The sequence below is a fragment of the Solanum lycopersicum genome, chromosome 11 (assembly GCF_036512215.1).
Source record: "Solanum lycopersicum chromosome 11, SLM_r2.1".
NCBI classification, from domain to species: Eukaryota; Viridiplantae; Streptophyta; class Magnoliopsida; order Solanales; family Solanaceae; genus Solanum; species Solanum lycopersicum.
The window spans coordinates 44,601,076-44,673,164 of record NC_090810.1 but is presented as its reverse complement, the minus strand read 5'-3'; the positions used below and the strand labels follow the sequence as shown (position 1 = coordinate 44,673,164).

General features: G+C 35.9%; 2 protein-coding genes across 2 annotated transcripts; both read left to right on the top strand.

Moving 5' to 3' along the window:
- Positions 1-24,680: 24,680 nt before the first annotated feature.
- On the top strand, positions 24,681-26,078 carry LOC138339426 (uncharacterized). The gene is made up of 2 exons (XM_069291023.1): positions 24,681-25,098; positions 25,531-26,078. The coding sequence occupies exons 1-2, from the start codon at positions 24,681-24,683 to the stop codon at positions 26,076-26,078; spliced, it is 966 nt and encodes a 321-aa protein (XP_069147124.1).
- A 1,050-nt stretch (positions 26,079-27,128) lies between these two features.
- LOC138339425 (uncharacterized) lies at positions 27,129-30,711 on the top strand. The gene is made up of 4 exons (XM_069291022.1): positions 27,129-27,395; positions 28,190-28,556; positions 28,672-28,755; positions 30,497-30,711. The coding sequence occupies exons 1-4, from the start codon at positions 27,129-27,131 to the stop codon at positions 30,709-30,711; spliced, it is 933 nt and encodes a 310-aa protein (XP_069147123.1).
- Positions 30,712-72,089: the final 41,378 nt, after the last annotated feature.

Here is a 72,089-nt window from a genome sequence, read left to right as displayed (position 1 = left end):
AAGGCTGACCTAGACTACTATTACACTTAATAATATCACATATATGAGCCAGTCACAATCGGTGAGCACTACAAGAAACATGGCGAGTCATTGACTCGGTCACCGACCTTGATGCAGACTCCCGTTTGCATCCTCATGTTCACTAAAGGCCTGTAAAACTAAGCGAGATAAATCACTAGTTGGAAGAGCATCGAGCAGCTAAGCGAATTAAACTGAAGTCGTGGAATAACTGAGATCATAGTTTTTATAAGCCAAAGGTTCAAAGTGTTAATCTATTTCAATTTACCAATCTCTCGATATTCATAAAATCACACCTTCTTTGTTATTTTTCTCATCTCGTAAGTATTTTAATTAAAAAAATGGTGCTTGGATGTATATTAATGTGACACCTAGTATCACAATATTGACTTAATATGTTAATAAAGTTGTTTTTTTCACACCCTGCATTCATTCTTTTTGTATTTATACTCTATGTAAGTAATTTTAATCCTATGCCGTGTGATTTTATTCTCTAATTAGATTTGATGGTCCAATGCATGTTCAATTTTTTAAAGCTCAAATGCTTTTGCAATGAAATGAATAAATTTTGTGTGGTTGTGTTGCTTGTTGTTTAATCTCGAAAAATCGGGAGAGCTTTTAGTATCCTGAGATGAAGGTTGTTATGGGTGAAAGCAGGTTCTGATTTTATTTTTGGTGGTTGCGTGGTTGAGTGTAAAAAGATAAATCAAGAATATGAACGTGTGGATAATCTGCGAGCTGGATCAAGCTCATCGAAATCAGTCGGTCATTCGCCTGATTACTACATCTCGCCTTTAATCTCATGTTACATGTTTGGTCGGTTTCGGAAACTTTCGTCGGACAAACCATTGATCACAAAAAATGGTCGGCAATTCACCTCCTTCCTATCACTCACTTTCTAAAAGAATTCATCCAATTCTTTCAAGGATCCTTATCTAGCTCGCCGAAAAAGATTAAAAACTCAACGAATCGATTGGCTAGCATTTCTATAATAAATTTATGTGCTTACTGTAGATTTTAATCTTAACTTTCCCCTATCTTTCGAAGATTTAGCTAGAGCTAAGGTCGCATGTAGAAGAGAACCCCCCAAGGAAAAGAAAAGGGGATCACAATCAACAAAGGTGCAGTTAGGCAAGGTAAAAGGCAAGAAACTTGCATCATTAGAACACAACTCTAAAAACTAGGGCATATATGACACTTATATCACTGCCTTTAAGAATTAGGGTTAACATCAAAAAAGACAAAATGCGGCCTCTGATGATGATGAGTTGATAAGGGAACAAATAGTTGAGTTGTGATCTGAGAAACTGAATCATACATCTACGATCAAGAAACTTCTATTGACTACTCCAAATCTCCCAGTCCTAGAGCAAGAATTTGTGCTTTCACCACAAATATAGGTTCCTCCTCTCAAGTGAACAAAATGATTAAAGATGAAGGTATCAAGAACAATTCTTGACGAAAAGTGTCGCTCCACAGAGGGAGAAATTTATAGGTACCTTGAAATTATGAGAAGTCTTAAATCGAATAACTTATAGATTTTTAAAGATCCCTCTGGCTCATATATTCCAAACTGTGTAAGAGATTACTACAGTGCGTACAATGTATTGATACTACATTGGAAGTTACCGAAAACTAAATTTAAACTGGGGTGGTTAGTAGTCATAAGGGGAAAGAAAGTGAAAAGTTACCCTATTGCGATAAAAGGTGTTCTAGGTGCACCGTAACACTTGAGGAGAATGGTCAAGTTATGAACAGAAAAAATTCCACAGAAAGATATGAAAGAATTGGTTGCCCCATTAATATCATACAATACAGTTAAGTGGCTCGAGCCTGGGGCGGTTATCATGATGAAGGATCTAATTGTGGCAGCAAGGTACTGTTTTTGCTTCATTAGTAGAACGATTATGCCTTTAAAGAAAAAATTCGTCCTTCGCCACTCTAAAATAGCCTACCTAGGTTTCCTTATTAAGGGAGCGATGCTAAACTTGGGATGAATCATTGCTTCAAAGATTCTTATGCGTGCAAGGAAGCGTCAAACCTCATATCTGTTCCTAGTTTTAATCATAGAACTATGTAAACGAACTCAGGTAGCAACAAATTAGAATAAGAATTTTGTAGTGATGCCCAATTCCCCTACTAATTACGTAGGATGAAGATGAGTACCTTCATGATCATGCAGAAAGGAAGGCGACCAATATGTCCATTTCCTTCATAATGGTAATGATCCTAAATGTACTGGAAATGCCTCCCACCACCCTCATTAATGAAACAGAATTCAGCATACAACTGAGCCTGAGTCGGAGGCATAGACTAACGAGGAAATGCTTGAGGAAACTCGTCATGATATGGATGAGAAAATGACCAAAGATGAATCAATATTAATAGATGATGATCTGGAGGATTCCTTGGCAAATGCACTTGTTGCTGACACTGGTAGAGCTAGTCCTTTTGTGGTCGATTCGGGCACCAATGCCCTAACAGACACTAAGATATAGCGACCACTTAGAAAGGATCCCCTGTTTACCTCTCTCTGTCTTTCTTTAGGTTACACTCTGTATAATTTTAATATTTTCATTTGAGGACAAAAATCTTTTATTTTTTGTGGGGCAATGCCCACCATGTGTTCGACTATTATTATTTGGTGTGTTGTGTATCTTTTTTGGTTGTTATACTTTAAATTTTTTTCATGTTTTTTTATGATGTTTGAGATTTTTTGTCCTTTTGTTTTCGCTTGCGAATATTTTGCCTTGTAAAAAAATATTCTTCTGTCGCCACCTCTTGCATTTATTTTAATGTGGTTGTTCTTAGGCAATGTGAGTCTCGGTTTGATCAATACTAATGATATGAATTTTCTTGCAATCAAATGAACATGAATGTGCGGCTACAACAGGATGAAATGAAGTTGTTAGACAGTATGTATACTCTTTACATCTCGTTGTGATTAGCTAATTGTCAAATCGAGTTTCTTGCAATGAACATTGCTTACTTTGAAAAATGTGGAGTCTTATTTGAATTTATTGTCAATGCCCTGTGTAATGAGATTATCGTGAACCATGCATGATGACGCCTATAATTTTCCCCTTAAATATGTTTGACTAAATAATGTGAACTCGTGATATGATCTGAGGAACATTTCAAAGAGTGTGAACCAATTTGACATATTCCTCTTTTGTGGATTACGTTGGGAGTGTACAAAACTCTTTTGAACACTCCTTGATCCTTACCTTTCTTTTGATGAATCATGAAGAAAATAATGACCTCTATTAAATAATCTACCCACTATCCTGTTTATTTATGGTTCATTGAATATCCATCTTAGGCCAAAATCCTATGTTGGGGGTGTGGTGAAAATAAAAGGAAAGTCGAATGGTGCAAAAAGATTCTCTCTTAAAAGATGGTGATGAGAAAAATGGAACCTCTCTATACAAAAAAATTAAGAGAAAAAGATAATAAAAGAATGAAAAAGAGAAAGTTTACGAATAAAGTTATGTAAATAAAAAAATTAAATAGGGTATTCCGAACAATCCACGGAAGTTAATAAACGGATGAATTACTAAACCCCTTTACAAGCCTAAAGAGACCTTTTTTTTTATCTTGAATTAGTTTAATTAAAGCTTAATTGCAAAATACAAGCAATCCTATAGGTTAATTCATGAATTATTTTCATCTTTGTGACTGTGAGCTTTGAAATTGATTTTAGAACATTAAATTGTACATCATTGTGTATGAACACGAGGTTTTGAGTGCATATTTGACAATTGCATGAGTAAGTAAATTTTTTTATGTGCACTCATAATTGAGGCTTGTGTAGCACTGTTTGATACATCCTTTTGAACTTTTTAACTTGACTCTTACTTGAGGACAACCAAAAGTTTAATTTTGGGGTGTTGATGAATCCACAATTTGGACTCAGTTAGAGTTATATTTTTATAGGTTTAGTTTCAATACATGCATTTTTTGTCTCTAGAACTGATGAAGTACCTGGAGTTTGAGGAATATATAGCTGGAGACAATTAATTGCCGGAATCAAGCAAAAAAGAACAAAGGAAGATAAAAAGAATGAAGAAGTGAAGAATTGATGATCGCTAAATCCATTCTAGTGTTACATAAAAGTCCCATCCTTACCTTTTCTTCCAGTGAGCTACTCCCTTAAGGAAAGGATCTAATCAACTGAGAAGAGAAGTCGGTGTGTAATCAAGCAGTTCTATTTAACCCACTGATCCGAAAAGAACAAATGTGTAGTACGTTAACACAAGATAACAGTGAAGAAACCAAAGGGTGAATCACCAAGTTGATTGGCGATCCTTATTAATTGTGCCGAGTGACAACATAACTTATTTTAATATTACAAATAAAGATTAATTATTCTTAGCTTAGCATAGATTTTGATCGGTTGAAAAATAAATTTTGGACTTAGCTTATACTTATGGTTCTTGGGAACATTTCTCTTCAAAATTGGAGATTTGAAGATTCTCATCTTGAAGAAATTTAAAGTTGTTATTTGAAATTCTTCAACCTAGACTCGATGGAAGCTTAAATAACACCTACTTGATGTTACTTAGATTTGGTATCATTATCTTTCTTTTCTTTATGTCTAGCTAAAACCCCAATTCTTGGGGTGTGATTTTGTGAATATGGTTATATTGTCCAGTGGTTGTTCCTTGTTGGTGGTTTATTTGATTTTTAATTATGTTTTCATTTAGTAGTTTTCTATGAATTTAATGAGATTGTAGTGGCATATACAATTACCCTTCCATATTTTTGGGTTGCTCGAGAGAGAGGTCGTATAACTAAGACCATTTAATTAATAGCGTGTGGTATTGGGTCAACATGAGGTTCATCACGAGAGAGTGCACCCTAGTCCTTTGCCGACACACTCATCCCGAGATAGTGAGTGGGAAATGGTGGAGGATGTGCTTAATATGTCAAAAATTTGTTCCAGAGAAACCTTTTTGGTTTGGGGTATGTTGTTCGAGGTAGAATTTCGTCTTACTAAAGTCTATTATAGTAACAATAGTTCAAGAAAATATTATTAAAAGCACGCATCCAATAGTTTAGTTTGTCCTATATTGCCATAACATCATAACAAACATGTTTCCCATAAGTATCTCTTGTTGCTATTTCTACTTTTATTTATTAATATTTAATTGTAAAACCCGCATTGTTAATTGACTCTTGCATCAAACCTCTTATTTAGTATGTGTTTATTCGAGAACGTTTAGTATCTTTGATTAGCATTGTCTATATTTGTTCATAGCTGAAATATTTTCAGTACCACTTCCTGTGGGAACAACCCCAACCCTTGGCTGGGTTGTATACTAAAAAATGATTGCCAATGATTTCTAGACAATGTGTAAAAGTTGTGAGTATCAAGCTATGAAACGAACCTATAGACTGTAGGTTGATCCACAGTCCACAGGTCAATCTCATCGATCAATGTTGCGTCTAGAAATTTTATTTTGTTTCATTTTTATTTAAGACATGTTTTTTTATAAATACGGTATGTCAACCTTATTTTTTGTTTAGGACATGTTTCTCTATAATATATTACTTACATTAGTTTAGAGTAGGAATGATACCGAGTTGATTAAAGGCCACTCACCCTCATAGTCCCAGAAATATGTTACCTTGTAGGTTAAGTCCCCTATGTGGTCCTCACAATAAATGATCATACCGACCATGTCTTAATACCCTTGTCTAGGTATATTGGGTCCTCTCGATTGGGAAATATATCAGACCTCAAGGATGGCTCTCGTTGTTTATTTTTGTTAGTAGTAGATCCCACAATCATATTCTAGAGCATCAACCAGGTTATCAGCATTAGTTCTATATTAAGTCGTAACATATCATGTAATTATTCAATACATTTAGTTAGTTCAGTATTCGAATATATTAAACTAGTTACATCATGTTAAGATTTTATCATAGCTCTTATATTTTTCATTCAGTTATGTTTATATTATTAAATGTTATCATTTCATGTACGCTCCGTACCCTTTATGTAGTGACGAATACTTAGTGTTATATCTTCTCGTGATGCAGGTTCAGGTCCTTATCATTAAGATTATAGGTTGATTTTTTTCCAATGTCCATTTCAGTAGCATGAGTAATGATTCCTCATTCTTCATGGATGAGTGACATATTATCTTTCCATTTTCAATCATTTAGTTTCATTTTTTCTAGAATTAGTTATGAACAAGAATGAGAATCCCTAGTTAGTAGAGGGTTGTATGGAACATATATTACATTAAATTTTAGTTTGAGTTTTTCTTTGAGTTGACATTAAACACGGTTTTATATGTTCTTACTTTCAATGGGTAATCTCCATCATTTAATTTTATTATATGTTTCTAGATTCCATAGAGTATGTCTATTACATTGAAAATCTTTAAGAGTGCTTATGATTTTTGGGCTCATATGAGTAAGTTCCAATTTAGGTCATCTGACTTGGTTAAAACAGAGTGTTGAAATGCTATGTTGCTGGGAGATACGAACATCTCTAGGATGAAGACTCATACCAAAAAGGTTGAGGGTTGTAAGACTAGGGAACACACTAAGGAGAATAAAATGTCTAGGAAAGGCAACTATTAGTAATCTAAACAGAGATGGTAGTGTGGAAATAACTCACAGTTAAAGAGGAAATATTCAACTCGATCACTTTTATCAACTAGTGTTCCATCCACCAGGATTCGACATGATCAGAAAGGTAGGGAATAAATCTCTAAGTCTCAAGGAACTACTACCATTTCCAGAACCCACCCAACTTGTCAAAAGTGTGGAAAGAACCATCCAGCGAGTATGTTACCTAGAAAGATGGTGTTTAGGTATGGTTAGACTAGTCATTGATTGAGGGATTTTTCTTACTCTAAACAAGGTCAAGGAGATAAAAACTGTAGGGCTCAGTCTACAACTTCCGCAGCACCAACAATTCACCCGACTCCTCAAGATAAATCATACGACATAGGTGAAGGTCAGCTCTAGAACAGGTTGTATGCTCGTCTGACTCACAAGGATTAGAAAGACTCTTTTTATATGGTTATAGAACATTATGAGTCATTTATTTCGATGGTTATGCTTTGTTAGATGCTGGGGATATTTTTTCCTTTGTAACTCTTCATATAGTAGTAAACTTTTATATTAGTCCACAAACTTCTTCAAAAAGCCTTTTTAGTCTCTAATTTAGTAGGTGGTCTGGTTATAGCTAAATGGGTATATAGAAATTTCCCTGTCATAGTTTATCAAAACATCACTAATTAGCTTTTTTTTAAAATTATCGTCATCAATGACACTAGACTACATTTTGAGTGTCTGCAAATAAAACCTAGTTTAGTAATCCAACCAAGGGTTGGGGTCGTGTCCCTAGGTAGTGGAAGTGAAAGTAGTAGCAACATAGAATTCTTTTAAAAATAGTGACAGTGCAAGAAATTTTCGTATATTGAAAAAAATATTTTGTGATACAAAAGTGTCAAATATCGAAAAGGATTTTTATCACGAGTAGTATAATGCAATACAATAATTGAGAAAAAAGTATGGGAGAGAGTTCTTGGGATATGATTGCTATGTGTGAAGATAAAGGTGGTGAGTACATGTTTTCGGTGGCTAAATTTAAAAAACAATGGTAAGTAGGCTAAGATTTAGGTGAAAGCACTCGTCTTAACTTACAAGGCTACGCCTTATCCGAACTCTCTCTTTCAACAGGAGTACTTGGATGTGGGATTAGGTCTCACTCTCTCGGGTTGAACCTCATGTTGACCCACTAACTCCCCAGGAGATCATTCCAATGCTCTCAGTTTCATAACCTATCTCTCGTCCAATCCGAAAACACATGGGTGGTTCTTTTTCATAACTACAAACCCATTGGTTTAAACCACGCACTAGCTTAAATCACGAATAAAATACAATTTAATCTACAAGCAAGTAAGATCCAAAAAATTAATCAACCCATAATTGCTACATTATACCCTAAGAATGGGGTGTTTTAGACACTCATCAAGTAATAATCAAATACAGTTTAAATTATAAATGAATCATATTAGTATAAGAGATTAAATCCTAAAAGTACAACATGAAGGTAAATAGAGAAGACCCACTTAAAAGTTTTTAAGAACACCCTCTTTGGTCAATCTTCCACAAAAAACCCTCTACAAACATGAGAGATAACATAAGTACAAAGTTTCAAGTGTAATTGTTGCACTCTCTATTTTTTCTATATATAAATAATAAAAGAGTTCGATATTTAAATACTTCAGAATTTTGTTGGAGAATCCTTTTGGTGCAGTAAGTCTGATTAGCCGAGTGATTCAGCGAAATATCCCTTCGTTTAGTTAATCTCTGTTTGCGCGTTGTCTTCCTTCTCTATGTGTTCTTTATTGATGGGCGGAAATTTTCTACTTCGCGAAAATGATTGGTGAAACATTAATTTTTCTTTTTCATCACCTTTTAATCCATTTCCTTCAGGGCTCACTTGTTGTACTAGAAGGCGGAACTTCGCTATACGGTAGATCGCCAAGTGTGCTTGATTATGTGGACCTTTGCATGTTTACTTTTTTTATTCTGTTTTGTGCCTAAGTGTCATTCTCCTAAAAAATCCTCAAACACCTTAAACTCAGTAGCTATTATTAGATATTGAGATAAAATAAACAATCTAGGACACTATTTGCATTAAAATAAGGCCCTAGATGAATCCTATTTGAGGATTCATCAAGACCCCCAACTTAATCTTTTGACTGTACTAAAGTAAATATCAACTTCAGTAATTCAAGTTGGATTTGTGAAATATTTCTACACAATACTCAATCATGAATATGCACAAAAAGACCTAAATTACTCATGCATATCTCAATTGTATACACCAGGACTCAAGTTTGACACACCATTACAAATGATTCTCGAGCTCACAATGTAAGACTTCGAAAATGACATAGGTGAACTAGAGTTCATGATGTTATAAGGTCCTAAATAAGTGTATTAAGTTGTATTGAGGCAGTTTCTACGAGGTTAGGTTCATTGGAAGTCAAAAGTAAAGGGACGACTAAGACGTTCGACCACTATGTCACATATGTGCCTAATATATGGTTCTATATGTTTATGTTTGATTCATATTATAAGGTAATTATATGAGTTATCATAGCATATATAGGCAGTGTTTCAAATTTCGTGGAGTTTGGAGGTCAAATGTTCAAGAGCGTCCATGACATTCGAAAGTGTTCCTTTGAAACAACCTTGTCTGTTTAAGCATGTTTCGTTGAGCTTACGTAATTATTTTTGATGAAATTCATGTGAGAGGTTATAAAATCGTATATAAACATGTTTGGGTTAGAAACTTCCAGGAAAACATCCTCAAGGACCATTCAAGTGTCCTTGAGGAACGACCCATGTTGGTGGACAAAACTGCACAAGGCAGTCCCACCTATGGATTGCAAACAACATCCAGTGGCCTGGTCGATTCCCCATAGGTGTAGGGTGTGATCTGGTACTCAGACTGGGGAGCTAAGCTTCGAGTTTCCAGTCTCTGAACCCATCGATGGAGGATAGGACAGTCTGTGTATGGACCAATGCCCCATTGATGGGCTACCGTCGTTTGAGGTCTGTGTTCTTGCACAGGCTATTTTAAGAAAGGGGTGAATGTGTAATTTCACCCCATATACAAAAAAGAGTATTAGATGTTACTTAGGGGTCTTTTGGGTATCTTAAATGTGTTTATAAGCCTAAAACACTAAGAAGATTTCAGTATGCCAAATCCAAAACCTATATCACTTAGAATTCTCTCTAGAACTCCATTGGAGTAAAAAAACTCAAGGAAGGCTTGGCATGACGAATCGAGTGGAGACTCTTAATCAAATTGAAGAATTATCTTCATCAAGGTATGTATTTTGATCGTTGAAACTCTCTTCATCAAGGATCCTAACATTCAAAGATGTTTTCTAAAGTTTTCAAGTTGAATTGTCCAATTTTATGATCCATTCCATGAATTCTTGCATTAATTGTTTGTGACCATTGAATGATGATTTAATTGTTATTTTATTGATGATTTCAAACCAAAATAACCTATGAACCCATGATTTGATGACCCTAGTTTTGACTAAGTTATGGGTTATTTCATATTGATCTAATGTTGATGAATACTAACGTAGTTTTATGTAGGCTATTGATTGATGTATTAATTGTAGTAAATTTATATCTAGGTTGTATTGGATTGATGAATATGTAATAATTTGACGTATTTTCATGAATATTGTAATAATTATGTTGAATTATTGGTTATGGCCATGGGTAAATGCTATATGATATCGAATGTGGTGATTTGACATTCGATTGAGTTGTTGAGGATGATCTGGTTGTAAGCTTCCCTAATTCATTTATTTTATGATGATTAGACTTCAACTATATTGTAATTGGTATGGTTAACTTATGGTGGAGGTGTTATGCGCTTTACTTGAAATTGATGTGGCCTTGTCGGCGTTAATTTATGAAATATGATAATTATGTCCTTGTCGGCAATCTACTTGATGTAATGTTTTTAATTGTATAGTTTATTTTGTGAAGTATGATTATATCTATCTTCATGTTAAGCAATGTGAAAGTATATATGTTCTATTGATGTTATGTAGGTGAGCATGTTAAACTATAATGTTGCTTTGAGTAAATAGTCTTAAGGTTGATGTATCTTATTCCTACTTGACTATATGAGTCTATGATAGTCATAATTATGTTGATATGATAGTATTTAGGATGACTTGAAGATGATAATGGTTACTTCTATGTGCTTCTAGAATTACATGTAATATGTGTTAAAGTGAATTATGTGGTGTCTTGTCTTGGTTGACTTCTGTTCCTTGCTTGATGTATGTATAAAAGTGAATGTATGATGTCTTAACTTAGGATGATAAAGTCTCTTAGTCTTGAATGTGTGAATGACATGTGTCCTATAATGAAGTTAAGACGATATTTTATGTGTAACCTTGAACTTAGTAGTAAGGTTATGACATGTTGAAGTTGTAAACCATAGTGGTATCCTTCAAAGTAAACGAATGATAGACATAAGGTTAATTGAATGAAAAGACATCATATTAATTCTTAGGAGAGTCATCAGGAGCTTTTTGTCACCATTATGATCTAGGCCTAGTGGACCTTGTTTGGTAGGGTAAAGGTGATTGGCTTATGAACTTTATATGGAACCCTTTTACATGAACCTTAAGTGTGAATTACTCAATGAGAAAGAAGGCTAGCACCGAGTGAGTATGGTAAGGGAAGTAGTTGTAGTTAAAGAATGAGACTAGATTACAAAACATGCCCTTCATATTCCTTAACCACGTGCCTAAATGGAATGTGTCTAAGTTCTACCATTGGCAAGTTGAACACCCTCATAGTAGTAGGTTAGAACATCGGATTCCATGTCTGGCTATCATGGTCCATGTAGATTATTTCCTATTACATCATATGGAATACCTACTAGCATTAGAGAAGCTCTATGAGGTATAGGTGGTGGTATGGGATGCTATCTAGACAATGCACAATAGACTTTGAAGGTGTTAGTTAGAGTTCGTAGGTCTTGTCCAAGACCATTACTTTAATGTCCTTTATGTGTTTAATGTCTCCACAAGCAAATAATTAATATAATCATTTGAGTTAAGAAAGTATTTTAATTGAATAAGTACTTATCTAGAGTAGTTAAGGGTTGTCTAGTTAAGATGTGAAGTGGGAATAGGAATGATCACTCCGTCCCTTACCTAGATGAGTCATAAGAATTACTCTAGTTAGGGAAGATGTTCATTACGTTGACGTGATCTATAGTTTGGATGTCTTAAGAATTATTTAGGTAGTCTTGAAGAGGTAAATCATGGACGTTATCTTCTTGATTTACTTAAGTAAGTCTATTGATAGCCTTTGGTATGAGAATGTCATATTATCTACATGTTCATGTATTTAATGTCTTGTAATTGTGTATTTGTCTTACTATTAGTACTCTTGAGGGTAATTTAGGTATGCTTAGAGAGGTTGTATGTGCGGTCTCTCTTTGTTATGCTTAAGTGGGTTTACGATAGCTTTTAGTGAGAATATTACACGCTAGAAAGTGTTGAAAGGAAGGACGAGATACTTTACTGTAACAGTGAAGCAATTAATTGTATAGTGAATATAGATCATTGTTAAGTTACCTAAAAATTATAGAAATCATTCAATGTTATCTTATTTGTTTCTAAGTTCTTAAATGTTGTTTTTACGATTATAATATGATTTTAAATGAAAAGATGCATATTTCTACTAAATGTCTGTTTTTATGATTTTCATGCATTGTGCAATACTTAGTATATGTGGTTGTACTAATCAATGCTTTTATCTATCTATGTAGTTGTTGGTAGGTGAGGAGCATTTGGGAAGGAAGACTAGGACCGTAGCATGGTTCAAGAGAAGTCTAAGTATGTCCTCATTTGATTCGAGGGCATAGATGTCTTTTATTTTTCCATTTGAAGTATAGTAATAGACTAAGAATTTCTATATTTTGAAGTATGGGTTGTGTCCCAAGTATTCTCATGCCTTAAGTTTGATGACATTGATACTTAGTATTTCTTATGACTTTATATGGAAGAGTTTTAATAATCTATGATATGTTTTTTGAAAATTTTTTATTCCACACTACTCTTCATTATTTATATGTGATGAATGATATGTAAGGGCTTGTACAAGCCCTACTAGAGGTCAAGTACACCGGTTCCAATCAGAGATTGACCAAAAATTCTAGGATTTGTTTTTTGATGTAACACACAACAATCAGTACTAATGTATGTTCAACCTCAACAAAAGTATTTTCATGCCCTCACAAAAACAATGATTTCATTTCTACACACATAGATTTATAAACTCCGGATCAGGAATCTGATAAAATGCTTACAATAAAAAAGGGAAACACAATGCATGTTTTTCCTATTGTTTTTCCCTTATTTTTCAATTGACTTTCAGCTCAGTTCATCAAAAAGGTTTTTCTAAGGCTTGTACTGTGGTTGAATGCAAAGGTATTGTCTTTAAAGCTCGGTGACTTTTTCCTCAGTCAAATTTGACTTTCTCAAAACATTTCCTTCTTCCTTTATAAACCATAGTCAAGTGCCTCGAAGACAACTTTCTATCTTATTTGATGGAACGCTTAGAAACTCAATTTCATTTTGAAATCATTCTTTTATTCGACGACTTTTTTTTCCCTTTATGTTTTTCTCCCTATTTTTTATAGAGGCCTTCCATTTTGCTGCAATACCATGAGTATAAAAGACTTATCTTGAACTTCTTTATTTCTCCTTTCCCTTCTCACCACACCCCCAACATAGACTTTTGACCTAAGTTGGCCACTCCATTATGCACATCTCAAGAGAATATAGTTGAATAATCATGAAGGGTTTATGTTATATCAAGGATTTTCCAAGTAAAAAGTAAGGCTAGAAGGGAATTCAAGAGAGTATTATACATTCACGGGTAGACCACACAAGAGGTGTATGTAAAAGTTTGCTTACACTCTTTAAATGTTGTGTCCAATCATCTCAAAGGGATACATTTCTTAATGAATCAAAATAACGGGGAAAATTCTAGGTTTATTAATCCAACATTAAAGTAAGCTCATCAGAAAAGTCATTGATACTTAAATGAAATTAGCCAACGCACTTTTGCTAGTATGCAATGGTCATTGCAAAAGAATAAACTAGATAATTGGATAATCACAAGGAGATGCAAAGATCTCACATATTATCGATGTGACTTTATTCGTTCTCATTGTATCCTGACAATCATGATTGTTAAATTGAGAGTACTTTTAAAGTCATCGGTATTGATCAAAACTGAGACCTAAATTTGTACAAGAACAACCATTTTCAACACAAGCAGTGACGAAATATTCAAATGTGATTTTTTTGTAAGGGTCAAAGTCATTATGAGATAAGGACAAAAAAGAGATACATAAGCTCAAACAATCCACAAAAAGCATATAAAAAACTCATCTTTAAAATTAGACAACCCAGATAAATCTCAATGCATGTCACGACCGGGGAGGGTCCCATTGACGTAGCCAGCATCTTGGTCCTTGAAAAGGAATAGTACTAGCCCTTAGAATTCGTCATAACAAATCACTGGTAAAAAAGGCGGAAAATATAAACCTTTTACATAGTGAAGTATATTTAGACTTCTCACTTATCATATATGGAGTTTACATAGATTCCTATCTTATGAAGTTTACATAGACTTCTCGCTTAGTAAATATAACCAATCCATAAGAAATAATCTAATACATTGTCTCACTTTATACCATCTACTAAATAATTAAAATATTTGGGAATAGCCCTTACTTTAATACAATATGTCATATATCGGCTTACAACAGTAGTCCCTAATGATAAATTAAGGAAATAAGTGTCCTTAGACATAAGCAACATGATAGCCAGAGTAAACGAATGACAACATCCTAAGAATTAAGGACTTACAAACAACATGGGGGAAAAGTCCAAGTCTTCTTGCAAAGTGGCGTAGAAGCTCTTTGATAGCCGAAACCTACAATGTTTGGGAAAACGGAAGAATTATGGGTTGGTACGAACCACATGTACTAAGTATGGATCCTATGCATAAAAATCATCAATGCATGAGAAAAGGGAATATTTACAAAAAACCACGCTTAGTATTTAATAACCTTAAAAATTAACAAATATGGAACATTACAAGTAAGTTCATCATGACATTAACCCAACATATGATGAACCCAAATCAGTACTATGCAATACAAAGAATAGAACCCCATAACCTTATCCAAAGTAATGTATCACATTAAGTCACTTACTTCATACCTAAGACATAACTTCATATTTCATTATAACATGATTTATTAATAAGATCGTATATAACTTAAATATATTAATTGTAATCAACTTAATCATACAAGAATACCACTAACACCATCACTTAGGGTCCCGCATGTTTAATGTGTAAGAGAATTCCCATACCCTCCCTCACACTATGTAGTAACCTTTAAGAAAATCCCTAATTAGAGTTGACATACCTAACTTATTTATTTAATTTTACACTAGAGAAAAAAGTGCAATAACCGACATGAGAGCATGTGAGCTACATGGAATGCTGTGTTCTACTCCTACACGGAAAATAGAGAGTAAACACTTGTGTAAGGTGTAACCTTTCATAGATAGCTATCTAGGTGTATCCACTAAGAGTCCTATGTGGGCACATATTTAATGGTGAAGTAGATTGTTACTAGTAACCATGACTTGCTAGATGTGGTTCTTTCCATCTCATGAGATAACACATATTTTCTAGGCAAGAATACCATTACTGATGGAATCTCCTTAGAATTCAGACTTACTAAACGTGAAGAAACTCATGTGGGTAGACGGACTTACTAAACGTGACATCCCCATCTCATTTACATGCTCTTTCGGTGATAAGAATTTATTCCCATTAGAAATGATCATACACATCATAAAAGTTCACATTAGTCTCTCCAAGACTCCTATGTAATCATCTCATCATGATAGTTCATAAGTATTCATAAGTGAGAACTATCCTTTCACTTTAGAACTCGTATACAAGTTAGTAAACCTTTCACTCATTACTTTATTATAATCAGGAGGAACTACTTTCAATAATTTAATAATTATATAATAACATCCATATTTATTTGATAGCAAATTAAATTGTCTAACGGTTAAGGATGAGGAATAATTATATGAACAAGACAAGTACATATTAGACATAGGAGCATTACTATCTAAGTAACTCATATTTTATAATGGAATTCAAGAACAATCAATCCTCATCCATTCTTTCCCTTCCATTTCCTTCTTACTTCAATTACAAAAGAACACAAAACCAACATAAACAATGTAAATTCAAGAATTAATGCATAAAAATTCTCCTTCTACATAATCCACATACTCATCATCTTCCACAATTTACATACAATTTCAAGATATAATGAGTTTAGGGGAGAAGAAGGGTCCAAGGATAAATCTATAGTTATTATCAACAAGTAACAATAATTAATGAGTTAAACAATGATAAAAGAACATATTTCATAACAATTTAATAACAATTTCATTTTTAAAAAGAGGACCCATGCCTATATTGAAACCCTAGTCTTGGGGAAGCTTGAAAACCATAGTTGAAGAAGCCTATTGGAGAAATGATCCAAGAGGTATATAAACCATACCTTGAGGATGATTTTGCTACTAATTTCAGATGCATTCCTTGGAGAATTCATCCTTCTCTTGGATCTCTAGTGTTCCTTCAATGGAGGTTTGTGTTTGGGGTGAGAGAAACTAGAGAAAAGTTAGAGTGAATTGGGTTTGGGTAATGGGTGTTAGGTTAGATTGTTAACTTAGGGTACTTATTTAGGCCTAAATTAATAAAATTTAACCGACCTAAGACCCTAATTAATTAATTAATCAATACCCTAACCACCCCTACCAAAATATTTTTGGATAGTCAAGTGGGGTCTCAAATGATGTGACCCCATGGATGCTACGTTGACCAAACCACGACTCCATACTGGGAGTCCGTAATTATGGTCAGAGAGTGAATTTTTAGGCACTTGGGATTTTATTAAGTTTCAATCTACGGCCCCAAATGATGGAGCATCGCTTAAAAGATGTCTCGTTGTTCGTGCTCATGGTTGGACACTGTTAAATGGATAGTTTTGAGGTCTTATGCAACATTCCTCCTCAAGGACACCGAACGAAGTCCTTGGAGAGTCGTACCTACACTTTTAGACTCTAAACACACTCTAACATGTATTTTAGACCTTTTTAAAAAATTTGACTAAATTTTGACTCTTAAAACCCCTTGAAACATGCCAAAGCACAGTATCTCAAGATTAACTAATCTCTAGACGTCATGGTCATTTTTTAACGTTTAGACTCTAACACTTTCTATTTGAGTTTATTACTTTAGAAACATTTTTATAAGGCTTTGTTCATCTAGTGAGTCTGTAAACTAATTCATGAACTTTTGGAGTATTACATTATTGCCCCCTTAGGAACATTCATCCCCGCATGACACCTAAAAGTTTTTCTTGGGAGAGGAAAGACTCAATAGTAGCAGCCCAACCAACAATAACAAAAATCATAATGAGTAATAGTTAATTGGAGCACTTCACAGCTCCATTCAACACATAAACATTGTACTTCACATTGCAACACAATTCACAATTTACTACATATAAGATCTCAATGTTCCATATCCGATAATGAGGAACTACGTTCTTACTATCAACATGAACATCAATAGTTACCATGCAATCAACCAAATCACTACAAATTTATTAAACACAATCACACTCACGCATATGAGTGCAAGTTAACAAGAGAGCATTTTTCATGAAAATTCATTGTAGGATGTACCTTTTACCAAGATATGTACATACTTTGAAAGAAAAGTAAAATTAACGTTGTTGATGATTTCTTCATTTTTAAGAGGAAATAATAATATCAAATTTGAGTAGTAGTAAGAGGAAATAGATGAGCGTCGTGAGACTTAATGTCAGCATCGACCTTCCAAGTCGCACCCTCAACTTGATGGTTTCTCCATAGAAGTTCTTTGGAGGCCACCTCTTTGTTCCTCAACGTTTTGACTGGAGAATCTAGGATCTCGAATGGAACCTCTTCATCATAAAGGTTCTCATTCACACATAACTTTTCAATTGGGAGAATAGACACTGAGTCATCAATATATTTCTTGAGCATGGAGACATAAATACCGGATGAAGCGTTGATAGCTCACTTGGTAGTTTTAACTCATAAGAAAATGTATTGACCCATTGCAATATTTCATAAGGAGTCACATACCAGGGACTTAGTTTCACTTTTTTACCGAATATAAATATTCAAGTAGACCCAATCATCTATTTCAAATTCAAGGTCTCTCCTTCTATTGTTGGCATACTATTTTTGCCGACTATAGGCTGTTTTCAACCTATCCCCTATCATTCAAACTTTCTCTATAGCCTCGTAGACTATCTTGGAACTAAGGAGTGAAGAGTCACCAGCTTCAATCCATCAAACGGGAGACAGACCTACACCTCCTACCATAGAGTGCTTCAAAAGGTGCCATAGAAATAATTCAATAATTGTTAACATGGTAAGAGAACTCAACTTTAATGGAAGTGATTGTACCAATTTCCCGTAATATCAATAACACAACATCTTACCATATCTTCTATGGTTTGAGTGGTACATTCCTCGTGACCTTCCGCTTGAGGATGAAGAGCAGTACTAAGTTTCACTTGGGTACTAACCTTTTTGAAAAGACCTCCAAAAATGGGAAGTGAATTCGGCACCTCTATCAAAGATGATGGACAAAGGGAAAATTTTGTCAATCTATCCACAATAACCCATATTGTGTCATTTTGCTATGAATTTTGAGGCAACCAACCTACGAATTCCATACCAATATCTTCCCACTTCAAAGTGGGGATATTCATTACTTGAGTTAGAACTCCCGACTTTTCATGCTCGGTCTTAACTTGTTAATAATTGGGACACCTAACCACAAACTCGCTTTGTCTCTTTTAAAATCATCCAACCAATAGACATATTGAATATTACGATACATCCTTGTGGTAACCGGATGTATACAATATCGGGACCCATGAAATTCATGTAACATTTTTTCCCTCAAGTTATCAACATCCGGTACACACGATTTAGCCTGGTACCATAGTACCCCATCCCCCCATGGTAGAAGGACTCATTAAACTTTTTGAGAACCGATTCGTTCAGTTCCATCAATAGATGATCAAGATATTGTTTATGCTTCATTTCAACCACTAGAAATTACTAGGAGCTAAAATTAACCATAAAAACTCCCTGTTGATAATCTTCTAACCAAACCCCTAATAAGGATAATCTATGCACCTCTTTCACCAACTATTTCTTATCTTTTGGGAACATAGGCTACACTACCCATTGAAATTCAAGTTAGAGCATCCGCAACCACATTTTCCTTGTAGTGGTGGTAAAGAACACTCATGTCGTAATTTTTCAATCGTTCCAACTATATTCTTTCTCACATAATAAACTCTTTTTGGGTGAACACATATTCAAGGCTTTTGTGGTTGGTAAATACATCAACATGGATACATATTAAGGACTCACCAACAGCTTGTGGGGAAATTCCATGTATTCTTGCAAAGTGGTCTAGAAGACCTTCAATGGCCGGAACCTACAATGTTTGGGAACAGGGATGAAATATATGTTAGTAAAAAAAACATGTACTACTTATGGCTCCTATGCATTAAAGTAATTAATGAATGAGAAAAAGGACAATTAGTTAAGACCATGCTTAGTGTCAAATAATCTTATCATGCACATATATGGAAGATCATCATGAAAACCCAAGATGATATTAACCCAACATATAAGCAACTAAAAGCAATACATGTGGAATGTAAAGAATAGAACCCCATAACCCTATGCAAAGCTAATAAGTATCACATTAAGTCACTTGATTCATATATATGACATAACTTCACAGTTCATCATAACATGCATGATTCATAAGTCCATATATAGCTTGACATATATATGTAACTTAATCAAACAAGAACACCACTAAGACCAACCCTTGAGGTCCCACATGTGCAATCTGTAAGAGAAGACCCATACCTTCCCTCACACAATGTAGTAACCTTTAAAACAATCCCTAATAAGATTTCACATACCTAAACTATTCGTTTATATTTATATTAGGGATAGAATTTCAATAACCTACATGAGACCATGTGAGCTACATGGAATCCAGTGTTCTACTCCCATACCTAAAAAAGATATTTAACACTTTCCTAAGGTGTATCCTTTCGTACATAGATATATAAGTGGAATCACTAAGCTAGAGTCTTATCTGAGTAGATAGTTAAGGGTCAAGGAGATAGTTAATAGAAAACCTTACTTGTTAGACGTGGAGTTTCCATCTCATGAGGCAACACATATCATAGGAATGCGGACTTACTAAACGTGAAGAAACCTATGTGGGGAGCAAGAATTACTAAACGCTAAGCATTTATTTCCTTTTTAAATCATCATACCTATAATACAAGTTCACATTAGTCTATCCTAGAATCCTATCTAAACATATCCACAAAATAGATCATATCTATTCATAAAAGAGAAATATCCTTTTACTTTAGAATCCACATACAATTGAGTAAAACTTTCACTCAACACTTAATTATAATCATGAGGAACTAATTTCATTCATATAATAATCATATCATAACATGCACACATATGTAATAACTAATTCAATTGTCGATGGTTAAGAATGAGGAATACATATTATCAATATCACAACCACACATTACACATTGTAGAATCATTATCTAAGTAACTTATATTTCATAATTAAATTAAAAAAGAATCAGTCTGCATACTTCTTGCCCGTTCATTGCCATCATACTTCCCTTACCAAAGAGCACATAACCAATACATAAACAATGTAAAATAAAGAAATTATAAATAGAAATATCCTTCTACATAATCAACATACTAAAACTCTTCTACCTTTTCCATAAAATTTTAAGATATAATTTGTTTAGGGGAGAACAAGGGTCTAATAGGAAATCTCTATAGATTATCAAAAATTAACCACAATTAATTAGTTAAACAATGATAGAATATCATAATTCACCACAATTTAATAACAATTTTTGTTTGAAAATAAGACCTATGTCTAGATTGAATCCCTAGTCTTAAGAAAGTTTGAAAACAATAGTTGAAGGAGGTTCTTGGGGAAACAATCCCATGGGAGAAAGAAATCGTAACTTGAGGATGATTTTGATACAAATTTGATATTGAATCCTTGGGTAATTCGTCCTTATCATGGAGCTCTAGTGTTCCTTTAGTGGATGTTTGAGTTTTGGGAGAGAGAAGCTAGAGAGAAGTTATAATTATTTAGGTTTGGAAATTAATGGGTTATTAGGTTAGTTATTTGACTTAGGGTACTTATATAGTCCTATATTAATAAATTATAATCGACGTAATACCCTAATTAGTTCATTAATCAATTCCCTAACCACCCCTAACCGAATAATTTTAGACAGTAAGTGGCGTCTAAACAATAAGACCCCATCGACGCGACGTTGACCTAACCACGGGGATGATTCATAGATAACCTTACAAGATGATTCAAAGAGTTTGTAAAGTAGCTTATGAGTTATATTTGGTCGATGAATTAGAAGCAGTAAATTCGGTCTTTCCCATTATGTTGTTGAAAAAGTGTCTGGGTGATCCAATATCAATAGTAACATTTGAAAGTGTGGTTGTGAACGATAGTCTCTCTTATGGGGATGTGCCAATTGAGATTCTTGATCATACGATTCAATGATCGAGAAACAAAAAAGTGTCTTTGGTTAAGGTTTTGTGGAGGAGTTATTATGTAGAGGGAATTACTTGGGAAGTGGAAATAGCCATGAAGGTCACATATTTATATCCCTTTCCTTCCGATCCCTTTCCATCTCGAGGTAATAATTCTCTCTAAAGTGTTCAGTCATTCATGAGTAGATTCTCTGTTATTTTAATGTTCTTTTAGTTATACTTGCATTTTATGAATTTTTGGAATTTCTATGAAATTAGATAAATAATATTTCGGTTTCCAATACTTGTGATGGGGTTTGCAGCTCTTTCCGTTAATTTTAATCTAGTTTAGTCTTCATTCTAGGTTCAATTTTCCCTAAAGCGAGATAATATAACACCCGTATATATAATATCACATCTGGAAGCACCCCCTAGAAGTAACCTGTGTCTTCATCTTCAAAGAGAGCTAACACTAACCTCTTATGATTCATCATTTGAATCCATAGGTTAAAACATAGTAAATTAAAATCTTTTTCACTACTTATACATTAAGTTTTACTTTGACGTCTCGCTAATTATAATATACTATAAAAAGTATACATAGACCCTTCATATAGAAAGAATACATAGACTTGTACTTTCATGGAACATATATATAAGATGCATAACATAGTTTTAAAACGTATGTCTCATAGTACACCATCTAGACAAAAGTATAACAATTTGACATAGCACATACATCAATACCAATAAAGCCACATATATACTATACAATAATAATACTCAAATGAAAAATAATTAACACTAATAGTATCTTTAAGACTAATCAACATACAATAGTAGAAAGTGGCAATGTCCTCAAAGTGGTGAAGACCTACCCAACATGGAGAATGAAAATCCATGTCTTCTTCAAATGTCATCATGAACCCTTTAATGACGGGAACATAAAATGTTGGGGAAAGGGAAAAAAGGGTTAGCACATCACTTGTACTAAGTATAACGCCATATGAACATACAACATAGAAATCATGCTAAAATGGGACATTTGATTAAAGCATTCTAATTTACTTTAAAATTCCTTATGCACATTCAAGCACCACAATACAAAGAAATAGAATATAACCCTTAAGTAAACAACATATACAATACAAGACCAACCATATCATGTTTAATCAAGTCAACATGTATAGCATCATAATTGAACATATAATTAAAAAACCTGTACCATCAAGTTATAATATCAACCAGCATGTATAAGAATTCATAACATCATAACCAAAGCATGATCCTTACTCATGAACCCCCATTAAGTCGACTGGTGCAATGACTAAGTAACGCCTTGTAACCTCACTCAACTAAGTAAACTCAACAATAACCATAAGCAATGTCTAACTTTACATACTATATCATTAAGAGTAAACATCATCATTCATTAGAAATAAAGACAAACTACGTGTTCATAAGTGAAATCAACATCAAATAGTATCATTAAGATGTAATATGAACATATAAATATCATAAACATTTATAAGTATATAAGCATATAAGAACATCCTTCTTAGACTTCCCTAGAGGCTAACTTGTGCAATATATAGGTAGTGTCTCATACCTAAACCTAGACTAAGTCAAAACCCTCCAGTTATCCTAGTTAGAGTCCACTTTATAACTTTATTTTACTTTTATGAACATCTTGCCTTTACCAATATAGAACACATGAGCCAATGTGGAATCAAGTGTTGTTGAACCTATTGTACAGTGGTTTCACGGTACTTTTAATGTCTTTTCATTAAGTTTAGTGTCTGTCTAAAGACTTTTTGTATTGATTTTTAAAGTAGGTTTCTCTATATTTACAGGAAAATATGTTCAAAGGAGAACGTGGAGGAATTGAGCGGAAATTGCAGAAGTGACCACCTAAGGAGCCCAAGACGTTCCCTCGTGACTGTTACGGTCCGTAGGTGGCACCGTAGTGAGAAGAAAAATGGTTCCTGAAGGAAGTTGGGGAAGTCTGACCAAGTGTGTGCAAAAGAAGCTTATGACGGAACGTCATAACCATGATGATCAGTCCTTCTTATTCATCCTGGTTGTCAGAGAGTAGTTCAAGTACCCAATTTCAAGAACTTTCTAAGTGTTGTTGAACGGAACCCCTCGACGGATCGTTCTGCTTGAAACGGTGCGTTATATCTATTCATCAAGGGTAACAAAAAGTTGATGAAGAAAGCAACATAGAATTATGCCAAGTATTGAATGATAGAGCCCACGATGGTCCGTCATGTCCATGACGGTCCGAGGTAGGGATGTTTAATTCAAATGCATTTTTGACACATTTGCCACAACTAGAGTCCTTCTTTTATTAGGTTTTATTTTATGATAAAATATTTCGTAAAACAACTTTTTTAGGGTTAGAATTTTGGATATTTTTTAGTTCCCTTGTTTAAGTATTGAACTCTTGATTTTGGTATTTGATCATACTATTCCGGAATCAATTTATGGTGTTCTTTCTGAATTATTCAAGTGTTGGATTTTCTTCATTGTCATAAGAGTAAGTGCATGAATTCTTATATTATCAATATTGCTTGTGTGATTATCAGCATGGGTAACTAAACTCAATAACTAGGGTTGTGGGAACCATGGGTAAATAACAAGGTAAAATCTATCTAAAATAACATTTCTAGAATATGGTCTTGCATGTATTTCTAATTATCTTTCTTAGAAGTCTTTTTAACGGATGGCCAACATTAGATCTCGCCTCTACTTTTCGGACCAAGGAGGTAGATAATAGAAAAAGAATTATTAAAATTGATTTAGTGTATGCAATCTAATAGGCTAGTGTTAGTTTGTACGAAGTTAAAACTTAGTCAAATATCGAATAGGATTCTTAGTCTGAGGTAAAGATAAGATTTAGTAAAGCAACACATGTAGCAAGAGCAACGTGCAGAGTGAAATTCTCTCGATACCGGACCAAGGATTTAGAGATACTTAATTTATAACTTTGCATGCAAGATACTAGGAAAGGATTGTTATAACTTCAGGTTAGGAGCCTGTGGGGAACAATTATGCCCTAGTTACTCTCATTACTTGATTAAACTCCAATACTTGAACCTCTCACTTATTTACTTTATTTAAACTAAATTTTTTTATTAATCAAACTCCCTTTAGTTTTTTTTTGGCAGGAAATAATTGACTAAATAGAAATAATAATATAATAAAGTTAAGTTTGAATCATTTTCCTCCTGGGAATGATTCCCAACCCCACTAGTTGAGTCCTTTACATTATGCGACCTCTTTTACTTATTTTCATGTATTAAATATGAGGATATGATGCATAAAATGATGAGGAGGTTTGATGCTACTGATGAGTACACTAAAGAGTTAAGGAATGACTTAGCAGGTATAGGGTACAAAGTTGATACACATTCAATCTCGATTAAGCATCTTGAGTTGCAAATGGCCCAATTGTCTGCAACTGTGAACAAACAGCAATTGGGCACTCTTCCTAGCAACAGTGCCCAAAATCCAAAAAATGATGGGGATTGTATGACAATCAATACTCGGGGTGGTAAGCAAACCATTGACCCACCTATCCCATCTGTTGCAGAAAAAGTGATAAGAGATGAAGATAGAATGATGGAGGTTAGTGTTGAGTTAGAAGATAAAATGGTAAAAGATGTTGAGGTTCCCCAAAAGGTGTCCCCCATGCCTAGACCACCACCTCCTTTCCCACAAAGGTTAGCAAAAAAGACTGAAGATGGTAAATACCGACGTTTTATAAAAATGCTGAAATAGCTTTCTATCGATGTCCTTTTGGTAGAAGCTCTTGAAAAAATCCCCGATTATGCCAAGTTCATGAAAGATATGGTTACCAAGAAAATATCAGTCACTTTTGTGGATGATGATAGAATGCAACAATATAGTGCCATAGCTACAAGATCTCTAGTTCAAAATAAAAAAGATTCGGGTGCTTTTACTATTCCTTGTACAATTGGGTTATTACATTTTTCCGAAAGCATTATGTGATCTTGGGGCAAGTATAAATATCATGCCCCTCTAGATTTACAAGAAGTTTGGTTTGGGTAACCCAAAGCCCACTGCGATGTGGCTACTGATGGCCAATCGAATAGTTAAAAGGCCCATTGGAATAATCCACGATGTGCTAGTAATTGTGGAATCATTCATATTTCAGCTGATTTTGTGATTCTTAATTGTGAGGCTTATTTAGACGTACCTATTATTCTTGGGGGGCCATTCCTTCCTACGGATAGGAGTCTGATTGATATGGAAAAGAGGAAGATGAAATTTCGGTTGAATAATGAAGAAGTGACCTTCAACATTTGTAGGTCCATGAGGAAGAATGGTGAGCTGCAATCAGTATCTGCTATATCCTATAGAGTTTTAGAGTCATCTCACATACAAATTGAAGAGCGTCTGGGTGTTGAAGCATTGGAGGCAGCGATCTCGAATTTTTATAGTGATGTCATTGATGAGTATGAGTTATTGGGAGCGACACTTGATCGAGGTAATGTTCATTTTAAACCAAAGAAATTTTATTTAGATATGCAACATCGCGAATCTCCACTTATGAAATTGTCTATTGAGGAGGCTCCAAAATTAGAACTTAAGCCTCTACCACCTCATATGAGGTATGTATTATTGGGAAACTATGATACTTTACAGGTTATTATTGCATCAGATTTGAATGTGCATCAAGTTGAGAGTTTGTTGAAACTGTAAAAAATGTTCAAAAGAGCTATTGGGTGGACTATTGCGGATATTATTGGGATCCCTCCCGGTATTAGTTCTAATAAAATCAAACTCATGCCCGATCATAAGCCAAATATTGAGCATCAGAGACGTCTAACTCCACCTATGCAAGAGTTAGTGAAGAAGGAAATTATGAAGTGGTTGGATGCCAGAGTGATATATCAAATCGCTTATTGTAGTTAAGTATACCCTGTTCAGTGTGTACGTAAAAAAGGGGAATGACTGTGGTCCCCAATGATAAAAATGAGCTTGTTCCAATGAGACGGGTGACTGGTTGTAGGGTGTCTATGGATTATCAAAAATTAGATGCATGGACCGAAAAGGACAATTTTCCTATCCCCTTCATGGATCAGATGTTGGATAGACTTGCCGGAAAGGGGTGGTACTGTTATCTTGATGTTTATTTGGGGTATATATAAGATTTCAATTGAACCAGAAGATCAAGAGAAAACAACCTTTACTTGTCCATATGGGACCTTTGCGTTCAAGAGAATGTCGTTTGGGTGGTGTAGTGCACCCGCCACATTTCAGAGACGTATGATGTAGATACTCTCCGATGTGGTGGAGGACATTATTGAGGTGTGTATGGATGATTTTTCTGTGGTTTTTGACTCCTATGAGAGGTGTTTGAGTCATTTGTATGAGGTTCTAAAGAGGTGTCAAGACTACAATCTATTACTAAATTGGGAAAAATGTCACTTCATGGTGAAAGAGAGTATTGTATTAGGTCATCGTATTTCATAGAAGGTTATAGAGGTTGATCGAGATAAGGTCTAGGTAATAGAAAAACTTCCCCCACCTATCTTTATAAAAAGGTGTGAGAAGCTTTCTAGGGCGTGTAGGTTTTTACCAAAGGTTCATAAAGGATTTTTAAAAAATGGTGCATCCTTTGTGAAATTTGCTTGAGAATGAGTGTAAATTTTTTATGAATCCTGTCTTAACGAATTTGGTGAGTTGAAAGAAAAGTTGGTGTCTGCACCTTTCATTATATTGTCGGATTGGACCAAACCATTTGAAAAAATGTGTGATGCTAGTGGGAATGCACTTGGTGTGGTATTGGGGCAAAGAAGAGACAAAAGCATTCACCCTATTTATTATGCTAGTAAAGCCCTAAATGAAGCTCAAAAGAACTACACCATGACTGAGCAAGAACTCCTTGCATTAGTTTTTGCTTTTGAGAAATATCTCTTCTATTTGCTTGTCACTAGGGTTATAGTGCATAATGATCAATCTGCTTTGAGATATTTGATGGTAAAGAAGGATGCGAAACTGAGGTTGATTCGTGGGGTATTACTGTTCCAAGAATTTGACTTTTAGGTGATTAATAGAAAAAGGACCGAAAATCAAGTTGATGATCACTTGTCTCATTTTAAAGATGAAGCATTGAGGGAATTGGGGGATAAAACTGGATGATACTTTCCCCGATGAGCATGTTTTGGCTGCCTCTCAAGACTTGATTCCATGGTTCACAAATTTTGCAAATTATCAAGCTAACGATATCATTCCACTGAACTGGTCCTTTCATCAAAGGAAAAAGTTCATGTATTATGTGAAAAAGTTCTTTTGGGATGAGCCATACTAGTATAGTAGTTGAGCCAGTGGGCTTAAACGGCGTTGTGTGCCATAAGTGTAGATATTTAGTGTTTCGGAGGCATGTCATTCTTCACCAGTCGGTGGACATCATAATGGTATTCGGACCGCTCACAAGATCTTACAATGTCGCTACTATTGGACAACTATTCATCAATATTCTCATGAGTTCGCCAAGGCAAGTGATATATGCCAAATTGATGATAGAATTTCAAGAAAGCAAGAGCTCACTTTAAATCCCATTCTAGTGATTGAGTTATTTGATATGTGGGGTATTGACTTCATGGTTCTTTTTGTGAGTTCTCAAGGGATGAAGTACATTCTAGTGACGGTTGATTATATGTCTAACTGGGTAGAAGCTATCACACTCGCAAATAATTAAGGGAAGAGTGTCAATCTGTTCTTGAAAAAGAAAATATTTTTCCCGATTTGGCACCCCAAGGGCTATTATTAGTGATGGGAGATCCCACTTTTGCAACAAATTGTTTAAGGGGTTACTGGAGAAATATGGGGTTCTCCACAATGTTGCCACTTCGTATCATCCTCTAACAAGTGGGCAAGTTGACATGTCAAATTGGGGTATTAAGCAGATTTTTTCCAAAATGGTGAACGCTAGTAGAACGGATTGGTCAACGAGACTTGATGATGCTCTTTGGGCCTACTGGAGAATGTACAATACTCCCACAGATATGTCCCCATACAAACTTGTATACGGGAAGGCTTGTCACTTATCGGTCGAATTAGAGCATAAAGCAATGTGGGCAATGAAGAAGTTTAAAATGGATTGGAATGAGGCTACAAAACAAAGGTTAAATGGGTTGAATGAGCTCGTTGAATTTAGCCTAAAAGCTTATGAAAGTTAATTCCTCTACAAAAAAAGATTAAGAAGTACCATGACCAAAAGATTGAAACACGTGATTTTATAGTTGGGGATTTTGTGTTTTTATTAATTCTAGATTGCGCTTGTTTCCAGGAAAAGGCAAGTCCAAATGGATTAGCCCTTACTTGATCACCCAACTATTCCCTCACGGAGTGGTTGAGTTGGTACACAAGGAAGGTGTGCGGTTTAAGGTGAACATACAATGAATAAAAATCTATCTAGGGCATGCTGAAATGTCGAAGGAAATGATCGAGGCATACAACCTTAATGAAGTCTGAGTAATCAGGTGTCCTCCATCGTGGCGCGAAATTAAATCAATCGCTTGTTGGGAGACAACCCACTATTTATCCTCTCAGCCAACTATAGTTTTATTATGACTTTCTAGTAATAGTTACATTTTTGTTGCTTTTCTTTTTCTCTTAGAAGTGTTGGCTAAAGCTTAGTAAGGGTGTGTGCCCAAAAAGTGTTTAGAAAATACAAAAAGAATAGCTTCATGGGTGTTAAATTTGATGTAGCATATCAGCAGAAAATTGGTCTGCAGAACTCATTGCAGACCCATCGACGGTCCGTCACACCTATGACGGACCGTCACAAGAATCTATCGTGTCCAAGTAATTTTTTCCATTTTTTATAAATTAGGGAACCCATGACGGACCATCAAACTTGTGACGGAAAATCAACGGGGACACGTCGTATCAATACCTATTAACCCGACCCGACTCGACCCGACCGACAAATATAAAAAGTTTTTAAACCTTTTAATTTCCCACCTCTTCATTCTAACCGTTTCTGTCCCTCACCTCCCTTATTTACTCCCTCTTCAACTTCCTAACACTTTTTTCCTCTCCCCAAAAATATCATACTCCCCATCCCTTCCCAAATTCCCCTAATCTTTCCTCTTTCAATCTCCCTGCTTCTTCAAGTAATCTGCCGGTCGGAGTCAACAGTTCTTATGTTGATCACCAGAGTTGTGTCCCTTACTTTGTTTTCATCTTCTGTAAATATCGGGTATGTGGTTCCGATCTCTTAATCATATACATTTCTTTCTTGTTTTCCCATGCTTCATGCTTAATTCTGAATGTTAGATCTTCGAAATTTGACTCCTAGGCCATGCTACGAAGTCACCCCATTAATCCTATATGCCTTAAGACCCTTCACATAGTAAACAGAATGGTGGTGTTGTGTTAACTTAATCAAATGGGGGGGGGGGTATATTTCTGATATTTGTTTCTAAATTAGATTGATAGACCTTCAAAATGCATGCTAAAACTAGAGAAACTATTGCCTTAGGAGTGCTTGTATGTTGAGTAATTGGGTTAGTAATTGTGTGTCGACATGTATTCTTTCGATTAGTATTTTAGGAGACAAGATAGGCATCCCCAGTTCTATCATTGAAGGACAGAATGACACACTATCGATGTACCTTCGTGCCCTCGACAGACCTTCATGGGGTCTTTCCCAAAAATTCCAGTTTATTTTCTCTAAGTGTTTGTCGACGACCTCTAAAACGGGCCGTCTTTCCCTCGATGGTCCATCCTGAACAACCATCATGGTTGTTAGAGACCCTACTCCTATGGCTTTCAAAATCTTTTCAAAGTGTCAGACGATGGACCTCTACTACGGTCCATCATGCTCTCGACTGTCCGTCCTGCACAACCATCGTGATTATCAGTATATTTCTTTCTGAGAGTCCAATATATTTTCTAAAGTATTTCATGACGGACCATCATCACGGTCCATCATGCTCACGACGAACCGTCATCACGGTCCTTCATGCTCCCAATAGATCTTAAAATGGTATTTCATACACCACATAAACTACGACAATATTATTATTTTAGTTTTGGTTTTACGTTTTCATTTTTTTTATTTGCATGTCTTGTTTGTTTCTACTGATACTAATTGTTGTTCTTTTCAGTTACTAACACTTATAGTACAAAATCTAGATTGCGTGTACGCACGAGGGGTCTCAAGGTCCATCGTCCATCTGCCCGACTAGTCAACTGCTCTGACAATGAATATGACCACGAATACGTGCCCCCAGGCACTGTCACTCCTGCACTGGATGAATGTACCACCAAAGCCACCCCTACTGATGTGGAGCCCGGCGTAGTCAGTGCATCCCAGTCTTAAGAGGAGCGTATACTTATTGGCACACCTTCTGGGTATGCTACACACTCTAGCGATGCTTCCAGTTCAGAGGAAGTATCGGGTTAAGAAGAAGTCTCCACGTATAAGGAGGATTTTGCTCCAGCCACTGCATCCCAGTATGCCTCATCTGATGAGGTTGATAGTGTTGATTCCACTCCATCATGACTTCCTGGTGTCCACGCCCCAATTGCTGACCACCCAACCTGTGGTGTGTTGAGGCGCTGTTTCAAGTGTACTCCGACGCCAAGCTGCTGAATGATAAGGGCGTCATGACCCGTACCCTTAGCCTTTAGAGGTGGGTCCTTACTGGGATTCTCCCCACCATGTCGGATATCCATGCACTCTTTATCACGCACCGGCTAGATTGGACGGCTCATTCTTTGGTCCGACACAGTGAGTAGTTTGTCAGAGAGTTCTAAGCCTCGTATGTGGTAACTCTCCGATAATAGATTGATAGGTGGGCTGCCCCCGGCAGACAGGCTCTACTAGTTCACATCCGAGTCCACGACAAGCAGGTAGACATTTGATTGTCAGCCATCCACCGATATCTATATGGCGACGATACTGATCCTACCAGGACTCGTCTAACCGCCGAGTTTTTATAATGTGTAGAAACTGGCTAAAGATGGGCGATTCTTGTGTGAGCTAGAGTTGAGAGAGACTACCAATAGGTGGTTTTCCCAGTATTTGTATGGTAATGGAGAGGGTGCTGGCTGGGTACTTGAGCCAAAGGGAGCAATCAAGAAGCCTAACCGGACCTCCACGACCATGTTTCAATGGTTGATAGTTAGCCACTTCCTTTCCTCCACTGCTACAGATAATAAAGTCACATTAGATCGTGCAGTTCTGATGGCTGCGAATATAGCAGGGTTCAAGGTGGAATTTTCTTGGCTTCTAAAAGCGGTCATGCACGAGAGGTCTTTCAAGGTCACTACTACTTACCTATTTCCCTGCATTGCGTTTTTGTTATGCAAGTCCGCAGGTGTGCCAATTGTGTACATAGATAAGATCAAGACCCTGCCGAGCACTATTGATGTAGGCCTTATTAGGGATGAGTCCAATTAATTGGCCCCACGAGAGGGCCCCGCCCGGAGGTACCTCCAATTTGTGTGAACCTGGCGGATACAGTAGAGAAAGCCCAAGCGGCTACCCAGGCTACATCTGAGCCTACTGACACAACCCCAGTCGAGTCCATCCCGTGTGGTAGCAATGATCTGAGATCCTTATGTTCGACTCATTCCGCCACTTTGGTCCCACTTACTAGGGTCCAGAAACATGAGGCCCAAATTTCAAATCTTTATCATCACATCCAGCCATAAATGCAGAGGTCTATTGTTGAGGTTGAGGAGCACATGGAGCGGAAGATGGCCCGGCACAGAGAGAGGAAGATTATGGAGGTTCATCAGCACATGGACACATTTGAGTTGCATGTGCTAGACTGGCCATACCCTTCGGTGGATGTGTCAACCCTTCATGCTGCTGTTGAGAGTCTGCGAGCAGACTTGGACACGATTCTAGAGGCTAGGGTGCCCGAGTATGAGACCTCTTCTACTGAGACATACGAGGATACTGTTTTGGAGGTCTTACTCTCCACATCTGCAGTGCCACCACCTCCACCACGAGAGCATGCAAAGAGGCGTAGAGGTCGACTTGAGAATGAAGCTAAAGCACAGAAGAGGGAGCGCCGAGAATTGGTGAATGCGAGGAGATCCTCGATTGCTGATCAAAAGGCCCATAAATTGAGGTCCATTGAGTTGGCTATTTGGGCGTCTAGCTCTAGAGTGTTGAGGTAGAGAAGAGCACTACTAATGGTGTTGTGATTGTTCAGAGAGGCACTATTGAGGGTGATGTTGATGCTGAGGATACTACTGAGGGTTTCTAGACTATAGAGGGAGTGAGTTCCAGGAAACAGAACCCACCAGCTTGTTGATCGACGTCTCTTTACGTCTCAGGTTTGCTTCACCAACCACTTTATTATTTTAGATTCTTTTATGCATTGGGGACAATTGCATATCTTTTTGTTGGGTAGGGTAAGTGGAGAGTGAGTGCTAGGGTAATGTCTGAGTAACCCAACTCACGATCCACGTTTGTGGTTTTCTTGCCTGTGTTCTTTTTCCACAAAAGACTGACTATTTTTATTGTTGAACCGGTATGTCTATATCTTGTGTACATAGTATAACTCTGAAGCATGATGCATAAAACATAAATAATATCCTAATGTAATGAAAATGATGCATTAGTAGGCATAGTAATTGATAAATGTCTGGCTCTAAGCATGACATAGAGATACACCACTGCATGACTCTAAGTCTACGAATCGAACTAGGTGTTTGATAATCTGGTAGAGTAAATAGATGTCAAGTAATTGTGAGAAAATTTTTAATAGTCCACTGTTTGTACTGAGCTATAACTTTCCTAGTTAGTCCTGCTAAAAGTAAGTTGTAATAGACAATTAGGAAAGGATCATAGTCCCTTGTTCAATATAGTCAATCTTTAGCCTAAATAACAGAAAACTGAATTAAATTGATCCCTTTTTTATCCAAATAATTTGATCATAAAATAGGCCGTTCTTTTTCACCCCAACTGATATTTTCTGGGAATGATGTATTGGCCCTGGCCCCCCCTTGGACATGTGCACCTCGGCTTATTCCTAAAGTATAAGGTGACGGTGGCTAATGCAAAAAAAACATATCGTGGACCTGACCAAACTTTGGGTATTGTGTACTTTGATTCATGAAAAGCCATAAGTTGAGGGCTGCTATTATGAGAATTCTCCAGAAAGTGGGGTTAAAAGAACAAAGAGAGAGAAAGAACAAAATAAAAGTCACTCAAGAACCAGTTGACATATAAGTGAAATACAAAAAATGTATATATATAAATATATATATATATATATATATATATATATATATATATATAACAAAGACAAGCATGAAAAGAAAAGTGTCACATACACAAAAGAAGAAAGAAGGGAAAATAGCAAGGTGAATAAATATAAGAAAAAAGGTGGAATAAAATGGTGAGAAGGTAGGATGCTTAACCAATATGTCAAGGAGGTCAACAAGTCACTAAAATATACCTTAATATACCCTACCTGATCCTGAACTTATATTACAAGCTAAGAAAATCCTATCGTGATCCTAAGAGTTGTTATGGCAAACTTAAAGCATTGAAAATAAGGGCAAGCCTATGGCAATATTAAATGGGAGAATGCGAGGAAGAAATTAGCAATTTGGGAATAAAATTGCGGATTAACGAGATGAAAATGTTATGTTAAAGGAAACTTTGGTTGGGTGTTTTTAAGGAAAATGGGTAAGACACACTTATTCATACCTATTTCCATAAGCTTGCCCTTATTTTCACTGCCTTAAGTTCGCTATACAACCCTTAGGATCACGATAGGACTTTCTTAGATTGTAACATAGGCTCAGGGTCATGTAGGGTATATTTAGGTATACTTTAGTGACTTTTTGCACTACTTGACATATAGGCTACATCTACAACATTCTATCGTTTTATCTCGCCCAGTTTCTCATATTCTTTCACCTTGCTATTTTTCCCTTCGTTCTTCATTTGTGTTAGTAAATCTCTTCTTTTCTTACTTGTATTTCTTGTATATTTTTCTTTTTCTTTACTTTTCTTTCCACTAATTCTTGAGTCACTTTACATTTGTTCTTTCTCTCTCTTTATTCTTTCAACCCCACTTTCCAGAGCATTCCTCATAATAGCCACCCTCAACTCATGGCTTTGCCATGAGTCAAGGTACACAATACCCAAAGGTTGGTCATGTCCATAACGAAGGTTGTTTACTGTATTAGCCACCCTCAACATATGATTTTGGAATAAGCTGAGGTGCACATGTCCAAGGAGGAACCAGGGCCAACACATTATTCCCAGAAAAGTACAGTTGGGGTGAAAAAGAAAGGTTTAATTTAAGCTTAAATCATTTGGATCAAAGAAGGATACATTTCATTTGGTTCTCTTTTATTTAGGCTAAAAATGGGCTATATTGAATAAGGGCCTATGATCCTTTCCTAATTATCTATTACAACTTACTTTTAGCAGGACTAACCAGGAAAGTTCTAGCTCAGTACAGATAGTGGACTATTCAAATCTTCCTCACACTCACTTGCATCTCATCACTCTACCAGATTATCAGACACCTAGTTCGAATTTTAGACTTAGGGTAAGGCAATGGTGTACATCTATGTCATGCTTAGAGCCACACATTTATCAGTTACTATACCTAGTCATGCATCATTTTCCAATTTATCAGGATATCATTTTAGCCATTACTCTCAAGAGTTAAACTATGTACGAAAGATATAGACATGTCGGTTCAACAGAAAAAGTAATTAGTCTTTTGGGGAATAAGAACACAGGCAAGAAAACCCCAAAAGAGGATAGTGAATCGGGATACTCAGACTTCACCCTAACACTCAATGTCGATTTACCCCACCCCCAACAAAAAAAACTTTCAATTGTCCCAAATGCATAAAAAATTAAATACTAGAGTTGTTGGTGAAGCTAACTTGTGGCGCAAAGCGCCGTCGATCAGCAAGCTGGTGGGTCTGGTTCCCCGGCACCCACGTCCTCTACAATATGGAAAGCCTCAGTGGTGTCCTCATCAACAACCGCACTATAAGTAGTGCCTCCTGCAATCTCCACAGTTCGAGAGCTGACTCTGATGCTCTCATCTGGTGCACCTCCTCTTCAGCAGGTGAGGCTCTCTTCGCAGCCTCCATCTCTCGGCGCTCCTTTTTCCGTGCTCGCGTCTCGTCCTTTGCTCGACCCCTATGCCTCTTGGTATGCTCTCAAGGGGGAGGTATTGGAATCTCTAAAGTAGCGAATAGGGCCGCCAACACTGTGTCTTCAGCATGCTCGACAGAAGGGGCCTGAAACTCCGGCATCCTAGCCTCTAAGATCGTGTCAATATCTGCGCGAAGGTTGTCGACCGCAGCCAAACGAGTTGACACATCCACTGGAGGGGCAAGCCGGGCTAGCACCCGCAACTCAAAGGCGTCCAATCGTTGGTGAACCTCAGCAATCTTTCGCTCTGTATATTGGACCATTTTCTTCTCTAGACGCTCTTCTAACTCAGTAATAGACTTCTGCATCCACGGCTAGTTATGATGCAGAAGTGTAGCTATTTGCGCCTCTAATTTTTGGACCCTAGCAAGCGGGACCAGCGCCAGTCGAGGGGCTGTGCGAGAGGAGCTCGGGGCAGTGCTACTACCCGGGATAGACTCTACCGGGGTAGTGTTAGTGGACGCCGCGTGCGTAGCCGTGCGGGCCTTGGCTAATGTATCAGCAAGATCATCAGCAAGTGGGGGCAGCACTGGACGAGACCCTTTGCGTGGATCCAACTCATTGGCTTCATCTCTGATGAGGTTGACGTCAATAGTTTCCTGCAGGGTCTTGAGCTGATGGACGTGCCATAAAGGCACACCTGCGGAACTGCATAGAGAAAAGATCATGCACGGGAAAGGGTAAGTAGTTGTGACCTTGAAAGCCTTCTCGTGGATGACTTCCTGTAGAAGCCACACGAAATCCACCTCTAACCCGGCAATTATCGCCGCCATCAACACTGCTCGATCCCATGTAACGATATTATCAGTAGCTGTGAGGGAAAGGCAGTGGTGGACAATCATCCACAAGAACTTCGCTGTGAAAGTGAGGTCGGCCTTCTTGATGTCCCCCTTTGGCTCGGTCACCCAATCGGCACCCTCTTTATCAACTGACAGGTGTAGGCCCATCCACCTCTTGGTGGTCTCTCTCAGTGATGGCTCGCGCAGGAACTGGTCATCTTTAACAATCTGCCATCGGTAGTAAAACTTGGCAGTGAGAGGAATTCGAGTAGTATCAACACCCTCGCCGTATAGAAACTGGCGGATGGAAGGTAGGGAAATTTTGACCTGCACACCCCGTACTCGGACCTGCTCCAGTGGGGCTTGTTTGGCGGGGGCAGCCCGCCTATCTATCTATGATCGTAAATTCGCTACGTAGGATGCGTAGAACTCTCAGACCATTTCTTCACTGAAACGTACCAACGGACGTTCTTCCCACTCCAGGCGATACCTGGTGAAGAGATTGTGGATCTCTGGCATCGCGGAAGACTCTCTATAAGGACCCGCCGCTCCAAGGTGAGTGTTCGAGTCATAACTCCTCTGTCAGTTAGGAACTTGGTGTCAGAGTAGACTTGAAATCGCCCGTCGACACACCACCAGTTGGACTGGTCAGTAGCTGGGGTGGAGGCCCGAGCTGGTGAAACTGATGTGGATTCCGAACTGTTAGCCTCATAAGATGAGGCCGACGCTGCACCGATGGCGGGTGCGGGAACCTCAGCAGAGCCGGAGGCATCCTCCGACCAAGAAACTCCTAAGGAGCAAGACGCTCCTTCTTCATTTGTGGATGACCCAGAGGGTGTGCCGGTCAGTGTGCGCTCCTGACTAGACTGGGAGGCACTGACTACGCCGGACGCCACCTTTTTGGATGTGGCTCTGGGAATATGTGCAGTATGGGCAGGGTTAGAAGTTCCTGGGGGCACATACTCGGGGTCACGCTCATCATCAGAGCCAATGACCATGCGGGCAGACGGGGCGACAGACTTTGATCACCCGCGTGCATAGTTTCGATCTTGCTTGGGTGCCATACTAGATAGTACCTGTAAAGGATCAATATTAGTACGAGTAATGGCAAACAAGACAAGAAAAACCACACAAAAAGAAAAAAAATGAAAATAGTATATCATTTCTATAGTAATAGTGACACACGACGGGCCTGGTGACGGCACGTCTTGACTATGATGGACCGTCATGGGGTCCGTCGTGTCTTACTTAGACTATGTATATATGGAGAACTTTGAAGGAAAGTCTCTTACAAGTATGACGGTTTGTGCAGGACGCAACGTCACAGGTACAACGGTCCATCGTAGGTGTCCGTTAGAGGACACTTAAAAAAATATCGAGACCCTTAGGAGAGGGGTTTTTGACCGTCATAACGGTCTTGCAGAACGGACCGTCGTGGGTATGATGGTCCGTCGTACTCGTCCGTTTGAGGACACTTAGAGAAATGAAGAGAGACCCTGATAAATGGGGTCTCTGACAACCAGAACGGTTGTGCAGGATGGACCATCGTAAAGACGACGGTCCATCACATGTGTCCGTTGAAGGACACATACAAAAACTGAGAGATCCTCAGGAAGAGGGTCTCTGACAAGCACAACGATTGTGCAGGATGTAGCGTCGTGAGTATAACGGTCCATCACATGTGTCCGTTGAAGGACACTTAGAAAAATATGGATAGTGGGGTGTTAGGGATTTTGGAACGGACCTTACGACAGTCCGTAATCGGGGTCTCGTTATGTAGATCAGTGACAGAACTGGGGGTACCCCATGCATCCCCGATGAACCCAAATAAAAACTGTGGTATTTTGGACCTACATTTTTATAACCCAACTACCAAGGAAACTATCCATGCAAAAGCACCTATGTCTAGGGTTATAAACACGGCAATTTCGAACATTTTTAACCTAGATTAGGCATAATTTTATGTAAAATAAACGAATATATCACAAAGAACTAAGCTAATACTAATTAATAAACAAAAATGCTGGATAAATGAGTAGAAATTAGAGACACATACCTTAGAATTGGAGAATAACAAGATGGACAAGTAATTGGTTACCAGGAAGACACCCACAGCAGCAACTCCGACTAGTAAACTTTTAGGGCTTTGGAGGATTTCGGGGGAACAATGATCGGTTGGTAGACAGACACATTTTGGAAGTTGAAAAGGGAGGGAAATAGGAGGAATAATGAAGGAATGGGGTGAAATGAGGGGTTGGGAAGTTTAAATGGGGAAATTTTATAATAAACTCCAACCGGGTCGGGTCGGGTACGCCTCATTAATCACGCGACGATTCCTCGATGACGGTCTGTCGCAGTTATAACGACTCGTCATTGGTTCCGTCCTGTATAACCTAGTTTAAAAATAACAGAAAGACGTACCTGGTACGACAGAGGCATACGACGGTCCGTCGAAGGCGCAACGGTCCGTCGATGTATCCGTTAGTGAATGCTGCAGAGTAATTTTCTTTAGAATTTCCTGCTGACGTGCCTGCAAATTTAAAAACCCATTAGTAGAAAAATGCTACCATTACTAAAAAGACTATAAGTATTGGGTTGCCTCCCAACAAGCGCCTCATTTAATATCGCGGCACGACTGGGGACACTTGATTACTCAGACTTCATCAAGATGGTATGCCTTTATCACTTCATTCCCTGATGCTTTATGCCCTAAATAGAGTTTTTTTCGTTCTGTATTCATCTTAAACCACACTCCCTATTTGTCTTTTAACTCAATTGCTCCATGAGGGAATACTTGGGTAATACAGTAAGGGCCAGTCCATTTGGACTTGATCTTGCCCGGAAGACAAGGAACCCTAGAATTGTCTACGAGCACCAACTCCCCAACAATAAACTCTTGTTTTGCACTTTTTTCTTCATTCTCTTTCTTCATCTTTTCTTTGTGGAATATGGCTGATACCGATTGGATCTCACCACTCTGCCTTATGATCCTACAAACGTTTAAGGTAGCTTCTTCATTGTTCAATCGAAATTTCATCTTCCCCTTTTCTATATCAACTAAGGCTCTACCTGTAGTAAGGAATCGCCTCCCAAGAATAATAGGCACTTCAAAATCGAATTCACAATCAAGAATAACAAAATCAGCTTGAAAGATGAACGTCTCCACTTTTACTAGCACATCATGGAGTATCCCTTTAGGCCTTTTGACCGTCCAATTAGCCATCAGTAGCCGCATCGCCATGGGTTTTGGATGCCCCAAACCCAACTTTTTATAGATCGATAAGGGCATGATATTTATGCTTTCCCCCACATCACATAATGCTTTTGCAAAATGTAATGACCCAACTGTACAAGGAATAGTGAAGGCACCCGGATCTTCTTTTTTTTGTACTAGGGATCTTGTAGAAATAGCACTACAATGCTGCAATCTATCATCATCCTCAAAAGTGACCGATCTTTTCTTGGTGACCAGATCTTTCATAAATTTGGCATAACCGGGCATTTGTTCTAGAGCTTCTACCAAAGGGACATTGATAGAGAGCCGCTTCAACATTGTAATGAAGCGCCGGTATTTACCATCCTCAGTCTTTTTCACTAATCTCTGAGGGAAGGGTGGTGATGTCCTAGGCATGAGAATTACCTTCATAGGGACTTCTGCATCTTTTCCATTGCTTTCCTCTGCTTCACCACTACCCTTTACCACCTTATCATCATCCTTTCTCAAATTTTCCTCATTAGACGGCATAGGTGGGTCAATGGTTTGCTTACAACCCCAAGTAGTGATTTCCATACAGTGCGCATTATTTTTAAATTTTGGACAATGTTGCTAGGAAGAGTGCTTGGTTGCCGTGTGTTCACAGTCGCAGATAATTAGGCCATTTGCAATTCGATCTGTTTAATCGATATTGCATATGTATCAACTTTTTGCCCAATAGTAGCTAAATCACCCCTTAACTCGTTAATGTGCTCATCACTAGCATCGAACCTCCCCATCATTTTGTGCAACATATCCTCAACTCGCGCCATACTATCTCCACCATCCCTAGGAGTAACTTCACAATTTTGAGGAGGGACATAGGGCCCATTCCTATCATTTCCGTTACCGTAGTTACCCCTGCTGAAGTTGTTGTCGCGGTTGTAGTTTCCATCTCTTACATGACCCTCACGGTTACAGTTACCATTGTTCAGACATTGGTTCCCTTGACCTTGGTGCCAATTATCCTGATTTGAGCCATGGGCGCTCGGTCGGAAACCCCCCGTATGCTCATTTACCGTATAGGTGTCCTCCGCATAGTAGCATTCATCATTAGGTGGCGGTGGTTTCGACAAGTAGTTAACTGCATTTATCTTTTCTGCACCCCAGTGACATGCTTTAATACCAACCCAAGCTTAGTTCTCATATAAGCCATTTCTTAACGAATCTCTTCTGTGGCTGGGTTGTGATTGGATTGCACTGCGAAGGTGTTTCTCCTGGTATCGGACTTCCTAGTACTCCAAGCTTTATTGTTCAGGGAGATTTTCTCTAATTTTTCAACAATCTTAGCATAAGGACACTCCCCATAAGATCCACCTGCTATAGTGTCCAACACCGCTTTATTATTATCATCCTGTCCCCGATACAAGTATTCCTTCAGTGACTCATCATCTATACGGTGATTTGGAACACTTCTTAAGAATGAGGTGAAATTATCCCAAGAACTACTAACTGACTCTCATGGTAGTGCCACAAAGTTATTCACTCTGTCTTTGTTGTTTTGTTTCTTGGAGACCGGATAGTAGCGTTCTAAGAAAACATCCCTTAGTTGGTTCCAAGTGAAGATTGAGTTGTATGGGAGCTCAGTGAACCATATAGAAGCCTCTCCCGTCAGTGAGAGAGGAAACACTCTGAGCCCTATTACATCTAAGTCAAAGTCAGGCCTCCCTACACAACTTTTACACATTACCGTTACCTTAGCTATATGAACATGTAGATCCTCAGAAGGTAGCCCTGAAAACAAACCTCTAGTAGTGAGCATTTACATCAGTCTACTAGTTACCACAAAAGTATGGCATGTGGGTAGAGGAGGCAAAACAAGTGGCCCATCAGAGTCTGCTATGTTATCATAGCCTCTATAGTATGCTTGGGGCCGTGGAGCGGGATTTTGTCCCCTCTGTTTGTGTTCACCCGGAGCATCGGGTAACAACTGACCATAAACATCAACCGGAGCTGGAATGTTCTGGTTTTGATTATCATCATTGATTCCCATGTTTCGATTCATATTGCGTAGTGTACGCTCTAATTCGTGATCGTAGGGAAACAAGGGTTCTCTTCTTCTCCGTGTATTTGGCATACAAGGAGGATAGTTCTAAAAAACCAAAAACAATAAAACAAAGTAAAATCAAGAAAATATCAACTAAACAATAGTAATAAGTTCAAGTTATTCTAAAAGCTATAATCCCCGGCAGCGGCGCCAAAATTTGATACGCTCAAACTTACTTCTCAAATAAGAAGTAAAGCGGTCGTGTGAAGTCAATAACCCAACTAGTGAGGTTGGGATCTTTCCCACGAGGAAAATAGTCTAGACTTAACTTCAATCTATTATTACTATTGTTCAGTCAATGACTTCCTTGGAAAGTAAAAACAATAAAAGGGGGGTTTCTATTTCTAAATGAATGAAAATAACTAACACAATTGAAAGAGACACTTAACAACTTTGAATGTTAGATTTTAATCAATTAATCAAAGTAACTAGGGTTTACGTGTTCCCCCACAGGTTCATAACTTGATAATTCTAACTATAACAATCCTTTCCTATTATCTTGCATGTAAACTGATAAGTTATGTATTTCTAAATCTTTGGTCCGGCATCTAGAAAATCTCACTCTACACCTTGGTCCGGCTACGTGTGTTACTATCCTAACCCTTATCTTTACCTCATATTAAGCATCGTATTAGATATTTGACTAAGTTATTACCTCCTACCAATCAATACTAGCCTATTAGATAGTACACACTAAATCTATGTTGATAATTCTTTTCCTATTATCTACCTCCTTGGTCCTGCAAGTAGCATTAAGGCGAGTTTTAACGTTGGCCATACATTAAAAAGACTTCTAAGCGAAATAATTATGAATACATGCAAGATACTATTCTAGAATCGTTATTTTAGTTAGGTTTTATCTCATTATTTGCCTATGGTTCCCACAATCCTAGTTATGGAGTTTAATTACTCATAGTCATAATATCAATATTCAAATATATTAAATAAGAATTCATGTACTTACTTCAATGAGAACAAGTACTAAAGTTTGCGTGATTAATCACCAATAATAACTTGCAAAAATCTCAAAGTAATCAACAATCTCACAAAAAGTCTAATGATTCTCAAAAGTCTAACAGTACAGTGTCTACTAATATGATGTCTAACAATACAGAGTCTAACCTCAAAAACGAGTTTTTTCGAATTATTTATAAAAAATAAAAATCTAATTAAACAAAGACTCTATTTGCTGGAAATCTGCCAAAACAAGGCTGGATCGACGGACCTCGCGATGGATCATCGTGGGCACAATGGACCGTTATGGACTACGTCGTCCCATACTTATGCAATTTCTTCTACTGCTCTCTTCATTACCCTCGACAGCAAGTATGACAGACCATCATAGGCACAACGGTCCGTCGAGGGTCTTCGTTCTAAAACACTTTAACTCTTGGAATATGGGTATTGGGACTACTTCTCTGAACTTCATGACGAACCTACAGGACGGACAATCATAGACACGACGAACCCTCACAAGCTTCGTAACCCCACACTTGGTCAGACTTCCCCATCTTCCTTCAGCAGCTGTACTACGCTGCCACCTATGGACCGTCACAAGCTCCGTAGGTGGTCTCTTCTGCATTTCTTCGCTCAAAATCTCCGCATTCATCTTTGGACAGATTTCATTCAAATAAAGAGAAATTTATATAAAATTTGCACAAAAAGGTTTTTGGACACACTAAACTTAAGGAAAAAGTATTAATAGTACCGTGAAACCACGATATATCAACCCTTTCTTAATAAATATCAAATGTACTTACCTGGTAATGCGACGCAGCTCCATCACAGAGTATACTAGCTCCAAAAATAAATTTAACTCCCAGAGAATCAAAATTGTGGTGGCTCTCTACAATGTGCCTTCATTACATAGATCCTTTACTTTATAAAAGAAAAGTTATTCTAGGTGAACAATAAATTGCTAGTCTGCTCTGCGGCGTGGGCACTTTACAAAGGTTGGGTGATTCTCATAACCTCAAGTGACCCACTCCACTTAGACAGACGTTTTCCATGGAAAAATTTAGTCTATAATTGAGTAGTAACATCAATTGTCAAGGGTCAAAGGTGTGTGAGACAATATGCTTGGCATGCCATTTCTTTGTCTTCTCTTTGTATAGGTTGGAATTTTAGTATTCGTGGAGACTAAACTCCTCTAACACATTAATTTCTGTTATTCTTTTCTTGCCTATGAATCCAAGGTCTTGATTCAAATTCTTCATAGCCTGATGTGCTTGATTCTCCAATTTCACTAGTGTCACGCCCTCATCTACCCCTTGAAGCGCAGACACAAGACTTAATATCACCAAGTCTCCCAAAGATAAGCATGCTGGCATAATCATGTGTATACTAAAGATAAACTGAGAAATAAAATTGTGCAAAAAATAAATAATAATGAAATTCTTAAATATGGGGAACACCCAAATACAAAAACTAAATATATGAAATCTTAGAGTTTATACAAGAGAAATATCAAACCCATACGCTAAGATGGATCTTACTATGTCTGAAATGAGCGTCTAAAGTGAATAGAAGTAATTGGAAATTCCCTAGCTAAATCTAGGAAAACAGAATCTAAAAAATTGAAAATTGAAAGATAACATGACTATTGTCTTCGTGGAATGATGACTCACCACGGATGTTTTTGCACTGGAGATCGGCAAACGATCTCTGTGTGATCTAACTTATGAGTACCTCAACATACATCACGAGAAGATGTATCATACAGTATGCACATGTACTTGAAAGGTACTAAGAATTCATGATAGAGTAAATCTATAATACACATATAAGGTAATAAGTAATCAAACAATGATAGAATTTGAACATTACATAGATACTGAATACTAAGCTAACTGAATGCAATGACCAAATTTATAACATGATGAGACAGAATACTGATTGTACTCAAATGTGGTTAATGCAACGTAGTTTGACTGAACTTTGGGTGTTACTAATAACTACCATAAAAACGCATGAACTAAATATGGAGTATGATGTATATGCCCAATCGAAAGGACACCATATACTAGGTCAAAGGTACAGAGATATGTTAGAGTGATCACTAAAATAATTACATAGAGGGGAACAAATGTGTGGCTCGTAGTTTTGGGACTATGGTGACTAGCCCTAGTCCAACTCAGTATTAATGTACTTATGATAGATTAAGTGATTAACCTATTATGACTAATTTACTCTAATATACCGAATCAATAAAAACTACCACAAAAACTAAGAATGCATATTAATATATTGATAATGTAATAGACATGTATATGTGAAATACTTGAAATATCTGGCTTAGCATGTAAAAATTCAATAACTAAAGAACTACATTTATAAGGTTATGAATTTATGAAGGAAGCCATACTCTGACATGCTAAAAGCCATGATAAGCATATTTGGAACATTTACATAACTAATTCATGATAATATGGTTAAGTTATCAAAACCTACATAATAAGGGAATCTTGACTGAAACTAGGGGCCTAATGGGCGAATGGAATCCGCTAGTGAAATCCCACATACCTGGTGACTGATTCACCAAAATCTTTCTATTACGGAGTTGAATCGGATGGAATATTATTGTATTCTTTAAAAAAGGTTCTTGACATCTTTATCCTATTAGCGTTGTACTTTTTTGAAGTTTTTATGAATGATTTGACTTAGGCAAGTTCTTATTATGTTTCTGAGCTAAAAATAAACAAAACCACATTTTTTAGGATTAAAACGATGTGGTATAGGGTACCATGAAAATAGGACAAAACAAAAATATCTCTGACTTAACTATTGTTAGAATTTCCCACAGACGGCACCTATGGCCCTCGATTGATTAACGATCCATGCTGGTGAACCGTCAGTCGTGATTGGGAATAGTTTTTCTGCTGTTTGATTCATGGACCAGGACCACCGACTGTGGCATGGTCTATGTATCATAGATTCAGCCATGTTCGCCACTTAGTGACTTGTCACAGCTTGTTTATGAAGAAGGGTTGCAGTTTTATACCACGGACAACAAGAATGGGTCATTAGTCACCCTACGGTCCGTCAGTGGAAATTCTGGGTTACAGCTGTAACTTCTTGAAATCAGCATTAAGATTTGTTTTAGAAAATGGGGTGTTACATTCTTCCCCTTGGGAACATTCGTCCTCGAATGAAGAGTAAACTTGGATGGAATTGATGGAAAAGATGCAACCATATCATAAAAGTTCTAAGACTAATTTCTTACTTCACTAAGTTCCAAGAACAGCTAATATGTTGAAAATACAATTACAAACTAAAAGGAACATAATACTAAGACTAAATTCACGCTTGAATAATTAAAAATAAAAGAGGAACTAATACGTCAAGCTAGAGAGGAATCAGAATGAAAGAGGTGAGGATACTTGGACTTCATGGATAGTTCTGCTTCCCAAGTAGCTCCCTCCACGGACTGATTCCTTGAGAGTCCTAGATTGGACATACTTCTTTTTTTCTCAACCTTTGAACATGAAAATTAGGAATTTGAACTAGTAAATAGTCATATGAAAGAGTATCTTTCACAGACACACTCTTTAATGGTTGTATAGATATTGGATTAACTACACACTTCTTTAACAATAAAATGTTATCGGATGCACCACGACTAGTTCTCCTTCATGCTCTTACTCATAAAAAACTTTACCCATCCTTTTTTGTATCATGTCAGGGCAAACATATGTGTGGCTGAGATTCCCTTCCTTTTGAAATGTCATCACCCAATAAATTTTTAACACCTTAAGTAAAACCAGACCATACACTTGGACTCTAGTTCCTTTGTCCTTATTTTTATGTAACACTTATCGAGATTTTGGATTTTATTAAGTCAATATATAATGAGTTTCACTTTCTCCATTGCATCATGAACTGAATGTTGCCATTTCAAGGTTAGTCCACGTATAAAAAACCAAACAACTAGATTTAATGGTAGATATTATTGCAGGTGAACTTATTAAAGGAAGGTGACAATCTCAAATGCACTTCAAATTTATCATAGAGGCTCTCAACATGTCCTCTAAGCTCTTAATGGTATGCCCTGCCTGACCATCCCTCTATGGATGAAATGTTGTGCAAAGATTAACCTAAGTACCAAGGCCTTTCTAAAATGACTTCTAGAAACTAGAGGTAAACTAAAGACCTCTATTTGAGATGATTGAAAAAGGAACCCCATGTAACATGACTATCTCATTAATGTAAAGTTTGGTATAGTTGTTCGCCAAATTTGTAGTCTTAAATGCCAAAAATATGGAAACATAGTAACCATGTCCCCTATTACCAAACAGGAGTCATGATGTCAGAGAGTACAATGTAAACCTTTGATGAAATCCATGTTCATCACTTCCTACTTCAAAGTAGTAATGTCAATCTCGTCATATCATTCCACCAATAGAATTCGCGAAAATCGCGATACATCTTAGTGTCCACTAGATGAATATAATACTTTGAGTTTTGGCCTTTTGGAAGAATCTTTTCTCTCTATTCACCCACCTATGGGACTCAATAACAACCCAGACAACGTATCACATCATCTCCTATTTGGAAGACAACCTCAACCCTTTGTTGGTGGATTGCACCCTTAGTTCAATCAATATCATATTGCTGTCTTTTTTTCATTAACCTCCACTACCAAAGAAGATTGTAATCCATTATGAACTGTTACACCATCCTTTGATATTGTCATAAAGCAAACTCCTATGACTAAATAAACCACAAATTGCCAAATGATTTAACTAACAACTTAAGTTTGTTAGTATTCTACTAACAAATTACTAACATATGTATAACTGAATTATATTTAAAAAAATTAACATAAAATTTCTAGCAGATTACCAACCAAAACCTTACTAACTATGTATTTTAGTTGATAAATAAAGAGAGAAAAATGGTACAAAATTTTGCAAAATTCTATCAATAGATTACCAACTAAAATATTACTAGTGCACCTTTTTGTTTGTAATATTACCAACAAAGTATATATCTGTTGTTCAATAGGATAAAAAAATTATTTATATAATTTATGACCATAAGACAAATGGATTAGTCACCAAAAATTTACCAACAACAACATTGTATTGCTAACTTTACCAACCAAATATAATTGTTTTGCTATATTAGTAAAGTAATATAATTTGTTGGTAAATATACAAACCAATATACAATTTAGTTGGAAATATTGCCGAAGAATAAAGATTGTAATTAGTAAATTACTTACATCATTAAGATTGTTGATAATATATCAACCGATCATTAATCCATTGATAAAATTTACGAACATATTCATTATTAAATAGTAATGATTACCAAATGTGATAAAAAAAACTATTGGTAATATATTAATTACTAGTATATATTTGAATAGGTGGTAAATTTACCAAGAAAAGTCAAATTTTTTTGTTAAGCAATGTCTAGTGGTGAGATTCAGTTTGTGTTGTTAGGTGTTTTAACTTTTAAATTTTAGCCAAAACTTGACTTGGGTCAATATTTTCTGTAAATGTGCTAAGATTAGAAATATGTCAGTGTCATTAGTTTCAAAAGGTCATTTTGATCTAACCGGAAGTTTGGTGGTTAAAGTTCTGAGACTTCCATTTTTAGTTTGTACCGTTAGGTCTTTTAGGTTTTATGTTTTTGCTAAAATTATATTTTGGTAAGTATTTTTGTGAATGTGGTCAGATGAAAATTCCATTAGCGTAATTAACTCCGTCATTTTTATCTAATAGGATGGTTGATTTAGGTTATGTGACATTCAATTTTTAGTGTGTGTCGTAGGGTGTTTGAACTATTAAATTTTGGCTAAATTTATCTACATTAAATATATTTGATAAATTGCTCAGTTGTCAGTGCAATTACATGTGGAAGGTTCTTTCTTTTGTAATAAAATATATTTTTCAGGTTTGAGGCTTCCATATTATTATTTTTTTGCCTTTAGTCCATTAAACTTTTAAGTTTTAGATAAAATTTGGCTTCAGTCAATATTTTGGTAATCATGCTTTAATTGAAATTCATTCACTGTTGTAAGTCATATAAGTATATTTTTTTCTATTGAATTGTTGGTTCGGGCTATGAGAGTTTTATTTCAAACTATGTCACTAAGACTTTTAACTTTTAACTGTTGGCTAATATTTCAATTTGGTCAATTTTCTACATGCTCAATTTTGAATTTCATTAGTTCGACTAGATCTGGAAGGTAATTTTTTTCTAGTAGGATTGTTTGTTCAGTTTTTTGAGATTTTCATTTTCAATTTTTACAATTAGGTATATTATCTTTTAATTTAAGGCAAAAATTTGACTTTTCTTGATATTTTTTGTAAACATGCTCAGATGAGAATCCTATCATTCCGATTAGCTTCGGAATGTATTTTTTTTAATTAGAATGGTTGGTTCATCTTTTGTGGCTTCCATTTTAAGTTTTTGTTATGAGGAATTTTAACTTTTAACTTTTTATCAAATGTATATTTAGTGAATAATTTTGGTACCCGTGATTATACTAAATTTCATGAGTACATTTTTCTTCGGAAGGTCGTATTTTGTCTAGTAGGATGGGTGGTTCTGAATTTGAGGAATTTATTTATAGTTTGTATATTTAGGACTTTTAAATTTTAATTATTCTTTGGTTAAAATTTGAATTTCGTCCGTATTTTTGAAGAAATTCTCAAAACTTGAATTTCGTCACGCTTCTAGCTTTGGAAAGTAATTTTTTTATCTAATAGGATGGTTTGTTCATTGTTTTAAGGTTTCCATTTCCAGCTTATGTTTTTAGGCGTTTTAACTTTTCACTTTTGTCCAAATTTAAGATTTAGAGTGTGTTTTGTATGAAAATGTTTTCCTTATTCCCATGTTTGGTTGAGATAAAAGTTTTGGAAAATGTTTTGCAAATCAACTCATTTTCCTCAAAATTAAGGAAAGTGACTTCCCTTCAAAAATTAAGGAAAACATTTTGCAAAACTCTCCTCCAATTTAAAATTAAATTTTTTCTAGGAAAAACATCAACTTTAAAATTTTATTTTTTCATCCAATCCCCAACCTCCCCACCCACCAACCAGCCAGCCCCCGCCCCCTAACCCCAACCCCTCCAAAAAAATTAATTTTCATTTATTAAAATATTTTTAACTTAAAATTTTTATTTTTAAAATCCTATCCCCCCCCCAATCAGCCCCCCACCCACCCCCAACACCCAAAAAAAATTAATTTTGTTTTTTGAAAATACTATCAACTTCAAATTTTTATTTTTTCAATTCTAACCCCAACCCCCCCCCCCACGCCACCCACTACCCCCCCCAAACAACCACCACCACCCCAAAAAGTAATAATTTTGTTTTTGAAACATATTTTTAATTTCATAAATAATTTTTACACTAGTAAAAATAAAACATGTCTCTCAAAAACATTTTTTATTCATAAATCAAACAAAAAATTATTTTTGAAATATTTTCTACTCACCATTTAAACATGAGAAAATAGGTCCAAAAACTACTTGTTTTCCAGGAAAACATTTTCTAGAAAATCATTTTCCATGGAAAACATTTTCCTCCATACCAAACACACCCTTGGTCTATATTTTTTGTAAACATGCTCAAATGAAAAATTCATTAGTGTGGTTTGCTTCAAAAGGTCATTTTTTGTCTATTTGGATGGTTTATTTGGGTTCTGAGTATCTTATTAGTTTGTGTCGTTACATGATTTAACTTTTCACTTTTAGAAAAAACTGAATTTGATCCATATTTTTGGGTAACATGCTGAAATTAGAATTTCATCAGCTCTTTTTAACTTTGGAATGTCATTTTTGGTCGAATAGGATTTGTTTGAGTTTCAGGTTTTTCGTTACTATTGGTGTCATTTGGTATTTTATCGTTCCAATTTGGGCAAAATTTTTACTTTTCTTAACTTTTTAGTAACCGTGCTTAGACTAGAATATTGTAACGACCCAAAGTACCCCTAGAAAATAGAGTACTCTTAGATCGCCACATGGTGTCGTCGAGCCCTCGGAGGTCTAAGACAAGCCCTTAGACATCTTTCATTGCATAATGGTAATGAAAGGAGCAAAAAAGTAGAAACTTTTCATAACACATTATATGCTAGAATATTTAGAATACATAGTTAGACTCTGCCTCTTTAGAGGGCCTGGAGCGTGAGGTTGCCTCCTTATTTAATCTTCCCCCCAATTTTAAGCTAATAATTATTCATGATCTTCAACTGGTGGTGAAATTTCCCGATAGAACTCAACCTCAACATTACTCAGATTTTCGGTTCATTATATATAGTGTACGGTTCAGTTCGGGGTCAGGTGAGTGTATGGGTTCTCTGCTACTCCGTGTACTTGGCATGCACTGAAGTTAGATCTGCAAGAGACAAAAAGAAAGAGAAAAAGTAAAATTAGGAAATTGTTGACTAAACTTTAGTAATGTACTTAAAGTTAATTAAAAGCCATTTTCCCCAACAACGGTGCAAAAATTTGATACGCTCAAATTAACTTCTATAAAAGAAGTATAAGCGGTCTCATCAAATAAAGAACCCAACTATGAGTTTGGGATCAATCCCACAAGGAAAATGATTTAGACTTAACATTAACCTAAAATTGCTTCTATTTAAGAAAGTCCTTCCGAAAATAGGTAATAAAGGGGTGGTTTTAAATAACAAAAGGAATTAAATATTTCTAAGTACACAAGTAGCAATTATGAATATTTTATATTTATCAAGTAATGAAAGTAACTAGGGCGTAAGTGTTCCCCAGAGGTTCATAACATAGTAATTATAGCTATAACAATCCTTTCCTAGTATACTACATGCAATATGGTAAGTTATTTATCCTTAATTCCTTGGTCTGGCAACTAGGGAATTTCATTCCGAAAGTTATTTCGGCTACGTGTGTATGCTTTACAAAACCTTACCTTTACCACATATTAAGCATCATAATCGATGTATAGCTTAGTTGTTAGTTCGCACCAATCGACAATAGTCTATTAGTTAGTGTAAACTAAATTAATGTTGATAATTCTTTTCTTATTATCTACCTACATGGTCCGGAAGTACAAACAAGGCGAGTTCTAATGCTTGCACTCGTTGAAAAGACTTCTAAATTAAAAAATTATCAATACATGCAAGACACTATTCTAGAATTGTAATTTAGCTAGTTTTTACCTTGTTATTTACCCATGGTTCCCACAACAATAGTTATGGATTTGGTTACCTATGTTAACAATCACACAATTCATATTGATTAGAGAAGAATTCATGCACTTACTTCGATGAGATTGAAGAAAATCAAAAAAAATTACTTGAATAAATCAAAGTCTTGCAACAAATGATTCCGGAAAATAGAATATTTCCCAAAATCTCAAGTTCAACAACTAAGATAATCAAACTGAAAAATACCAAAAATTCTAACCTTAAAAACTAGGTTTTTACAAGTATTTATAATAAAGGATCCCTAATATAAAAAGGAAATCTATTTCGGGAAAATCTGCCCAACATTGCTTCTTAGTCGATGACCTGAACGACTGACCGTCCAGGCCTCCTTTCGTTCCTAACTTAAAATCTTTTTCAGCTGCATTCTTCTCCAACTCACATTACCATCGACGGACCAGGATGACACTCTGTTGAGTGCACGATGGTCCTCTTATGGCTTTCGTTTCTCCAAACATAGAATCTATTCAAGACGCATACTAGGGCTACTTTCTGTTAGCAATGACGGATGTGCAGAATGGTCTGTCGTGGAGATGACGGTCCCTCAATAGCTTCCATGGACCCACACTTGATCAGAATTCCCCGATCTTCATTCAGCATCATTTTCATCATACGACGGTTGCCACCTACGGACCGTCAAGGGGTCAACAAACCATCGATGGCTCTGTAGGTCATCACTTCTGCAATTTCAGCACAGTTCTTCCACGTTTTAATTCTGGATAGTGTTCATACAAACAAAGACAAAAATACATCAAAGCTACTACAAAAAGGCCTTAGACATACAGTTAACTTAAGGAAAAAGAATTGAAAGTACCGTGAAACCACGGTACATCAGTACTCAAGTTAACCTTAGCACGACATTTCATTTATATACGGATGGACACGCAGAGCGCGCAATGCAGAACCTCGTGGATATGTTTAGAGCTTGTGTGATTGATTTCAAGGGAATTTTTGATGATCATCTTCCTTTAATTGAGTATGCCTACAACAAAAGCTACCATTCCAGCATTCACATGACCCCTTTTGAGGCTTCGTATGGGTGTAGATGTAGATCTCACGTTTGTTGGTTAAAATTAGGTGAAGGAACTTTTATAGGGACAAATTTAGTCATTTATGCTATGGAGAAAGTAAAACTCATTAGATAGAAACTTAATACACCCAGAGTCATGAGAAATCTTTTGCAGATGTAAGGACAAGGGAACTAGAGTTTCAAGTTGATGATTGGGCTTTATTGAAAGTGACACCTATGAAAGGAGTATGAGATTTGGCAAGAAAGGGAAACTCAGTCCTAGATATGTAGGCCCTTACAATATCTTGAAAAAGGGTTCGCAATGTGGCATATGAGTTAGAGTTGTAGCAGAACTAGCAGCAGTACATCAAGTCTTCCACATCTCTCTCTTGAAGAAGTTTGTAGGTGACCCAACCTTTGTAGTTCCATTATACAGCTGGTGGGGAAAGATAGCATTTCTTATGAAGATGTACCAATTCAGATTCTTGAGCGTCAGGTTATAAGATTGAGGAATAAAGAAGTCGCTTCAGTTAAGGCTTTGGAGAGGAGTTAATTTTTAGACGGAGCTACTTAGGAAGTAGAAGCAACCATGAAAGCCAAGTATCCAGACATTTTTTTTTCCGATTCCACTCTAGCTTGACGTAATAGTTCCTCTTTAGGTTTTCAGTCATTCATGCATGAATTCAACCTTAGAATCATGTTCCCTCATTTTGTACTTGCATTTTTAGTGTATTTCCATGTTCTCGGAACTTAATCAAGTAAGAAACTTAGTTCTCAATGTTTAGTAGTAGGGATTGCAGCCATCTCCTTCTATTTAAACTAGTTTAGTCTTTATCCAAGGACGAATGTTCCAAGGGGGAGATAATGTAAGATCATGTATATTAAAATGTCCAGAAATCAGCTTCTCAGAAATATGCAGGTGCAATTAACAGTTACCATCAATGGACCATAATCCGATAAACGACCCGTACTGTGCATCCATCATTTGAGTCTAAAGACCCCAAAAAGTCAGCCCAGAAAATTTGACTTAAGTGTCGAACGATTGACAGACCTACATTTTGTAGGTTAGACTATGGTCCATAGTCTATGTCTGTCGAGAAATACCCCATTTACCTACTCTCTAAAAAGAACTAATATTCACCAGCACGGTCCGTCAATGGACCAATGGATAGTAGGAATGACCGTAGGTGAAAATTAGCAGACAGTTAGGTTGAAAATGCAGTTGGGTCAGCTTTAATTTATCATAACTTTTATCACGAAATGAATTAGGTAATCCATGACCTATGAATTTGTAGATAATTGAATTAGATTTCCATAGCAACCAAGTTTGCTAAAACTATACCTCCATGTAAAAATTTACGCCCGTTTCAGTCTAGGTTGTCGTTTGGTCTTACAACAATTAACTTTGGAGTCTTTTGGTATTTTCCCACTTCGTTTAAACCCTATATCTAAGCATATAAACATAACTAAAACTTAATTAAGTCAAAATCATAAATTAAAACTTAGAAAATTATAAGGAAGAAGGAGAAAAAGGCAAAGAACCCTAGCTCAAGAACGCATCAAGGCTCTATCAGTTCCAACCCCAAAATCTAAATATTTATCTGTGAATATCATCACCAAGTATGTGGGGATTTCACTAGTGGGTTCCTATCACCCATTGGGTCCCTAGCTTTTAGTTAGATTCTTGATTTCCATATCATGATTAGACCTAGGGTTTCTAGAACTTCAATAGAAATTCATGAATTAATTAGTTATATGTTCCAAATAAGATTACCATGTTATTATTCAGTTTATCTCATGAATTTCATAACCCTAGTTATGTATTTCTTTATTTCTTGAATTATATATGCTAGGTCAGATATTTCAGTTACTTCAGATATACATGCCTTTGTTATAAATGTATAATTACCAGATTAATTGTTTCATTATAAGTTTGTATGTTCAGTTTTGAGCTATCCAGTATTTACAGAAACTTAGTCAAAATCCGTTAATAGCTCGAATTTTGTAAAAAAAATACAAGTACATCCCCTTTTTTTGATTTATGTTGCATTAGTTCCATAGAATAGGGTAGATAGGAGTTAATCAGTGGTGGGATGACATTCATTTCAACATCTCTAAACAGTGACAATTGCTCAATCTATTTGATCAAATTGATCCCATTATAGAATTCATTAAGAGTAGTATAATATTGAGTTGGACTATGGTTAAACATACCCAATAAGTCCCAGAACTACTAGCCAAGTAGGTTTTAAGTCCCCTCTATGGGAAATAAGTTTAGTGATCATGTCAGAATGCCTTTATACCTCTGGAAAGGTTATTTGGTCCTCTCAATGGGGTGTATACATCAGACTCCACATTAAGCTCATGTAGTTTTATTATCGGTTATTAGTAACTCCAACAGTTCAGTCAGATTCTCTTGCATTGACCATATTTACAGATCATTTAGTATTTAGTCTCAGCATGTTATAAATTTGGTAATTTCATCGAGTTAGCTAAGAATTTAGTATATCATGTTAGTTATACTTTCTTTTTTTTGTGTTCATTTATGTTTTATTTCAGCTTACTCTATCGTATATGCTTAATAACTTCAAATATTGACACATATGTGTGCTACATCTTCTTGTGATGTAGGTTAAGGTTCTCAACATCCAGTGCGCGCTTAGATCGATTTCAGATCTCAAGTTCAGCAGATTCAGTGGTGTGTCCTCATTCTACGAGGACAATGGTCATGATTTTCTTCTCTGTATTTAGTCCTTTAGTTTTGGTTTTTACTATACTTAGGTGGGGCCTATCCCAACATTTCTAGTCACTTTAGAGGCTATTTTCAGAAATAGTTAGTTTTACCTTAGTTTGAGTTAAAAAAAATTGTATTAAACTCATTGCTTTCATATATCTAAGTTATAGAATATGGGTATTCCCATCTTTTTTGTTTAAATTATGATTTAGCTTCCGCATTAAGTTTATTATCATTAGTCTGCTCATGATCATGCCAGTAGGGTTATCTTGGGATCACTTGTGGTCCTAGGTTTTGTGTCCGCGTCTCAGGGGTAGCTCTAGGCATGACCGTTACTCTAATAGGTAAACCACCCTCATAACTCCTTCATAACCATACTTGTGCAATGTATACATCGGGCCTCATACCCTCACATATACTAAGTATACTCATTTAGAAGAAAAAAGTGTAACTCACATGCATACTCATATTTCATGTCTTGACATAACTTAGTCACTTAATATGCATTCATGCGAGTCATATGTAACATAAGTATTTACATCACAAGGGGATCCAATCCTATCCTTTCTTTAAGTCATCTAGTTCAATGTATAGGTAGGTCCTATATTCCTCCTTACACTAAGTACACTTCTTAAGAAACATAGATTAGAATTCATATTCTTAACTTAGTTCATTTATTAACTTCAGGATACATAGCCATAATCGACATAGACTATGTGAGCTATATGGAATCCGGTGTTATACTCCCACACCGAAAAGATAAGGTTCCACTTTCAAAGGTAGAACCTTCACATAAAATAGCTATCTAGGTGTAGTTCACAAGATATAACCTCCGGGGTCACGTAGTTATGGAACAAGCATATTTCTTCTAGTAACTTTGACTTACTAAACATGTAGTTTCCATATTATGAGACAAAATCTATGTTGGAAACCCAAACTTGCTAAACATGAAGGTCCTCTTGTAGCCGAACTTTCCCTATATTGGTGCTCTATACTACTCCCAAAATAAGACAGACTCTTATGATTTAAAAACATAATGATTTTGCGGTTTCAAATTAGTGCTTAAATTTCATATCTCAATGGCTATCTTGGAAATCATAGTTTCCTTGCTTGCTTATTTTAGAAAGCTATATTTCTTTTCTGAAAACTCGCCCTAAGCGTCCTTGGAAATCAAAGTTTCCTTACTTGTTTAAATATGAAATACATTTAAAATATCTTTGGGCATACTTATTCCCATATAAATTTGAAGAAAAGTTCTTCAATCTAACTCATTACTTTGATTGAAACTTGAGTCTTAAAAGAAAATTTAAAATGTTTAAATAAGACAGTTGAAACTTTTTATAACTTTACTTTGACTTACTTCTTAACTTTATACTTGACTCTTAACTTCCTTTATTTTGAACTTAACTTTCCCTGAATTGAATTAAGGATTTAAGGTTATGATTTGAATTCTATATGATTTCTAGTTGTTAATAATTATTTAAAGTAATTAGAATCATTGGAAGGAACTATGAGGGATAAACAATAGAAACAATATCCGAGCGTACAGGTAGCGCAACGCGCCAACCTCAGTTTATTGAGGCTTGGTTCTGGCACACTAGTGTCGCGCTGCGCCAGGCCTTAGTTGATTGAAGCCACTTTGTGGCAAATTTTTTGCGCGATTTCTCAGGTGCGTCAGAAGATTTTTTCTACTTGTTTTGTAATTCTTAAACGCCTTAACCTCCATAGTTCAATCCCCAAACCTTAGGATCATCAATACTATTAATACCCAATAGATATAACTCAAAAACAACCTCGGAAGCTACTATTAACATCAATGTCTATTCAATCAACTCAACCAAATGGGATTGAACAAAGATTTATCACGAACTAATTCAAATCATGTAAAAAACACTAAAATTACCGAACTCAATCAAGATTGGTGTGTCGATGAACTAATCCAACCCGAAAGATCTTACATACCTTAATAAAAATTACGCCCAACGAATTCTACTAGAATCCTTCGCGTTCTTGGGGGAATCTTGATGTTTCTCTTCTTCTTTTCATCTATCTTCTCCCAAGACCTAAGTGTGAAAAACATTTCTAATCTGAACTAAAACTTTTTTGTACCTAAATTGTACCTTTAAAATGTGTTAGGAAATAAATGAGAAAAAAGACTAGTTTGCCCTCCATTAAATTCGAATTGGTCTTTCCTTAGTTCAAAAGCCCAACTTTCAAAAGGCGTATCTCCCTCATATGATATTGAAAAAATTGTACAAACCTAGGGCATTTGGAATGATCTTTCCATAGGATTTTCAACCATATTAAGAGCTAGTTGTAACTCATCATGAGCTAGATGTTATAGCCGTTTGAAAATTGCTCAAACTGACATTTTAAATTTAAGAAATTTTCCAAATTTTACCTTTTATTTCCAAAACTGATAATTTTTCACTAATTAGCATATTCTTGGAAATTAAAAGTAACGATATGTCACGCTATCTAGAGGTGGACTTCGAGTTACACTAGTAGGCATTGAACTCTTCTCTTTTTTTTTAGCTTTCTTGTCGGTCTTGGAGTGGACTCGAGAAGGTTTCATGTGATGATTGTAAAATTTTCTATTCCTATTTAGTATAATCTTATACATAACCTTTGTATTTGCATGGATATGTAATATTCCTTGCATTCCTCCTTCACATCTTTGGCAGATTCATCTGCCGTTCGACTGCATCTCTATGAATACAAGAGTTGTTCTTTTTTATTAATGAAAAATGCAGAATATTATGTTATTGCAAATCATAAAAATATATTAAAGACAAATGTCATGTACACTTCATTTTGGATTTACAAATTTCTTTTTAAAAATTACAAATTTTCTAACCTTTCAAGTAGTTGTCTTTAGCTTTATTATATCATAAACAGTAGGTCCCCATGTAGCTGCCACTATGTCTATTTTAAATTATGCTTACCCTCTCTAGCACACTTTTTGTTTATGCCAAATTTATTATAAATATCCTTGAATCCTCTTAAGCATGATATTCTTTTTTGGTTCATTAATAAAAAATTTTCTTTATCAAAAGCTCGAGCCTCAACCTGGGCTTAAGAGAATATGTTATCAAACATGGATTGAACTCCATGACCTGAACAAAGGGTGCTTTTCAAAATGTATGTTATTGTTTTCAAAGCTTTGAGGGACACATTACCCACAAACAATAGGATTTTAAAGATGGGGATAAGTCAATTTTCTAGATGTTGTTGTTGCTCCTCACGTACTATGTGATGGAACATTTGTTCTATAATTATGTGATTGCCCAGAAATTATGAAAAATCATACGATGCTGCTTTAGTATTCATTGCTAACTTATCCTACATAAGATTTTTAGTTAAATGACGAAAAAGCAGGAACCATAGTTCTTACAGTTCCTTCATCTTTAAATTATTCATATCATTAATACTTGAAAATTTTGAAGAGTAAGATGTGGGATAACGTAGTACTGAGAAGATGTATGTTAGGAAGTTCATAACATGTAACTTTGTTACAAATTTCCAAAAAGTTCATAATCTGCAATATTTTTTTTGCTCTAAATGAAATAAAGAGCTCATGTTCTAAAACACCAACTTGGGACACAATTGGGAGGGTTTTTCAGATAATGGGTTCTTGAAATCTGCACTAAGGTCTGTATTTAGATACGGGGTTCTACAACTTCAAGGTGACATGTTTTCAAAAACATGTTTTGATTAAGATAAGTCGATATTGGTGTCATGTATGCAACCATGTATTCCCCCAAAGTATCTATCATCTGATTTGTCAACCTATCTTTCGTTTGTGCATTTAGAGTCTTCTACAAATTTTTCTTCAGTTCCCTATTGGACTCCACCTGACCGCTAGTTTGAGGATGATAGGTTGTAGCTACCTTGTGTCAAACTCCATACTTAGAGTCTTTCATATGAGTATGATTTGCATGTCTCCTTAGGATATGAGTTTCATTAATGATATGATGTCTTGCATGCTATTGATGTTATCATAGCTTCATCTGTAGAGTTGCAGTTAATCTATATTACTCATGTCAATGTGTGGCTAATGGTATTTGATTAATTGGTTCAATATTTTTATGTGCCAATGTATCATTTGAAGGTTATTTCATGTTGATTATTGAAATGATGTACTGAAAAATGGAGAAGTGAGTGTATGCTTTGAAATGTTGAAATAATTCAAAATTTTCTTGTATAGCTTAAAATTCTTAATGACATGAAGTTGGTGTTCCTTTTACGTTAGTGCATTGACTATGAATGACTTTGTCTATCATGTTATGTGTTATATGTTGCTAGTTGAGTCCTTGAAAGTGTTTAGTGTCATTTAAGGATGAATGCTTTTCTAAATGGGGGAGAAGGTAGCGACCTTCATAATGAAATGGGTTGAACTAGATCTACACAAGTGTTTCATGAGTTAATCATGTGTTAAAATAGTGAAATTTAGTGTTTGAAGTCAGTTATGTATGTTTGGAGGTAAAACCTCAAGGAACGACAAAGATGTTCGAAATATATCCTTGTGTGTGCGCTAGTGTATACTTGCATGTGGTATGTGATTTTAGGTGTTGTTTAAAGTATAAAATCAGTGGAGATGACCCTAACACCTACAAGGACATGTTTAGGATCAAAACATCTGGGAACGACTCCCCAAGGACCACCTAGTGGTCATTGAGGGGGACCCAATCTTTGCCAACAAGCTGCCCAAGGCAGCAGATTTTGTACATGAAAGGAACATGTCCGCGTTGCGGACTTGTACCTTCCAATGAAAAATTCTTACTCCGCATCTCGCACACAACTCAGACTCTACTATTTCGAAAGATATTTTCAAAAACCTTGTGGGAACAGCTCCGTATTGCGGGCTTGTTTCTCGATGATAATTATGAAAATTAAGTTATGTTTGACTTGTCTAAAAAGGTCCAATGGATGTGGGTGTATTTTGGGTAGTTTGGAGGTGTATTATGTATTGATTTAAGGTCATCAAACACCCTTTACCATAATAAAAACACCCCACCCTAAATTAGAATAAAAAAATTTCATGATCTCCCTTCTCTCTAAATTCTCTCTCTAAGTTGAATCCTCCATTGAAGAATATTCAAGATCCAAGGAATAAGTAAAAATCCTTGAAGTATCTTTACAAAATATCGTGGGTTTCTTCATGTTAAGGTATTGTAGTTCATCGTTGAACCTTATTTCATCAAGTGTCCATCCCAAAGACTTTCAAAAAGGGTTTCAAACTCCAATTTCTTCTATCCTTGACTCTAAGCAAGGGTCTTTGCATGAAAATGTTTTAATGATTAAAATATGCTATTTCTAGTGTAGTTGATGATTTTAATGTCAAAACCCCAATGAAACCATACTTATATCAATTTTTGAATTATGAAGAGGGTTTATTGTATTTGAATAGATAATGTTAGAGTTATTTTTGTTATGTTGTATTTAAATTGCAAACTGACTTATTATGTATTATTATAATGATTTTGTGACGAATTGAGAAAAGGTGTCTAAAGGCTTCAATGAAGGGTAAGTTGGTATATGTTGTTTGGTTCTTACTGAAATAATCTTGAGTTTTATGGTAAACCTTTTTTGGAGGTGTTTACTTGAAGTGCATGAATATGTGTATGAATATGTTCATTGTTATTATGGACATGAAGGCATATCATGTTAAGTAAAGTTATGATTACAATGTATATTGAAGGTATAGTATGTAAAGTAAAGTAATGATTATCATGTAGATGCTTGAAATTTCCTATGAAGTTTTTAATGTGTATATTGAAGATATTATGTCTAAATGAAGTATATGCATATGTGAAGCATGATAGTGTGTGAATTATGATGAATGAAGGTATGAACATGTTTAGAATTCAAGTTATGAATATGTTGATCATGTGAAAGGTGTGCTCACATGTATACACACACTATCAATGAAAGAATGAAGTTATGCATGAAAATGGGGGATTGTAGGGTAGACAATATTCATGTGTAGATATGAAGTGTCTAGTATCACCACCAGAAAGTACTGCCTATAAGTTATGGAGAATCCTCGTTTTGTGGCAAGGCGTACTTGAACTTTAGGGTCTTGTACAAGCCTTTTTACTACCGTTCATTAAATAAGACTTGAAAAAAAATATGGAATTTAAAACCTTTAAAGAAATTTGATATAAAAAGGAAATCTTTTATAAATACTAAGTTAATCTCATCGTCACAAGCAAAACTTAAAGACACGACATAATTAACTTAGGGACATGTCCCTTTATATTTGAAAGAGATACATAATAAGTCATGACATAAGGAAATTAAGAAGATAGAAATTATACCCTCGGATATATGAGGACACACTTTGTCTTTGAGACGAACTTTCCAAAGTTTTTACTTCTTGACTACAACCTAGATTCCAAAACCTATATTTTGATAGTAAACAAAAGTAGGGGTTAATACAAAACAATGTACTAAGTATGATATATGCAAAAATATAAATAAAATTGACATTTTAGTAAAATAATATTTCATGAAAATTATGTAAAACATTCAATAATATAGGAGAAAAACATCACAAGGAACGTCATTTAACACTTAGAGAAGGATTTCCATAGTTTTAACCAATAGGCACACTTTACAGTAAATCCAAAAAATGAAACAACGACTCAATGAACATTACAGTGAACTACAAGACTCCAAAGTAATGAACTTCCAAAATATTGCCAATGAGGAATAAACATCATTGAGTTTCCCTTTCTAAGGTCATACTAAGACTCACTAAGGTAATACATGAAGGAAGTAAACATATGACTCCTTCAATACACACCAAAGTGGCCCTCAAGACTAACTCCCTTGTTAGCATACTCACCTCGGGAGAACAAGCACCCACTAAGTGGAAATACAATAGAGGAACACATAACAACACACCAAGAATCCGTTTCCTACTTAGTGAAATGAGTAGATGGAGTCCTATACCACCACCTACCCTAATTACTACATTCTTTTAGAAGACTTGGCACAAAGACTCCACTTTTGGAAGGTCTTACCTAGTGCAATGGATGGATAGAGTTCCATAAAACTACCTACCCTAAGCAGTAAATTCTTTTAAGAGACTTAGTTCATTCAATTCAAATAAGACTCACCAAGACTCCCCTTTCGGAATGCCTACCTAGTGCAATGGATAAATAGCGTCCCATTAACTACCTACCCTAAGTAAAACACTCCTTTATAATACATAACACATTCACTTCTTTTTGTGGGAGTTAGCTTAACCGACATAGACCATGAGAGATAGACATGGAATCCTTATATTAACCCCTACCGGATGAGGGATCCTCTCTTGCCTAGAATGAGGTCATTTTCTTAGCTTTTACATGGCTTTCCCAATAATTGCACCAATGCGGATGCATAGTTAAGAGATTTTTACTAAGTAACTCATTCTCTACTAATGAAGAGTACTCATTTCAAGAGGTACATTGTAATACAACATCTCAACTAAGAAAGTGTACCCACCTCTTCTTCATATCCTCTCGGTGCTACGCATAACTTCCCACAGATTCTAAACATTATAAGCTATAGGTTTAAGATAATTAGTGAACACCATCTCAACTCACGAAGGGCATTCATATTCCAATCTCATAACAAGCTTCATAAAACAATTAACAAGAATAACTTCTTTCAATTATACACTCTACTCTACATCACATAATAACTTCACAAGACACATTTAACAAGAATGGCTAATTTTTCATCTTACTTCACATAAAAAGCCTTCATAGCCTCATTCACAACAAACTAGTCACTTTACATTCATACAATTCAAGTAAAAAGTGCCATCAAGAAGGTGGACCATATCACTCAAGAGCATTTCAAAATTAAAGCTAAACAACCTAACCAACTTACCCTTTAATCCAAGATTTCATCACCTACAATATTTTTCTCAATATTTCATAATCAGAAAAACCCTTTGGTCAGTAGCTAAACATCAATAACAACCATAAGAAACCAAAGCTTGAAGAGTACCAATTCATGCTCATTTTACCCATTTCCTAAGTCAAAATTTGATGAAAAGCTTCAACATGATGTCATCAAAGTTTTAACCTTTAAATCATAAACTAACATTATAAAAATTATTATTAAGTCATTAGAAACGTTTTCATGCAGGACATATTTAGAGTTATAGTAGAAACTAGGGTTGAAAACCCTTTTTGAATATTTATTAGGAGGGACTCAGTGAATGGAAGAGAGTTAAAGGATGGATTACATACCTCAAACTTAATAAACACCAAAAAATTTTATGAATAAACGACCACCAACAGCCCTCCTAGCACTTCTTGACTACTAGCTTCCATGGTAACGTGAGAGAGTCTTCTAAGAGAGAAGGGTTATGGGTTTTAGGATGAGGAGTTTAAAATGAGGTATTAAGATTTGAAACAATTTTATATATCTAATAAACCCTAAAATAAACGTCCTAGGGTCATAAAATACTTGGGGTGAATTTACCAAAAACCTTAAGCCAAGGCAGCTCAATTACAGCTTTTGTAGGCCTCACAAACGAGACCTAACCAACGGACCGTCTTTCCATCAATGGACCGTTGGTGGGGTTTCGTGGGTTGATTCTTAGCTTCATTTTGAGACTCTACAACCTGACTTTTATTTCCAATTAACTGACAAAGACGACGGGCCGTGGTTGACCTATAAGTTGTCGTTTGGTATTATTCGTGGACACTGCCTAGGAAATTTTAGGTCCAAGTCTTGGTCCCTTCTCTAGGGCCCCTTATGGGTACTAGATGTAGTCGTTACTAGACGTTAAACACCTAAACTAAGTCATCTAGGCATTAGGATCATCCCACATAAGTTTCAAGCAAAACGAACACGTACAATTCACCGAAACACATCAAGATACACAAGCGCTATCTTAGTCATACCTTTCAAGTGTCATGGACATTCTTGGAAGTTTTACCTCCAACTCAACCAAAATTCACACACTACCTAAAAACATCAATATAACTCATTCAAACTTTAATTTAACTCAAGAAACACTCAAGAGGCTCTAGTTAACCTTGGTTCATTTTAGGGCATTAGATCTAGATCACTCTTTACTATTCCTAAAGAACTCTAGAAATGAAAAGTGGGTTTTTGGGGTGAAAAATCTTCGTAAGTTGAGATGAAGTGTTCAGTAGCAACCTCACTATTCCCAAGATCTTTCTATGACAGGTTGAAGGTTGAATACCTTTCGTGAGTTAAGATGCCGTGTTCAAAAGTCAAGGTATAAGTACCATTTGTTAGTTAAGATGTGGTGCTAAATAGTTATCCCTTAATCTATAAGTAAATGAATGTTTAAGACTCTGCGTGGGAGTTATTCTTAGCATAGAGAGAACTTGAAGTAGCGGTGGGTACACTTTGTGAGTAGAGATGTTGTGTCAAATGTACCTCTTGAGATGAGTGCTCCTCCTGAGTAGAGAATTAGTTACTTAGAAGCAATCTCCTTATCTCTTAGCTATGTGCCCCCGTAGGTATAGTTATTGGGGAATCCATATAAAGGCTAAAGAGAATGACCCTACCTTACAGTAGTGGGGATCCTTCATCCTATTGTGGTTAATACTGGGATGGTTTATGTCTTCTATAACTTGCACCCGTAGGTTAATGTAATGAACTAAGTCTTCTACATGGTGTATTACTTTAGATAGGTGGTGGTATGAGTCGCTATCTATCCAATAAAGACGTAGGCATTTGTAGGGATTATTGGTCTGTTCCTTATATGAATATGAATGAATGGGTTATTATGTGATATAAATGAAGTAATGTGACTTTATGTCCAATGAATGTAAAGCATGTTGATTTTATGTTTAAGATTCATGAAGTATATTGATTTATGTGTAATATTTATCAAGATTATGTAAATCATGAATGTGACGTGCTGAGTCTAAGTGAATTCCTAAGGAGCACTAGGGTCGGAGTAGTAGTATTAGATACTATTTCCATAGTGCATGACTTGTAACTTTGGGGTGATCTTGGAGAATGGTTCTTATGTGAAGTTCCTAAATGAAAGTATGTTCCTCTAGTGTCCTTAGTATTGAATGTTGACTTATCAAGTGAAATGAAGTATGTTTGTCTTTGGTAGTCTTATAAATTACTTAGGTGTGTGTTGAAGAGATTATTTGGGTGATTTCTTTATGTCGTACCTTAGTGAGTCTTAGGATAACTTTGGATATGAAAACATTAGGTGAAATGGGTTTACTATAAAGTGTAATCTTACGTTAAAATTATGGAAGTCTTACTCTATTCGTTAAATGATGATATATATCATGTTTTGTGACTATATTTAATGAAGGTTTTACTTGAATAGCATGAAAGCTTTATTTCAACAAAAATGTCCTCTTTCGCATGATTTTGCATAATTAAATTCTGAGTACAACGTTTGTACAAACCCCACACTTTTCAATACTCTATAAGTATAGTTTTGAGGCAAGTGGATGTTTTGGAGGCAAAGCTTGGGAAGTTGACTCTCTCAAGAGTCGGTAGGTCCTCATATGTTCGAGGACATAGTCTATGCTTTTTTAGTTCTTCTTTAAGACTTGTATTAGTCTTATTTTGTAATTAATTCAATTTATATGGTCGTGACTCTAAGATACTTGCGATGTCTCTTTAAGTTAGCTTGTAATAATGAGACTTACTCCATAATACTTTATAAAAGAGTTTCTTCTTTATATTATTGTGAAATTTTTTGATTCAACAATACATTTCTTATCTTATGTAATGAATGATAGCAAAGAGGCTTGTACAAGACCTCCAAGGGTCAAGTACACCTTCTGATGACTCAACACTGCTCCTTTCTTCTAGAGTGAAATTATGGGTCATTACATATAACTTGAATAGATGATCATTGTAAAGGCTTAGATGGCTTTGTTTATAAATTAAGTTAACACATGATTTCTCTTAATTTATTACAGGTGATCATGATAGACTATGCTGATGTTTTTATGTGTGTATACTTGATGTTGAAATGTAATTCTTCCTTGTTGACTATATGAGACCTATAATGTACTACGTTGATGTTTCTGTAGAAGTGGATAGGGTGACTTGTAACACCTCTAAAACTTCTTAGGTAAAGCTAGAGCCTTACTCGTGTGTCATGATTCTATGAAATAATAAAATGGTTTATAATGATGTTTTGAGGTAGCATCTAAAGTTTTGTGATGTTTTGATTTCAAATATCTAAGAATGACCTTGACGTTCAAAAGTTATGCCTTGAGACGTGATTGTACGTTCAAGTAAGCCTTTGCATGTTTTACATTTTCATTTTTGTTGAAATCTATCTGAGGGGTTCCTACATGTATACAAAGGAATTTGGGTTGGAAATGTCCAGACATGACTCCCCATGGGCTGTCATAGGGGTCCTTGAGGGCGACCAAGCCGCCCAAGGCAACAACAACTTAGGCAATGAGGGAACCATTCCGTATCACGAACTTCGGCAACAAAAATTCAAAATTTTCTGCGTGTCGTGAGCACAAGGTGGACTCTACTAGTTTGGAAATTAATTTCAAAAATCATGCGGGAGCAGCTATGTATTGCAGACTTGTTTTCAGACGAAAATTCTGGAAATTAAGTTGAGTTTGACTTGGTTAAAAGGTCCTATTAGTGAAGGGGTCTTTTAGGTATTTTAGGGACTAGTTATTGGCGGTTATTGAACCTTTTTCAACCCCAATTTACCATTCAAATATAAACCCTCAAGTTCAAAACAAAACCTCTCCATCTCTTCTCATAAAAATCCTTCATTGATAATGATTTGAAGCTCCAAAGAAGAAGATTGATTGTCCAAGTTTTTCTCTATAAATTCACTGGGTTTTTAATCACAATTAAATTATGGTGTTTCCTTCTTGATTCTCTTTCTTCAAGGAGTCATTTTTAATGAATTTCAAAGATGACCAAAAACATGAATTCTTCTATTTTCAATTCAATCCATGTATTTTTGCACAAAATGATTTAGATCAATAAATTATGTTTTAATGGATATTAATTTGATGATTTCGGATAAAAAACTCCATGAACCCATGAAAATCACGAATTACGTATTTTGACTATATTATGGGTTTTGTGATCATGTCTCTATACTATTGAATTCTTTTGTAGCTTACTTTGGGCTATTAATTTTGAAAGAAATAATGTTATAATTATTAGTAGGCTGTCCTAAATTTATAAATTCATATTGTATTATCTTTGATTCATGCTATATTTCGATTAGGGGTTTGAATTGGTTATCATGTCTATGGGTAAGAGCCTTGGTATATTGAGTTGATTGATTTGGCTATGGATGGAAGTTGTGAGATTTAATTGGTGGTATATTGACCTAACTTTCTCTATATTGTATAGTATACGTCTTCAATTATGATTATGATTTGTATGGTCCTCTTATGGTGGTGGTGATTATGTGTAACACTTGTGCATAATGTTGCCTTGTCGACATTAGTTTATATATTGTGATATTATCATGTTATTACTTAAATATATGAGTATTTTGAAGGTCTTGCTGACTTACACTGTTATGTCAAGTCAAAGTATGTGTTCTTCTAATTGAATATATGTGATAATGATAGACTATAGTGATGTCTTCATGTGTTTATACTTGAAATTGAAGTGTGAATTTTCTTAGTTGACTATATGAGTCTTATGATTAACTATGATGATGTTTCTATACAAGTGTGTAGAGTGACTTGCAAGTTTACTTAGTTGACCCTATGTGTTACATCAATGATATTGTACATATGATAAGATGATATTGGAGTGTGTCTTGTTTAGATATACCTATGTCCCTTAGCTGATATACGAAGTATGTGAATATGAATCCTTGAATTAGTAGGATAAAGAGCCTTTGTCATGAATGAATATGTCTGATTTGAATATGATCTTGAAAACGGTAGAGAAGGTCATTTGTGTGGAACCTTTTACAAAATAGGTAATGATATCCTTGAAGTTGAAAGACTTAATGGACTTAGAGTTGGTTGGCTGGAACGACATGAAATCATCTTTAGGAAAGTCATGGAGCTATCATAATAACCATTGTAGGCAGCACTAATTGAACCTCTTTGGTAAGGTGTAGTATGATGTGGTAATGAACAAGATATGGTACATCTTCATATGATCCTTTATTGAGTTATTCTATGAGGAAGAAATGCTAGCACCGAGTGAGTATGGTTGGGTGAGGCGCTAGTTGTAGAGAAGTGTAGAGTTCAAAGAAACCCTTCATACTCCTTAACCATATGCCTACATGGGTTGTGTCCTACTTCTACCATTGGCAAGTAGAACACCCTCCATCGCAGTAGGGTGGACTCAAGATTCCATACCTTGCTAGTTTGATCTATGTATGTTAGTGCCTATTCTCATAATGTGGGATACATGTTAGTGTTGGATAATTTCTATGAAGTATAGATAGTGTAATTGGATGCTATCTAGACATTGAACGAGTAGAGTTTTAAGATATTAGTATGTAAGTACCTAGGAGTTCTCCTAGAACATTATGTCAATGTCCTTAAGTTTTGAATGTCTCGTACACAACTAAATTAATATAATGACTTAATTTGAAGTGTTTTAATGAAAAAAATACCTATATAGAGTAGCTTTGGGGAATTGTTAGGTAGGTTTGGAGAGGGTGTATGGGTGTTCTCTTCATGTCTTACTTAGATGAGTCTTAGAGAAATTCTAGTGTAGGATTTGAATGTACGAAATGAGAATAATCTTATCTTAGGTAGTCTAACAAATCTCTTTGGTCTGTGTGAAGGGATTGTGTGGGAGACCTCTTCACAACTCACTCTAGTGGAAGATTTGAGAGTAGTATGAAAGTGGAAGATATGACTAGTGTTTAATCAAGCAAGAGTTTGTATGTCCTCACTATATTCGAGGACATCATGATGTTTAGGTTTCCTTATCGAAAGTATTATAATTCATTTAGCCATTTTTTATATGTTGAAGTATGGGCCATGTCCCAATATATATCAATGTCTAAGATGGCGACTTTGAGACTTAACCTTTCTTGATGTTTTCTATAAAATATATTTAGAAGTATGATTATTTGATATGAAAATTTTTAATTTCATATTACATTTCATACATGTATGAAATTAATGATGTCAAATGGCTTGTAAAAGACCTCTGAGAGGTCAAGTACGCCGTCTTGCAATCGGAGAACACCATATCTTATAGGTGTACTCTTGGGTCGTGAAAAAATTTGTGTAAGTGCCAGGTTATGAAGTAGTTAATAAGAATCTGAAGTCTAATTACAGCCACGTCTAGTTGAGTCTTGTTCATCGGTGTGAATCGCGACACATCTATGAGCGAGAGTCTATAGGACGATAGAGTTTCACTTTTTTGTATCAATCTTGTGTTATGACAATAGATTTTAAATTATAAGTGTCTATTACTAGTCTTCTTTCTTGTGTTTATAGGGGTATAAATATAAGAGGAATGGCCGCACGATGGTGGGAAGAGGAAGAAATGCTTGAAGAAGTTCCTCGACTTGAGCAAGTCCCTATAGTTGGTCAAAGGGATGAAGTTCCAGTGGTTTCCTCATATATGACTTATGGGGAGATAAGAGAGGCTCTCCTTCAACAAGCCTGAGTTATAACAACTCATCTGAATAAAGTTGTTTAGCCTAGGATGAATGCTTTAGGAAGTTCCAAGACCTCTAGATTGGGGGCTTTGTGAGAGAGAATCCAACTATCTTTCTAGGATCTAAGGATGGAGAGGATCACCAAGAGTTTATTGATGGTCTATACAAGGTGTTCAGTTCTATGGGGGTGACCTCTAGGGAGAAGGGGGAGTTGGCCTCATACAAATTGAAGGATGTTGCTCTATTGTGGTACACTCAATGGAATGATGATAGACCAGTTGAGTCGGATCCCATAGAGTGGCATAATTTAAGAAAGCCTTTTTAGGAAATTACTTTTCCCATGAGGGAAGCGAGGTTGAAGGTTTGATATTTCATTGGCCTTAGGCAAGGTAATGTGGATATTGAAGAATCCAAACTAAGAAGGAGCACAAGGATTCTGAAGAAGGGTAAATCCAATGAGAAAGGCCAACCTATATTTAAGAAGAGTCCTAAATAAATATTTGACTAGTGCTTCTAAGGACAAGCTTGAAAGAGGTGGTCGTTCTCGAATTGTTAAGCCTTGGGGGAGAATTGTGAGTAGTCGAGTTGTTATTTTTTTGTCTCTTCTCTTTGATTCAATTCAAGCTTGCGAGATAGGAAGTCATTGTAGCATGTTGCGTTGTGTTTAGGAGTCTTGTTTAAATTGAATTTCATTGATTCCTTACATTGTGAATTTTATGAAGTTATATTGTGTTGTAAAATGAGTTTATATGGTTTTGTCTCACATATTATTATGCTTCCATCATAAATTGCTAAATAGTTGCACTTTTTAATATTTTACAATAATTCATAGTATGGTTGGACAGTTCACTGTAAAGAAATTTGAATTTGGACTAAATTGTGTTTTTATTGAAAATGGTTATAATGTGTATAATTATTGTATATGATCATGATAATATGTGGATAAAGAGTTTCTCCTATATGAAATGAAGAATGTGAGTCTTATTGTATGATGAGTTGTAGATTAATTTCTATCTTTTTGTTGTGTTTTGAGTCTGTTGTTTATGTGAAGTTAATGTTTCTTCTATCTATTTGTATGATATATTTTGTTGTATAGTTATTTTATTCTAGTTAGAGTTTTTTTATCACATTAATGTGCCCAAAACGAAGCAAGTGTCATTCGAGGATGAATGTTTTCCTAGTGGGGGAGAATGTAACACCTATAATATGACTTAGGTGAAGCTAGAGCATAAAACGTGTGTGAAGAATCTATAAAGTCTTAAAATGTTTTATAACAATTTATTGATGTAGTATCTAAAGTTTGGTGATAGTTGGATGTCAAATGTCCATGAACGCCCATGACATGTGAAAGTCATCCCTTGAGACATGCTTGTACGTTTAGGTGTGCTTTTGTATGATTTACGTTTTTCTTTTGCTTGAAATTGATGTTAGGGGTTTTTAACATAAATACAAGGGTATTTGGGTGGGAAAAGTCTAGGAACGACTCCCTAAGGACCACCGCACAGGTCCTTGAGGAGGACCAAGCCTTGAGAGAGCAAGCTGCCCAAGGCAGATGCAACTTAGGCATTGAGGGAACCAGTCCACATCACTTACATGGTCCACTGAAAACCCAAAGTTTCTCCATGTTCTGGGCACAAGGAGGTCTCAATTATTTCAGAAATTAATTTCATAAATCATGCGGGAGCAGCTCTGCATTGTGGACTTGTTTCATGATGAAAGTTCCAAAAATTTAAGTTGAGTTTAACTTGGTTTAAAGGTACTATAAGTGCAATGTTTTTTTCGGTATTTTAGGACTAGTTATTGGTTGTTACTGAACCTTTTTATACTCCAAATCACCATTCAAATCAAAACCCTCAAGTTCAAAAAAGAACATCTCCATCTACTATCTTAAAAAACCTCCATTGATGATGATTTGAAGCTCCATGAATGAAGATTGATTTTCCATGTTTTA

Coding starts and splice junctions, on each gene's coding strand:
- LOC138339426 (XM_069291023.1), top strand. CDS start 24,681: ATGAGGAGGTTTGATGCTACTGATGAGTACACTAAAGAGTTAAGGAAT. Junction 25,099..25,530: donor AGCAAAAAAGACTGAAGATG/GTAAATACCGAC, acceptor TTCATATTTCAG/CTGATTTTGTGATTCTTAAT.
- LOC138339425 (XM_069291022.1), top strand. CDS start 27,129: ATGTGTGATGCTAGTGGGAATGCACTTGGTGTGGTATTGGGGCAAAGA. Junction 27,396..28,189: donor AACTGAGGTTGATTCGTGGG/GTATTACTGTTC, acceptor AAATTGTTTAAG/GGGTTACTGGAGAAATATGG. Junction 28,557..28,671: donor TAGCCTAAAAGCTTATGAAA/GTTAATTCCTCT, acceptor GCTTGTTTCCAG/GAAAAGGCAAGTCCAAATGG.